The 72089-nt window shown below is 48.5% G+C and overlaps 2 protein-coding genes across 3 annotated transcripts; both read left to right on the plus strand.

Moving 5' to 3' along the window:
• The first annotated feature begins 8542 nt into the window (after positions 1 to 8542).
• Positions 8543 to 24349, plus strand: LOC119444040 (solute carrier family 28 member 3-like). The gene is made up of 8 exons (XM_037708562.1): positions 8543 to 8886; positions 9335 to 9476; positions 12003 to 12224; positions 13115 to 13276; positions 14708 to 14833; positions 18774 to 18901; positions 23235 to 23441; positions 24214 to 24349. The coding sequence occupies exons 1-8, from the start codon at positions 8543 to 8545 to the stop codon at positions 24347 to 24349; spliced, it is 1467 nt and encodes a 488-aa protein (XP_037564490.1).
• Positions 24350 to 26161: 1812 nt separating this feature from the next.
• On the plus strand, positions 26162 to 48425 carry LOC119453580 (putative nucleoside permease NupX). 2 transcript variants are annotated; one of them, XM_037715634.2, is made up of 3 exons: positions 26162 to 26236; positions 34736 to 34916; positions 48302 to 48425. In XM_037715634.2, exons 1-3 carry the CDS (start codon positions 26186 to 26188, stop codon positions 48370 to 48372), a joined length of 303 nt encoding a protein of 100 aa, XP_037571562.2. In that variant the 5' UTR covers positions 26162 to 26185; the 3' UTR covers positions 48373 to 48425. The 2 variants fall into 2 exon arrangements, with proteins under 2 accessions (XP_037571562.2, XP_049516434.1); XM_049660477.1 differs by lacking the exon at positions 26162 to 26236 and having other exon boundaries at positions 34309 to 34916.
• Positions 48426 to 72089: the final 23664 nt, after the last annotated feature.

Consider the following 72089-nt stretch of genomic DNA (forward strand, 5'->3'; position numbering starts at 1 on the left):
ACAGTCACGGCGCTTACGGGCAAAGGCTCACCGCAAGACCGATCGAGTACGCGCGCCCGCTGCGCTAGGGCTAACCGGGTAGCGGTCCGCCAAGCGCGAGAACGAGGAGTCGTGAGAAAAAACGTCTCATGTAACCACCTCGTTGCGGGCCTGTGAGCATCTGCCGCGGCGAGGAAGCGCTCAGCGGATGAGAGCTCGGGTGGAGAGGGTGCCCTAGGGCCGCCACTCGGGAGGCCGATCAGAGCGCGTCCCGGTGGCAACACTCCATTTGCTAGTAGGTACAGCGTTTGACCGCTGGCGCCACGCTGCGCCGCTCGCGCGTACCGCGTTTCTAGGTGGTTCCGTTCACCGAGGGCGCTCGAACGCAATAATATGGTTTGCACGAATGCAACCCTTCGGAGCGTGCCTGTATGGCTGAGTGGTTACGGCGCTTCATTCGGGATCTTGCGTACGCGGGTTCGAAACCCGCTCTGCCTGGACTTTTTTTTAATATCACGCTTTTCCCTTTTTTTTTCTCTCTGTTTGCCAGCGCGGTCGCTTGAACCCCGGCGCCACGGCGGCAGCCGTGGTGCCGGTCGCCGACGCGAAGCGGCGGTCGTTGGGGTGTTGCGGAGCGCAGCGTAGCAACACCCCAAATAAAAAAATAGTGCTCTAGCCGGTAGACTGCTCCCTCCCTGATAGTGAGATTATATTTGGATCATCAAAACAGTGATGCGTTTATAATACCACCGATCCCAACAGCAGGCTAAGTCACCACCAGCCCAGCGTTTTCTCTGTCAACGCCTCAGCGGTCAAACGCTGTACCTACTAGCAAATGAAAATACGCGTCCCGGTGACATGTTCTCGTGGAGGGGAGAAGCATAGTTTGCGCGGGAAAGTAGCTCCGGCACGCTAGTGTCCCCCATGTTGCCGTTACGGCGGCGGTTCCCGGAGATCCAGCTAAGCGCCACGCGCGAGCTGGGGGACGAGGTGCGGGAAGGCACCTCGATCCCCACACACACTTTAGTATTTTACCAGCAACTGCTGTAAAATACTAGAGCACGTAATATTCACGAATATCGTTAACTTTCCAGAATCTAACAGATTTTTCCCATCAGCACAGCATGGATTTAGAAAAACATTCGTTTGTGAAACACAGCTTGCATTATTTACGCACAAAAATGGCATCGTATTCTCGATCGCTAGTAGATTACAGTTTTTCAGACTTCGCAAAAACATTTGATAACGCATGCCATAAGTTCTTGCTTTTTAAAGTAAATTAACTGAACCTTGACAGAAATGTGTCGATGTGGATTGAATGTTTCCTTACTAATCGCATGCACTTTGCTACTAAAACTGGCTATAACTCGCCACTAAGGGATGTAACCTCCGGTGTACTACAAGGGTCGATTCTGGGACCCCTCTTGTTCCCTTATTTATATTAACCATCTCCTTTCCCTCGTTCTTCTCTAACATTCACCTTTCTGTTTCGTGAAATGGTTACTGCTGATGACGCTAACCATCTCCAGTCTGACCTTAATACTACGGCTAACCGATGCAAAAATTGGTTAATGGAACTTAACGTTAACAAGTGAAACGTGATGCACGTACCACGAACAACAAATGGCAAACATACATATCACCTATAATGTTCCCCTGGAATTTGTCGACTGACATAAATACCAGGTGTTCACCTCGCCACTAACTTAACATGGACGGTCCATGCCAATTACTACGCTATTAACAATGTTAACTGCACGCTAGGCTACCTACATTGTACCTCATTATCGTACCCTACGTCTCTAGAACTGCGTCTTTATAAGACACTGCAGCACGCCCTAAGTTGGCGTATACGCTAGCGCTGTGTGGGAGTATACTCGGGAGAAACTAATTATTGTATTAGAACTTGTTTAGAATAACCCAGTTCGTTTCATCTTGTGTAACTACAGGGGTTTTTTTAGCTGCACCAAATTTTTAAAACTTGCCTGTGTCAGATATGACAATTCTAACCCTTGATTTAAATTACTCGATGAGGCGACCATTACTTCTACGAGATATTTAAATGCTTAATTGAATAATTAACCTAGTTAGGCTAATGAACTTCTTATTTGATTATTTTACTGTAAGATCATGAGACCTACGGTGTTCGGTCGTCAGACCTCTGGCGACCGAACACCGTCGGTCTCGTAATCAGTCTCGTAAGTATATGCATGCGACAGTCTCGTAAAAAGCCTTTATCACCCTTGGATAAAGGGTCGATCGTAAGGCTTAGGGACGCAACGTGGTCCCCGAAAGGTATTGTGATGGCTAGAACGTCTCCGAGGTCCTACGACGTGGAAACAGAAGGTGGTCGGGTGTTTAGACGTAACAGACGGCATCTCCTTCAGACTCGCGAACAGTGGACAGATGACGAGAGTGATGATCCGCTGACTCTAGTGCATATAGTGTTCACGTTACACCATGCCAGCCTACACACCCGCATCCTCAAGCGTCGACCGCCTATGGCCCGGCACCAACTGCACCGCACCACGTGCCATCTCCTCCTATGGGCACCGTTCACTGTTCAGATGGTGCTACATTTCATATTTCGACCCAGTATTGCCGACGCCGGCCGCTAGAGAGGCGATGAAAATGATACGCCATTTCGAACGACAACGGCTTCCTTATCGTCGCTCGTATGAGAGGTATGCCCTGCGCGTTGACGATATCAAGCTCACAATTGTTCCCGCTGGTCATATCAATTGCGAACGCGTGCTATCAGTATGCAGAGCATGCGCACGTTGATATTTTCACAACTCGGACAGTCTTCTTTCGTGATAAGCGATCGAAAGTATCACGGCGAATGTATACAGCGTCGCTCCAGTTTTGCTGGTTTTGACACTGGCCGTCCCAAAGCTTCACTTGTAGTGGCGCATAGATCGCGCGCAAACTGCAATGCACGGTGCCTATAGATAGGCCGACGCTAGTTCCAAGAAGATCGGGTCGAATCAGTAAGCCATCCCAGCAGCTTCGTTACGACGCGGCCTTTAATCAAGTAACCTGAACTGTTGTGCTTCTTCGTAACCCCTCAGAAGATCTATCGGGCATGCGCTACCTTGTCAGGGCAGCACTGATATCACGCGTGCGTTTGCCTATATAACAGCGTGCCAATAAACCCTCGATTGTTTCGTAATCTTCCTTGGATTCTTGTGCTTCAAACTTGAACTCGCTGAACACGTCACGTGCTTCGTCACCAGCCACACTCTGAAGCAGCGCCGCTTTTGCAGCTTCAGTGCGGGGTTGCTCCTTCGTCGTGGTCGCCACGATGAACAGGTCAAACTTCTGTTTGAAGTGCTTCCATTGCTCAGAGAGATTGCCGGTCTGTTGCAACGCAGTGTTCCTAGCCTGTGTTCGCAAAAACGTTCCTGCGCTAGAACTGCGTTTGAGAGCAAATGACAGCCAATCGTGACGTCAGTCATAGCATGAGCGAAGGCAGCTGGCCAATCGCTAATAGCACTGACCAACGAAGAACTTTGTGAATTTGGTTCCTTGCATTTAACGCATTTAACGCATTTAATTTGCATTACACCTCAGCATGTTGTGACCGCCCAATTACAACACGGTTCCGACAGCTACAATCACGAATTAGGTAAGCGAGCTTAATTCCGACGAATATTTTACGACGTGCACCAATGTTGAGAGCGTGCTCCAGAAGAAACTATTTTCCGGCGTCAGCACTGTATGCACATTGGCCTCTTGCCTTCCCCCCATCACCGGCCAGCATTTACAAAACAGTTCTTACGCTAGAATTGTTCAAGATGCTCACCAATCGTTATGTCGGGTATATAATAAGCGAAGGCTGCCAGTGAATGGTAAACAGCACTTACAATAAAAAAACAAAAAAAAAGAGAAAAGAACCTTGTGAATTCGGTCGCAGAAACTTTATTCGACTGTTTTTCGTCGGTCAAAAGCGAACAATACAGTAAAAGTTTTACTGCGATAGCAATTACATGGACACTCCAGGCGTATTTTTGCCATTGTCGTCGTATAAAGTCTAAAGGCCAACCTCCATGCAGCGAACTTTCGCGATGAATTTCACGTGACGAAAAATCCAGCGCTAAGCGCCGTCGCGAATTCGTCGCACCACACTCCATGCAACCAAGAGCCGGCGAACGCCGCCGACCATGCGGTCGACGCAGCCCGCGAGGAGTCATTGTGGCCAGACGAGATAGGCTACGAGAGCGACGTTGGCGAATGAAAGCAGAAGGAAGAACAGCGCCTAAATCAATGTTTTTACACGTAAAAGAAGGCACCTGACCTGAAAAAGTGCGTACAATAAGTGTCCGCTGTTAGCCGGAATCTATTTAGACTAAAATTTTGTTTCTTTTTTTGTGTGTGAATACGCGGCATGTCGGTATTTAGTTTTTCTCCCGTCAGCTTCTGCCTTCGAGCCTGCCCTGCCATCGTGGAAATACAGAAAGCTATTAGACAGTTTTAGTATACTGTATGCAACTTATAGCGTACGGTATACACGTTTATTGCAGCTTTAGATTGGCCTGCGAGATAATCCGATCTCAGAGGCCATATGCAATCGTCACGTCTATCTCTCGACTTCACCAATAGGTGGCGCTAACATATCTTGAAGGTTTCCCTCGTTAGACTTCGTGTCGTTTGAAACGAGAAGCGATCTCGAAAACTACACAAGGCTATCCACAATACACTGTCGTCGAAGCGGCCTGAGACTAAGCGAAAGCCGTTTACGCAGTCATTTGCTGCGAACGAAGCGAATTCTACAAAAGCCATGCCAAATTCAATTCGAAGCGGGCAGCGGGGACCGCCGCCATGTTTTCCGTACGTGGCTTGCGAGAAGGCTCTTTTGTCTCTAAAAGTAGCGAGCCGCTCATATGCCACACCTACGCGATGCTTCAGCTCGCGTTTTTCTCGGATGTGCCAGTGAACTACACCCTCCAAACTTCATTCTAACATCTTTCCAAAACACGGCGGTACGCAAGGCATCATGTTGCGGGTATGCATGGGCCGAGCATCATCGGGAAGCGAAGCCCATAACTACATAGAGTAAACAAAACAAGCAGTGACCACATATTATTCACTAGAACATTAAGGCAGAACAACCAACAAGGAGGAGAAACAGCGCTGGAAAACAAGCTCGAGAAGCGTTTGATGGGGGGATAGTTGGTAAGACATTTAGGAAAACTATAACTGCGCTAAAACGAGACACGAGAACGAAGTGTGTCCACTTCGTTCTCGTGTCTCGTTTTAGCGCAGTTATAATTTTCCTAAATGGAAAACAAGCGTTTGAAACGAAGGAATGAGATAGCCAAACAGTAGCCAAGCGTCAACAACCATAACTCCCGTCGACGGGCGACCGACGGAAGTCAACCTCTGCGCTGTGGTCCGATTGGTCCGCGCGCGACGACTTCCGGCGGCGGCGGTTCGCTGGGTGGCGAATATCTAGAGAGAGTGGATCGGCGGCGAACAGTCATTTTTTTTTTTTTTTGACGTCGGGCGGCGGGCGGCCGTAGCCGAGCGGCCGCCGCCGAAAGTTCGTCGCTTTTTCGCTCCATGGAGGATGGCCTTGAGGGCGATAACATCGTCGCCGCGCGCGGTATGCTGTATGCGCGAGTGAAAGCGCGCGAGGGGGAGCCGACGATGGTGGCTCAATATCGCGCGTGCAAGGGAGAGCAGGGAGGAAGCGCGACGTCTTCCGTCGCACCGGGGGTAGGGGAGGGAGGGGGCGTTCTATCACGGCGGCTGCTGCGTATGGCGCGGCCGCGCGAGCCTTGTCTTGAAAGCGATCTGCGATGACAGACTCTAGGTGCGCCGAGGGCTCATAGCTTCGTATGCGCTCTGTTCTCGCCGATTATTTCGCGTTAAAGCGAGAGGTAGCTGGAAGGTCAATTCTCTCGCTGCTGCTGCCGTGCTTTCTCACTACAGCGTTTTGACAGCGAGTTTCCGCGGTCATCGAGTAAGATGTGTGCATGTTTGCTTGTGCGCGCGTGATACGTACGATGCTTGTTAATTTAGTTAGTAAGCGAATGTTTACATTCGGCCAATAAAACTACTATCTTTACTTCGTATAGCTGTCTACTAATTTGCTATCGCAATCGATGCTTCGCCTTTCGGGTAACTGTGACTTTCTTTTACACCATTAAGGGTGCTAAAATGACGTTTTTTGTGTTTACATTTATCATTACAGCTGTTCAGCAGCAACTATACTCATAGCACTCCATAATTAGGCTGTGTGCGTGAACCTCACCATATATCTGAATTTCTACTATTGCTTTCGAGCCGAAGCTCGCGTGCGCTCAGAGCAGTCCTGGGGGCATTACACAGACGCCCGTGGGCGCTCGTCATAGAAATCTAAGGAATGGCGTGGGGAAGTGGGGGCTTCCCAAAGATGGTGAGATCTACTGTAACGCACCGTTATTGTCTCGTTCAAGGCAGGCACCGGAAATAATCCTCGGTGGACAGAGTGCCAACAGCATTTTTTCTTGAGCCGACAGTCCAGAAGTATTCGCGAACAACTGAGGCGATAAACGCACTTGTTTCATGTGACATATGTGCTTGTGCACCACGTGAAGTCATGTGATCATAGTGCAACTCATTTATAATGGCGCGAATAGGACAGCGATAAAAAAGGAGCAGTTTCGCCCGAAAGGCGAAGCATCGATTGTGACAGCAACGTAGTAGACCGCTATACGAAGTAAAGACAGTAGTTTTATCGGGCATAAAACTTGTAAACATTTGATTACTAACTAAATTATAACAAGCATGGTGTCACGTGCGCACAAGCAGACATGAACACATCTACCCTCGATGACCGCGCACCCTCGCTGTCAAAAAGCTGGAATGAGAAAGCACTGCAGCAGCATCGAACGAATTTACCTTCGTGTTGCATCTCGCTTCAACGCGAACTAAGTGGCGAGAACACAGCACACACGAAGCTATCAGCACTCGGCGCACTCTGTCCCTATCGCAGATCGCTTTCAAGATAGGGCCCACGCAGCTGGGCCATATGCAGTCGCCGCCAGAGTAGAACGCCCCCTTCCTTACTCCCCTTCCCCCGATCCCTTGCGCACGACGAAAGACGGCGCGCTTTCTCCCCTCTGCCCTACCTTGCGCGCGCGAGATTGTGCCACCATCGTCGGCTCACCCTCGCACGGTATCATTCGTACATACGACATACGGCGCGCGGCGACGATGTTATCGCCCTTTGACTTTACACGGAACATCACGGCGACGACGACGGCAGAAATGCGCCTGGAGTGTCCATAGAATTGCTGTCGCAATAAAATGCCAAAGAAGCAGTCGGACAGAAGCGAAGGTGCTCTGCAAGTCCATTCGTTGAAATCCTACAGTAAGCGATCAAGAAAGGGCTTCTTGCGTGGAAGGCCAGCTAACGAGAACGAAACAAGGAGATTGTGATGGCCGGAGATCACCGGCGAATGCGGCGGAAGCGCGAAAGAGAGCGTCACAAAACGACGACGACACAGAATCATGCGTCGCTGATTTAGTGGGAGTCTTAAATTTGTTATTTATTTCAGACTCGTCGTGTAGCCGTTTTGTGTACCTCTCCCCGAGCTATATACAGCATGACAGTGTGAACATTGTCGATTCTCGAACTGCATTTGAAAAAGCTGTGTCGACCTGATATTGCGGTCGTGCTCACTGCGAAGCTTCCCAGGTGGAGTTTAAGGAACGGTAAGGGCACAGTACCTACAGTCCCATAGTCAGCGAAGGGAAAGAAGAATCACACTAAAGCATAAACAACTTCGGCTGACGTGACATTTCTCCCACCTAATGAGGAGAAATTCGCCGTTACTTTCCTCTCTTGAAAACAGTTCCATCATTTATTGTTATATGATAGATCACATGAATTTTCGCCTTTGCAAATCGCTGCTAAATAACATTTGAACCACCTGCGTCAATAATTTTTAGGAAGCAGATGCCACGCTGTAGATATGAAAGCGTCGTTACTATTTAACATCTATGAGGCTTGGAAGCGAAGTTCGCAAAATGTTTCTAAAACATAGTTGCACTTTTGTTCAAAAACAAAAAAGTTGCATACATAGTACAATCCTTTTGACAGTTTCACAACGACCAAAGTAATGTTCACTTTAACGGGCAGTTCATTAGGCGAAATCACAAGTCGTATCAGGACGAGTATGCAATTGACCATAAAGAGTTCAGAACCACCCGCCAAAGTGATCCGGAGGAAGGTCTTTTTTAATGCGGTTAAGTGTTACAAAAGAGCGGTACACATTTCTGTTTCCACGCTCCTTCTTGATACACATTTGAAGGCATCGCCGTTTCGCTAGCACGTCCTGTGTGATAGCGAAGCTTGTACGCTCTTTAATGACTATAAAGCTTTGATGCTTCAAGGTGTACCTATATGGAGAACACGCTCGCTCAGAGGAAGAAAGGTGAAAACGGAAACAATGCCGACGACCGTAGACGATCCGTAGACTGTCTCATTCACTCACGGCCCGACTGCTTCACCAGCGCGCCGCGCGTTCATCTGCGGCAGACCACCAGTCCAGCTCCGGAGGAAACGTTGAGGGAGATGCCGTCCGCGTCCCCTGTTAACCCCGACAAACGCGACCCGAACCGAGAGGCTGCCCGCCGCCCGCCCGGCTGGTACCTGGCGTACCATCGACACGTGAGACCGCGCCTGTGGCTGTGCCCGGTAACGCTGTACGCTGTGTACCTGTGCGGCGCCGTGCGCCTGTCGTGGAAAGCGTCGGACGACTGGTGCTCGGAGCCTCGGTTCCAGGCGCTGGTGACGCTCACCCTGTGCTCGGTCTGGGCGCTGCTGCAGGTGGCGCGGCTCGCAGGTCGTCTTTACCGCAAACGTGGTGCCAGGATCGAGCATGCGCTCGACCAGGCCGCCGAACAAGGATGGGCCGCGTGAGTGACTTTTCGTCCTCGGGACTACTTCTGATAGAAATTCTACACTTTCGTGTTCCGTTAGGGGAGCAGTAGAGGCGCACTGCTTTAGGCACTAATAGACGAAAGTAAACAAACGAAGCTAGGCTGATGGGTTGTTCCGCCTACGAACCCTATAGGACCCTATTAGAATTTGGTCCAACTCCTGCATCGATTCGAGCGTTTGATATTGGATTTCTTCGAATATTAGACTATGACAGAATGTACACGGGGTTAATTGCTACTTTGCTTCGAACGTATGAGGAACCTTCATACGATAGAAAAGGGCCCATGCATGCGGTATACTTCAAATATATTTGAACGGCGCACGCCGGCGCGGGTGCGCATGGCGTGGTCACGTGAATAGAAGTGAGCTAGATCCGCGAACCGCTCCTCCTCACTGCAGCATGCCACCCGCGATTGCTTGCAGAGTCTTCTGGTGCGTGCTGTACGCCCTGCTCATTGGCTGCGTCGTGGTGGACAGCCTGCCTGACATGCACCGCATCTGGTCCGCCTTGGGCGTCGGGGCCATAGTCGCCATCTGCTACATCTTCTCGTGCGAGAGGCGCAAGGTATATACCGCCCTTGTTAGATTCTTCGCAATCACTATATACAGGGTGCGCCAGCTATCTTTAGACAGGGTTTAAAAATACTCCGATGCGCCCTAAGACGATGCGAACAAATGCATTTTTCTTACCATCGTATGGAGTGAGTCAGACTATTTTCTGTGTTCCGATTAATTGGTTTTTAGTCAAGATTAATTAATTAACCTCCGAAGCAACAAAGTTAGGCAAGTAGTTCCTATAGAAAAGAAGTAGGCTGGTCTGTCAAACGCCCAATTAAAAGGTTTCTAACTTTCTATCTATTCATAATTGATGTTTTCCAGATTACTGCAGATGCCCGCGAAATAAAAAAAAACACGTGACATACGCGCTTGCGCGCTGCGATTGCACTGCTCTCAAACTTCGCGCGTACGAACGAACATCGCATTTGGCCGGGTGTACCGCCGCTTAAAAGCGAAAGGGCTGTGAAGCAGGAGGTGGTCGTGCCATCGAAATCATCAACCGTTATCGCTCGCGCTGCATAAAGCGATTGACAGACGCGGCAGTTCGGGAAAGCGACAGACTCATGTGTCGGCTGTTGAAGCGAAGTTCTTTCTGCTGCGATGCCTTATTCACACGAAGAAAAAGCAGACATGGTTCTTGCCCTAGACGCTGCAGGAGGACAGAAACGGCAGGATGCAAGAATATTTCGCAGCTGGCACACTGGCACGCGGATTTGCCCGATGACCTTAGTGAATAATTATGAGTCATTGAAGCAAAACGGCTGCTTTGTAAGGAAGCGGCAAAGAGCTTCACCAATAAGTGACGAGCTGCGCTCCAATGTGTTGGCGTATATGGCGACTAATCCACACGCTAGCACACGTAGCGTGAGCGCGGAGTCTGGAGTGTCCAAATCAACTGTCTGGAGGATTTTTCAAGCAGCTGGACTGCACCCCTATCATCTGCAGTTGCATCAATGCCTGGAGCCCAGGGATCTTCAAAACAGACTCCACTTCGCCAATTGGAGTTTGATTCAAGTGGAACAGGATAGTGACTTTCTAGGCAAGATACTCTGGACTGACCTGGCCAGCTTTTCCCGAAATTCTCAAGTAAATGTCCACAATGCACACTACTGGAGTGACCGAAATCCATACTGGCTCGGAAAATCACGCCACCAATGTCAATGGTCTTTTAGTGTTTGGTGTGGCGTACATGACAGCAAAATCATTGGCCCACTATTTTTCAACAACACACTGACCGGCCGGAGGTACGTAAGTGAGATTCTTAAAGGGCCTGTTGAAGACTTCCGCTGCGACATGCCGCTGGCTCGGCTTGGCGCGATGTGAGCATTAGGCAATAATGAGGCACACACCCAGGAGCACATTCCGAATGTCTAACTGAACACAAAAAATGAAGTAAAAAAAGAAAGACGCTGAATATAATGCTCAATTCCTCTGTTTAATTGATCTTGGTTCGCGTGTCTTGTTTAGGACTTCCTTACCTTGTTGACACAATACGTGATCTGCTCACTGAGAAGAGTCGGAGGAAGAGGAGTACATGGCCGCAACCACATGCGTTCACTTTGCTCGGAAACGATTGGCATAGTAATAGTTCAACGAAGTTGAGCGAGCGGTGGCTGCATTCGTGTTCTTTCGTATACACTAACATTTATTCACGCGGGCGAATGAGACGACTCTCTTTCTGTTATGGAGGCGAAATGCAAAAACGCCCGTGTGCTTGCGTTGTAGCGCACGTTAAAGAACCCCAGGTGGTCAAAATTAACCCGGAGCCCTCCACTACGGCGTGCCTCATAATCAGAACTGGTTTTGGCACGTAAAACCCCAGAAAGAAGACTCTCTTTCTGTTCTATTTATTAATGCGAATGTCTTACTGAGTTATTTCATCTTGCGAATTGCACGGCGCTCACAAAAAACAAAAACAAAAACAGAAACTTGGAGGTCGCTTATTTAGCTTAGCCTTTAAGAGCAGAACACGATAGCATTCAAAGATCCCTGACTGCTTCTCACGCTTCCAGGCAATTACAGCTTATGTAACCGTAATTTTTACAGGGAAACGCTGGCGGCGAACGCTATGCACGAAGGCGAGATTTCAGGTAGAAACGCCGCCTCTTGCGTGGGCCGATCCCGGAGGTAGGTTACAGCTGCGCAATTGTTTCGCAGTTTTAATATTTCAGCCTGAGAAGATGTAGCATGAAAGCTATGCGCTGCCGGTGTTTTGTTTCATGACATTTGTTTGTGGCTGTCATTTCAAAATTCCGAGGAATAACTTTGTCAAGAATGTAATACAAGGTATGAGCAACTTTAGTGATGGAATGGTCATGTAGCAAGGCATGGAATATACATATACCGAACTATATACCGAAATTTTTTGCTCACGGACAACGACGCCTACTCCAACACCGGAATTTCTGCGACACGGTGCCCTTAACGCTGTCGCGTTAACAACAGCAAATGACGTGCTGATTTCTTTACTTAATAATCGCCAACTAAATCAATCAATCAGAGGCTATGGCAGCGGTGACCGTGTGCCGTGCAGATTGCTTGGCACGTGGTGCTGTCCGGCATTGTGCTGCAGTTCGTGCTGGGCACCGTCATGATCCGCTCGTCGGTGGGACACGGCGTGGTGACGTGCCTGGGCACAAAGTTGAAGGCGGTGATCAACTACTCGCGGGTGGGCGCCCAGTTCACGTTCGGCCACGCGGCCACGGGCGTCATCGGCGAAGCGACGCCGCGGCAACCGCACGTCTTCGCCTTCCACGTGAGCCCCGCGGCCGAAAGAGGCGCTGCGTTGCGCACGAGACCTGTCTGTTATCCTCCGTGTAGGCCTGCATGTTTTTGCGGTCACATGTGTACTTTTCAAACTAGTCAGATTTAGTCTAACGTGCGTTACAGAGAGTGTGAAGGTCAATAAAGTTTCCTCGCACGTACTATCAACCAAAATAGGTTAGGCACCAATGGATCTGACAAAAAGCTGAATATCTCCGCAGCCTCAAGGCAGCCTGATATTCTCATTTCCAGCCTCTACAGGTATATGCGAACAACATTGTGATGTATGGTTTTACTGGCTACTTTTGAAGGCTGCTCGGATATTTAGTGTTTCCTGAGATCCCGTGGTCCGTAAACCTTTTTGGTCGACAGTACATTTCGTTTATTTATAAGCATTATAATGTACTGAACTGGTTCGCTGACATGAAGAACTAAGAATACTACCACACAATCAAAAGTCTGCCTGTCAAGTTTACGCTGAACGAGTAATAAAGGGAACCCAGAATTTTATTCTTAGCTGGAGACCGAACATATATATGCACGAATAATTTCGCTCTTCTCCCTGCGCCTTCTTGCCTTCTATATGTCCGCTGCCAAGATTCTAGATGAAGCTTCAGATGTCGAAATATTCGCGCATCAACGTTGCTACTCGAGAAAAGAGGTCTAGAAAACGTCTAGCAGCCTTTTAATGATGGCCTTTAATTATTGAGGAGAAGCTTGACAGAGCTGTGTATTTTGATGGAAGAGGTGCATATACTGGGGAAAGATATTGCGACATTTGTTTCTCGGTCAATGGCCGGATTCCTTTTGAGCAACTCTAATGTAAGTGCTCGCGTGGCCGTCACCTGTACTATAAGCGCGGATTATCGACGTGTCGCGCAGATCATGACCATGACCGTGTTCTTCTCCTTCCTGATGTCCCTGGTCGCCTTCTACGGCTGTCTGCGCAAACTCATTCTGTCCATTGCCACCTCACTTCGCTGGAGCACTGGCGTGTCGCCGTGCGACGCCCTCTGCGTCGCCACAAACATCGTCGCCGCGCAGGTGGGGACAGGGCTCTCTCGCACGACTGGAGCACCAGGTCCAGCCTACCGAATAAGTGACGCATTCGATCAGACTGCAGCCCGGCGCAATCTTGGGAATGTGGGTCAGCGGGAAGAGGACATGCAAAAGCGCTCGTCCTTGTTCATGCGCTGGTCATACTTTGCTTTATTTGCACAGCACAAGCACCTTGCTATAGCCAGACAACGCACTATCATTCCTGAGGCTCTCTAGCCTTGTTGGCCTTTCGACACAGAATCTCACTGATGTCAAGTTCATCCTGGCTCACCCCAGATTAACGGGCATTTGGACTAACACTACTTCGGGCTCACTCGGATTTGCGGAGTCATAGGCTCAGGCTTACTCAGACTCATTAAATCACCGGCTCATTCTTTCTTGCCGAGTCATAGTCACTTGTCTGAAATTTATGCAGATAGCCAGTGTGCTGATAATTCTGTGACAGTTGTGAACCTGTAATACAGGCTCACAATTCACCGGGACTGAGAATTATCAGCTCACTGTAAGGATATTTGCTCAATTCAGAGTTATATATGAGAGTATAATGGCGTCACACTGGCCTATTTACATTGACCTCACTGCAGCTCCATGCCACTAGAGAGGAAAAGTGTTTTTCCGAGCTTGAAAGAAGCCCGCGAATACACGCAAAGTGCCTCGAGCGGCCATTTGCGCGGCAATCTTTCGTGTGTTCGTGGGGTTCTTGGACGCTCGGAAAAACACTTTTACGTAGCACGTTTTGAGCAACAGAAAGCTGTACCGGAAGTTTTTCATGTTTTCCTACAATTTTCTCATTGGCACTTTTCATCTAATCATAATATTTGAGAAGTTGATTAAGACTACGTATTTAGGCGGAATGCAAAAAGATTATTTGCGCATCTCCAAGCGACGGCAAACAACGTTATCTTGGTTCTGTCCAGCTACGTGGCATTTGCATATTTTTAAATCTTGGTGCGTGATAGTTGGGACACCCGGTACATATATATTCCTTAGTGTTGTCTTAATAGGACAATGGCGCGTGTGCACGCCATAGGAACATGCTGAAGAAAGTTGAAGCATAGTAAAGTACACGGACAAGCATGTGGACACACACACGGCCCCCTGGCTTGTACGCGTCCTTTATTGCGCTCTTCAGTACGCCTTACTAACAAGGCCGAACATTGACGCATGGAAACATGACTGCTGTGTAGGCAATTCCTTGGGTTGTTGCGGTGAACGAACATGCACGTGAAGAAAGGCATTCTCGACTCCGTCGGCAGTCAAGACACTTTATTTCAACTGTAGTGCATACAACTTCGGGCATGCATTTTCGGCAGCGGTGCCACGCATGTAACTATAGTATAACGCCGCCGTTGCGCTCTGTTTTCCGCCTTACCCGAACGTCCCTCAGAGAGTTGACGCGGGCTTTGCTCGGCGCAGAACGACCTGCCGTGGATCCTGCGCGGCTACGTGGGCGACATGACGCTGTCCCAGCTGCACACGGCAATGGCGTCGGGGTTCGGCAGCCTATCTGCAGCCACATTCGCAGCCCTTATCAGCTACGAGGTGCAATCATTAAGAAATCGTCGAATACCGGTTGTGTCGTACACGTGAATCTCGCTATGTGTAGTGCCAACATGCTGTCTATATTGAACCTCCAGCAAAGACTCACATAGGAGCTCTGGTTGTCTTGGGGATAACCGTTTGGCACACATCCTGCACAAGTGGACAGACGGATGCTTGACGCATATTACGTGAAGGAAACCCACCCGAGCTCCCTTCCATGGCGTCAACACAGAGCCCTGCACTTTGTGGGTGCTGCGCGCCAACCCGCATATACCGATTTTAACGCGGACATATTAGCTTCTTTACGTTTTCTTCGCAGATCTCGGTATTCCGCAGTCAAATGACGACCATGCAAGTTTGAAGCGGGCACTGGTGACTTCCAAAGCAGTGTTGCAATGCGGGCATGTTGGCGTGGCGTCATGGAATACTTTTGTACCATGCCCGCATGACGCACGTCCTGGTCATACAGGCGTAACGCAAGAAGGCACTGGAAGGACACAGATACGGATAGGGTTGGGGCAGGGATGTGTAGGGCCGTTCCTTGCACCTGTTCTTAGCAACCTTTATTTAGCAGATTTAGACAGAGGCGCTTGTCTGAGCCTATTGAAGGGACAACTGTTTTTTTTTTTTCAAATTTTATATACGTCGATGTTTTTTTTAGCCAGGGCTAAACGGTGATATGTGTAGTCAAGTATACTTGACTACAAACAGGCACAGCAGACGGAATACGTGTCCTCAGTAAGAGGGGGTGCCAACTCTGACAAGGAAAATGTCGCTGCAGTCCCATATATTCATCGTCTTTCGCCTAAACTAGCGAGAAAATAGCCCAGAGAGCAGACATCAATGTAGTATTTTCGGTGCCGAACAAGCTAGGTAGCCTCTTCCGGTAAATAAATTGAGGAAGAGACGCAAAAGCAAAATGTGACACATAACAGCACAGTAACAAGTATTTAGAATGTCGTGGAGGCGTTATATATTGCCAGTCTGCTAAGCTGAGGAAAAAGCTACTTAGGACAGACAGAGAGATGCCTGATTGATCATCATCATCAGCCTATATTTATGTACACTGCAGGACGAAGGCCTCTCCCTGCGATCTCCAATTACCCCTGTCTTGCGCTAGCTGATTCCAACTTGCGCCTCAGAATTTCCTAACTTCATCACTCCACCTAGTTTTCTACCGTCCTCGACTGCGCTTCCCTTCCCTTGGTATCCATTCTGTAACCCTAATGGTCCACCGGTTATCCATCCTATGCATTACATGGCTTGCCCAGCTCCACGTTTTCCGTTTAATGTCAACTAGAATATCGGCTATCTCCGTTTGTTCTTTGATCCACACCGCTCTATTCCTGTCTCTGAACGTTAGGCCTAACATCTTTCATTCCATCGCTCTTTGTACGGTCCTTAACTTGTTCTCGAGCTTCTCTGGTAACCTCCAAGTTTCTGCCCCTTATATTAGCACCGGTAGAATGCAATGATTGTACACTTTTTTTTCCTGCAAGTTTCTGCCCCTTATATTAGCACCGGTAGAATGCAATGATTGTACACTTTTTTTTCAACGACAGTGGTAATCTCCCAGTCGAGATTTGGTAATGCCTGCCGTATGCACTCCAGCCCAATTTTATTCTTCTATAAAATCGTTTCTCATGATCTGGGTCCCCTGTGAGTAATTTACCTAGAGAAGCGTACTCCTTTACGGACTCTAGAAGCTCACTGGCGATCCTGAATTCTTGTTCCCTTGCCAGGCTCTTGAACATTATCTTTGTCTTCTGCATATTAATCTTCAACCCCATTCTTACACTTTCTCGGTTAAGGTCCTCAATAATTTGCTGTAATTCGTCCCCATTGTTGCTGAATAGGACAATGTCATCTGCGAACCGATGGTCGCTGAGATATTCGTCGTTGATTCTCATTCCTAAGCCTTCCTAGTCTAAGAGCTTGAGTACTTCTTCTGAGCATGCAGTGAATAGCACTGGAGAGATTGTGTCTCCTTGCCTGACTCCTTTCTTCATAGGTACCTTTCTACTTTTCTTGTGGAGAACCAAGGTTGCTGCGCAATCCTTGTAAATATTTGCCAAGATATTCACGTATGCGTCCTGTACTCCTTGATTACGCGATGCCTCTATGACTGCTGGTATCTCTACTGAATGAAATGCTTTTTCATAATCTATGAAAGCCATATGGAGAGGTCAATTACGTGTACTCCGCAGATTTCTCTATTACTTGGTTGATGGCATGGATATGATCCATCGTAGAATATCCCTTCGTGAAGCCAGCCTGTTCTCTTGTTTGGCTGAAGTCAAGTGTTGCCCTGATTTTATTTGAAATTACCTTGGTGAGTATTTTATACAATACTGAAAGCAAGCTAATGGGTCTATAATTCTTCAATTCTTTAACGTCTCCCTTCTTGTGGATGAGTATAATGTTGGCGTTCTTCCAGCTTTCTGGTACACTTGAAGTCGTGAGATATTGCGTATAAAGGGTCGCAAGCATTTCAAGTATGATATCTCCTCTATCCTTGAATAAATATTCTCCAGCAGCTTTTCCCCTGGTCATGTCTTTCAAGGCCCTTCTAACTTCATCGCTAGTTGTGGAAAGGGCCTCTGTATCCTGTTCATCACTACTTCGAATGAAAGTAGCTTGGCTGCTCTGGGTACTGTACAGCTCAGTATAGAATTTTTCCGCTGATTTTACTATGTCATCGAAATTGCTGATGATATTACCCTGCTTATCTTTCAGTGCATGTATTTTGCCTATAGACTGCGTAAAAACAGTAACAAAGTGAAAAATAAACAGATGACGACAGACGGTATTTTGCCTCTTTCGTTGCCTTAAACGCAGCTGTAGTTGCCGTTTTGGATATATGATCATTTTAGGGACAAACAGGGGCACACTAAGTCACCTGATTATAGAATCAGACTAGGTCACCAGGGTTTGTGAGGCATGCGTTAGCAAACTGTATATTGCAGAGTCAAATAAACAATTAGAATTTGTGCGCATGAGCTGGAATGATCAGTGTCAGCATTCTCCTGTCTCTGGAAGAGGGGTTTGTTAAATATTGTGTGATATATATATATATATATATATATATATATATATAAATGTCGCTGTTGTATGATTGTATGTTCGATTCATGGGCGCCGCCATCTTGGGCTGTTACTCAAACAATTTCTTAGTTTTATGAGAAGTTAAGTCAGGTAACATGGTCATGGAACGCTGAACGCATTTATACAACTGTTTTCATGCGTGCGAATCGACTGTAGTACCGTAAACTTTGTTGTTAAAGACAGGAAACAGAAGCGTAATCAGCCCAATGTGGCGGCACCTAAATGCTTCCGTAAAATAGTCTATAGGTGATTACGCTAATGCCCATGTTCGCTGATTCGCGAGGCGCAGAAAGTATAAGGAAGGCATGGGACAATGAAATATATTGTACGAAGTTAGCGCCGTGTCTGTGTCTGTTATGCGCCTTCTTGCGTCCTCGTCTGTATGCGCTTCAATCGTACTCCAATACTCCGAGCAAAACTGGAAGTTGCCGCCCAGACGGCCCTCCTTGTATGTATATAGGGCAGCACATTCAAACTACAAAGGTTTTTGTTCACTTCAGCAGGAAAAGAAAAGATAAAAATCACTTCGAACGCCGATTTATAGCGATTCCCACGGGCTCGTAACGTTTCGACAAATCGCACGCAGTTCACCTTTGCTACTCAACACACCTTGCTGGACGCCTCGTAACCGGAATTATTTATATACGTCGGCTTACAGCAAAGGCGAATTTCATCTTCAGGCTGTGTTCGCCACTCACTTTTGAAATGGCCTTCGGGGTCACGCTTGGAGTCATCCTCCAGTTGCGAGAACGAGAAAGTCCCACAATGTGTTTTGTAATCGTTACCGGTTTTCCTCGGTTCGTGTCGCCATATATGCCCTCGCTTGGTTTGTTCAGGTGGACGTGGCCTCCCTCATCAGTGCGTGCGTTATGTCGGCGCCCGCAGTGCTGGTCACCTCCAAGATGCTTCTGCCAGAAATCGAGCACCCGGATGGCGCCTTCGAGTTCCTTCTCAGGCTGAAAAGGTGAGAGGGCGTCGAGCAGCGTTTCCGATAAGTTGCATCAAACTGATTAAATTGTGGGGTTTTACGTGCCGAAAACACGATCTGATTATGAGGCACGCCGTAATGGGGGACTCCGGAATAATTTGGACCACCTGGGATTCTTTAACGTGCACCTAAATTGAAGTACACGAGTGTTTTCGCATATCGGCCGCATCGAAATGCGGCCGCCGTGGCCGGGATTCGATCCCGCGACCTCGTGCTTAGCAGCCCAACAGCATAGCCACTAAGCAACCACGGCTGGTAATAATAATTGCATCATGCGCAAGTTCCCCGAATTCGAGCACAGAAGACATCGCTGCTGGCGGAGCGTATCACGTAGTTCTATTTCAGAAAAGGTGACTTAAAGCATGTTTCCCGCGCCGCGGAGCATCTAGAGGCGAGGAGTAGAGAGCGGCGCGCTCCGAGCCCTGCCAGTGCAAATGAAGTCTTCGCGATATCATCGCTCGGGTGCTTCCACCGCGACTGCAGAAGTGGCAGCTTGCGCTCTCGCCCGCGTTCCAGTGCGCGCGCGGTTGAAGCGAGTGAACGAGCAGGCCAGCAGGTAAAAACGGACGCGCATGCGCAGTATGCGCTCTCGAACTTAGGCGCGCAGCCATCAGTTTAGTCTAAAATCCCTATATAGGAAAAGTACCGCCATTCTTTGATCAACGCCGCTTCTCTCTCTCCTCTATCTCCGATTGGACGATGATAGCGCGCGCTTTCACTTCTTTATATTTAGTTTTTTTTTCGCCCCAGAGCCATGTCGAAAGTCCTCTGCGCAGCCGCAGTCACCGGCGGCGGCGGCGGCTGCGCGCGCCCGGCCTGAAAGCTTCAACGTGGACTTTCTAGGTGCGCCACCGTCGACTTGCTTTCGCAAGCAAAAAGTAAAGAAAAGAAAGTTGCAGTGGCTTAGCTCGGCTATGCCAGGATATACGTAGCGTTAGCAAAGGTTCAGCTGATTATTCTTAGCTTGCCTGGTTGTCTCCTACGCTCAACCGCTAATTGCCAGGCAACTACTTCGGGATCCGATGAGTCAAGCTTCTCCGTTCTTCTGCGCTGTTGAGCAGCATTTGCGCTCTCCTTCTCCATGGCTATACCACACTGGCAAACGCCAGTCAGAAGCGCAGCGGCTCCAGCGCAGTGTCAGACGGTGACTGCACAGCGGGCGCGCGCCGGCGCCAGTGCGTCTACCACGGCTACGACGTCACTCCTCTGGAATGCGCAGACCGGCGGCGGTGAGTCGCACGCGGCGGCGGCGGAGTGCGCGAGAGGTGCCGGCTCCGGTGGTTCTGGTGCGCAAGCCGTGTGACATCACTGATCCTTGCGCATGCGCAGCAGGGCTCTTGATGTGCCGCGCGAAACGGGCTTGGCTAGGCCAGTGTAGCTAACGCTACAAAACAAGCACTTTAGGAGAGGAGACGGCGGAGGAAAGAGTAGATGGCGGTACTTTTCTTATATAGGGACTTTAGTCGGCGCTCCAGTGGTCTCTAGAATTTTGCACTCGACTGTACCTGCAATGCATGGGACACAGGCGTTTTTGCATTTCGCCCCCCATCGAAATGCGGCCGCCGCTGTAGGGATGTGATATCGCGACCTCGTGCTTATCAGCGCAACACCATTGTCGCTAAGCCACCGCGGCGGGTGATAAGTTATATTCCGCTTTTCCTGTCTCAATGAAAGAGGGCAGAAAATGACACGTTGATATTAATATCGCAAATTGGCTCAGCTGAAGAATGCCGCGGCATTTGCGCACTATCACGCTGTCGTTAAACGTCGCCGTGAGCCCGAACGGAAAAAGAAGCGACCAACTTAGCTTGCCCATTTGTTCTTTGAATGTCTGGCTGAATTAACGGACGTTCTATTCTATCTCTATTGTCGCATCAAGGAAGGTTGCACCACCACCCCTTGCTTATTCTTCACTTTTTTGTGCGTGTGTGTGTGCTACGAGCGTCAACGATAGCATGCATACACAAAGCTTTGCACCGGTAAGTTTGACTAAGAGGTAAATTCATATCCACGGAAAGTGGTTCGTAATGCGACAAGTTAGTAGAGAGTGTTTATGGGCCCAATGGGAGAAAGCAGTGTTATTAACGACACTAAACTGCAGATCACAAGGTTGCTGGTTCGTTTGCGGATTGGGAAAGCGCTCGCTTACCGTGTTGCTTTGACGTTAAAGAACCCCAAGTGGTCAAAATTAACCCGGACCCCCGCCTCCACTACAGCGTTCCTCATAACACACTGTGCAGTTTCGGAACAAACATCATCCCCCCCTCCCCCCACCCCCGTCCCAATATCCCCTCCCAACACATACCAAACAGAAAAAAAAAAAACAAAGCAGAAAACGATACAAAACATAGAAAACGAGTACAGCGGCGAAGAAGGTGACAGGACAGAATAATGTTACGACTTTTATTTCCACCGATCTCTCGCCATGGTAAGCTACGATATGAAATATTTTAACTTACCATGCAAACATGATCAGCTTTCCTATGTAGGTGTGTTGCTGAATGCCCCTGCGTTAGTGAAACGCCCTTGCAACCGGCAACCGTTCTCAGGCAAATCAAATGAAGCATTGACTTTTCTTGGCTTCTCGCGCGCAATACTACATCACTCGTATAGCACAAATTATTACGCAGATAGTAGAGCTTGTCTCGTTTAAAGAGTTCAGATTCAGTCGTAAGACATGCCGTAATACATTCGTGCCAAGCATGCACGTTGCATACCACGTAAATACAGGAGCCCAGCGCTTCTACGTCCGCCTTCCGCCATTTAAGACGGCCATGCATGAACCGCAGCCCCTTTCTGATCACAAGTTTACGCCATTGAAAGGCTCATAGGGCTCCGCTACATCAGCGTATGAATGTCTGCTTGTATTTCTTGCTGTATTTTTACGGACTGTCCGGAGACCTCACAATATAATTATCTGTAGGTAAACCCATCGAAAACCTTGTCATTCTTGTTTTCTGTTGTGTCAGCGCTGCATTTTTCCACATTATCGTTGACGCGGGCGGGGCGCGCCTCATAATCAAATCGTGGTTTTGGCACTTAAAACCCCAGAATTCAATTCAACGCTGGCGCAGCTGTTTATGTCCTTAGAAACACCATTTGCTTCTCGTGTAGCTACAGCATAGTCGCTGCCTCCAAGTCTGCCGGTCCAGGCCTCTCACGGGGCCAAATAACACGGTTGAGTTGGCAACTTCGAAAGCTCGGCTTAACCGAATCGGCGGTTCGTGTAAGCGAAACTTGTTTTCAGCTCGTTCCATGTGAAACGAACTCCATGTTTACACATTGTTTCTCACATGCGAAAATTTCGTTTACCCGGCTTCGACTTAACGACAACCTACTGCACATTCAATGATGTTTTAACGCGCCCGTGTCGCAGAAAATCCGGCGTCGGCAACCAGCGTGTGATGCGGTGGCGGAGAAAATCATTCCCAACCACCCCAACCACGCAGGCCTTCCACGTGGTGGAAGGCTTTGGTAATCAAAAATTTAATTTCTCACAGTGAAATCCGTCAGGAAAATGGTAAAGTACGACTTTACCATTCGGCGTCGGATTCGCCGTGCAGTGAAAACAGTGAATGACCAATCGGCATCGGATTGTAATTTGAATGTACGAGAAAACCTGATTCTGCTACGAGGAAACTCAATCACAAACCCCTTTTCCAGCATTTCTACCAGACCTACAGCCGCGTGTTGCGATGCAAACGGGTCCCGATAACGCTATCGCGCTCTACTCTTAAAGGCGAAGCTTAAGCGTGCTCCAATTTTTTTCGTATTTGCGTAGGGAGGCGGATGTATTTAATGAGAAGGTAACAGTAAAGTTAAGATTTTTTTTCGGCTCAATGCAATACGCAAAAAGTAAAAAAAACATATAAAAGGTAACCGCTGACCATACACTTAAAACGATCCCCCAGGTCGCTTAGTGTCTATGGCGTTATGGTACTGAGCACATGTCGTGGGTTCAATTCTAGCCTGCGGTAGGGGAGGGGGGGGGGGCAGAACTAAAAAGAAATTAAGCCCCTCGGTGCCCCTCATTCACCCCACTAACCGCGTTTTCTTTTTTTTCCTTTGCCTTTTAACCCCTGCATTCACCCCATCTCACTTCATTCTCACAAGCCACAAAACCCGGCCTCCAGGTCCATACCTCGACTGTCTGACTTGAAAAGAAAAAGAATCAAAAAAGAGAAGTTGAATGCCAGCTAAAGTTTTTCACGTTCTCTTAAGTCCATTAATGGCACCACATGAGCTCTGAATTGCTTGAGCGTTAGATGTGTCGGTCTCATTGCGCAACCCCAGAATTGTATGTTCCCAGAGCTAAGCTGACACGCAGTGAGTGGCCGCGCACCCTGCTGTTCTATGCACGCAGCCGACAGGAGAAAAATTGGCTGGAGGCGTCGCTGTACGCCATACGCAACAACGTGCGCGTGCTGGCGCTGATGTGCGTCAATCTGCTCGGCATCATCGCCTTCCTGGACCTGCTGAACGCTGCGCTGGTCCAGGCCACCGAGACGGTCGGATGGCACGTCGTCGATGTCCAGGCATGTACTATGCCTGCAGAAGTATACCGAAGAATGCGAAAACTCTGAAAAAAGAAAGCCTCAAATACTTGGCCGTCTAAGCATACAGCCTATAGTGTTGAGCTGCATTTCGTATATAAATGCTACGCACAGAAATGCCGAATGTACTTCTCATTTGTAGGCTCCACGCCTAATTAAGCCTTGATAGTGTCTGAGGTTTTTCTCGCAATTAGTTCATTCCGAAAGCATTTGCAGCTTGCTGTGTACGCATTTGGCTGCGGCACTAACCTTGACGTATGTCGCTGTGATGAAGTTCATTATTATGAATCCACAACACACGGAACTTGGTACTCCACAATGGCGGTTTTATGAGAGAAGCACCAACACGAGCGTGTGCTGCTTGAGCACCTGTTAAAGAAAGCTTTAGCAAACATACTTTCTGCACTAATTTGCAACAATCGAAAGGTTCCTTGTGTTCCAGTTGTCGAATACCCGTAACACACATGCGAGAGAATTAGAGGGAGATGCGGGTCGAATAATGTCATTTTTTTAAATATTGTTTTAGATTTCGATTGCAAAACTATTCTTCAACCATCTATCCAACCAACAAGCGAACATCCACCAACGATCCAACTATCCAACAAACAATCGAACCAGAAAGCTGCGAAGAATGACCCTATATATATATATAACCGAAGCATCGTATAGCTGTAGGGTCCTGAGTGTTCTCTTCATGCTCTACTGATGAGGCTCACAACCACAATTTTGGCCCAGCATGGTGAGCTTTCCTGGTGTAACCACAAGCGAGCACCAGCAGTGGCTGAATCGGCTCCAGCTCCAACCTCCGCTTTTCACCAGTGCTGAGGCGAAGCTCATACTTCCTACATGTGAGAGGCGTAACAAGGGATAACTGTTGTTTCGTTGTATTCGTGACAAACCATAAAATGCGGCAAAGTCTTTCAAAAACAACATTTGGTTGCTGCGCCCCAAAACAAAATTTCCTTCACGCAATGTTGCGGAGATTGCCACGTCTATAGCCGGGGTTCAACAAAGGCCACAGGGGCTCAGGGGAAGTTCTACAGGTGTTGGACGTCCTTACAGTTTGCGAGTTGATCGATCTGAGCAGCCAGAGCGACAATAGGAGAATAAAAATAATCACTGGAACACAGACAGCTGAAGCGAAATCTTGTCATTGCACTGCATCAATGAAAGGCCGGCTGGAGGAGAATGCTCGCAAGGGTTCTGAGGGTAAGGCAGCAGGAGAACTTGAAGCCTACACTTCTTTTGGAAAGGAAGCGCTGCAGTTTGGCCGAATTTCACGCAATTTGATAACCTGCTACAGTCTTGAGCATGTTAAGAAACTTACAACATCGTTTTTCTCGTTTTTCATTCTTCCGCTGTTTTCACTTCTTGTGCTCAAAATCTATTGCACATAATGTGAATCAGTCTCAGTCAAGTGTTGCAAGCACATACACAAAAGTGCGTAAAATGAACGTATCTAGCTTTTATTGTAATTATCAAACTCTATGGTGATGCGCAATTTAGGAAACCAATCATCAATATCTCGATGGCTAAAGTAAAGGTTCTTTTTTTTTAAATATAAGGCTAAAAAGAAAATACTTTTTGAAGTTTATTCGCAATAATTTCGTTATAAAAAGCAGTATAGCCTATTTTATAAGACTCTCCTATTGCTGGTATAGAGCTCAAACCTTCCACAAGAGACCCCACTTTTCTCAATTTCAGGCCGCACAGAAAAATAAGCAAACAAGTTATTAAACAGATAAAATAATAGTCGATAATAGGAGGAAAGCTCTACATTGTACATAAATTTTATCTAATTAGCTTTATTGTTAATGAAAATGGATCTCTGAGGCGCAGAAGGTGTCTGATACCTTTTGTGCAGACAAAACTAACTGAATATTGCTGTCATCTGAAGAAGCTTCCAGCGTTTCTTTTTGCGGTGTTCTCCTTTATTATCTGATCATAAATAACTGGCTAATTAACTTTCCAGCGGTTTACTTAACAGCACAATTGGAACATATACTTATCTGAAGATTAGCCGTTGAACATTTATTCAGCTCACGTTACTAATTAGCTATAGTTTAAGGGAATGCAGAATCATAAAAGGTGCTCAGGTGACTGCTAACGACGTACCTGTAATCTGCTAACAACGTGCATAGTTTAATCAATATACAAGGCAGCGCTTTTTTTCAACCTGATGCATGTTAGCTGGGACACCCTGAATAAAAGAAACACCTAAATACTGTGAGCCCGCACGCATTATTATTATTTTTTTAAACAAAAGAAGAAGAAATCTCCCAGCTAACATTTATTATTTATTTATAAAAGTAACAGCTAAATACTGTGAGCCCTCACGCAATAGCATCTGCTCGTTTTGCGGCATACTTCTGTGAAGCACAACGGTTACCAGAGTAGAAAGTTGGGTCAGTCGGTGCGTGCTGCATTGATTGAGACATAGTTGAAGCCTACCATCGTGCCCAGTATCCTTCACGTTCTGTTCCTGCGTTTTCTAAGCTCTAGAGTTGAAAAATGTCTCCAACCTTCAAGGCTGTGTATTGCAGGGGGACTAGTGGGTTGACGTCAGCGGCCATATAGCTGTGGCGCTCTGCGTCTGCAGTGGTTGGTGGGCCTGATGCTCCAACCAATGGCGCTGATTCTGGGGGTGCCCTACAGCGAGTACGTGCTGGTCGCGGGGATCGTCGGCGTCAAGACCTACGTGGACGAAATGGTTGCCTTCATGGAACTGAGCAGCTACGCCCAGGCGAGGCTCATATCGGTACGCGCTCTCGTGTCCAAAGTGGAGACTAAGAAGGAACCGCTTGATTATCTGGCTGCCGTTCCTTTTGTTAAAGCGGAAATGTCTGTGTACAGTGTACTCTGCGTACTGGTAGAGGCACAGGTCGGCAAACTCACTTTTGAGTGGGCTCACTGAGATTCGTACCGACCAGCGAGTCTGAGTAAGCACGAATGGGTCCTAGGGCTGTGATTATGAGTGCGAGTGAGCCCGGTTACATAGAATTTTGGTGAGTCCGAGCGAGGCGTAAGCAAAAATATATAGTCTTTGAGAGAGTTTGAGCGAGTTCATTTTTTTTTGCCGACCTCTCCTATATACACCTAGAAGCACCTAGCAATTCCCAGTATATTCAATGTGTTCCTCAAAACGCACACCTGATTCCTGCGGATGATCAATTCGATACGCTAAGCACTTCGCAAACAGCAAATACTGTTTGCGAATACTGTTTGTTTTACTCCTCCCAGTAAGCATAAAGAAGGTAGCACAAATTTAATTTCTCTCACAGCGGCAGCGAAGTCTCTACAGCACTGAAATTCTTCATGTTTGTTTCACCAAAGAGACGCGTTATTCACGCCAACGTTTTATTTCATGCGCCCTATATACTCTTGAAATGACATAATTTAAAAAAACGGCATTAGGTACAAAGCATGATTACCAGTACATTGGCAAATTCACAGGATATGCCTAATTACCTTACATCTAGTTTTCTATGCATCACTCTTGAATTACTTAAATGAACTTTCCCTCTATGCTCCATTGTGTAAGCTCCAATCGTTTTCTTTATAAATTTTCGTTCACGACTGCAGCAGACATTCTCTGCCACATCTGCTGAGGACTTTGCAGCAAAAAAAGCGTTCAGGACTGCATGAAGTAAAAAAAAAGTGGTTGCTCATTAGCCAGCCAACCGCGCAGGAAGAGAGAACGCAGAGAAGGAGATGATACAAACCCTGCACTCGCAACTATATTTTAAACAACTGCCCCGTCTCTCCATTCGAATATCATTTAATCTTTTTTTTCTACTTTCGCTTAAGAACGCAATCAAGAGGCGTTTTCTGATTAGAGGCGCAAGAATTTTCTTAGGCTGTGAAAAGTCGCATAGGTGCTGAGTGGCTGCTCCACAGTACAGACAATTGAACATGGCGGCGTCTGGTCGGGAATCCCGGTGAATAAGAACTTCTACACAGAGATATATATATATAATAAAGTTTTATTCTGAGCAAGCCGCGGGCCAAGGCACGTTCGATCAGGTGGCCCTGTCTCTTCGGGTCCGGTTTTAATAGCTTGGCCTCCCACGGCTCTTCGGTTGGTGTTTGCGTGTCTACGGTGGCATGTTTTCCTACACATCCCCACATCATATGGCATAGGGTGTCTGGGACATCACGGTATACGTGGAGATGCATGAATGCTCAGTGGCTGGGTTAGGGCATGGGCAAAAATACTTTGAAATTGGATCATGATACGATACAAGATACCACCGCAATTATTGTATCCGATACGATACTTACCATTTGTATCTTAAGATACTTTAATACATTCGCAAATTTCGTATCACGGACCTATATACGTAGTGTAGCAGCAAACGCGTATGCAGAAAAATGTTTGATTGGAAATTTCCTAACTCCGACGAACCTTGTTTCATTTTAATGAAATGTCTCTTAGTATGTCAAAATGTTTCTCTTTCTTGCTCAAAGTATAATATTTTCATTCCGAACCAATTTATTGGGATTGCTTCAGCTGCTTAACATGAAAGCTCATTATACGTTGCGCTGTCAGCGGTTATTGCTTGTCGCTTTTGTAATTGATGGGAGTCGCTGCTAGCGGGTCGCCATCTCATGACAAGAACGTCAATAAGAAGCCTCCGCACGGTGGCACAAATACCGCTGTGGAGTTTTGCCTTGTCCGAAACAACAAAAAATCAAGAAAGCGAAAGGTCGGCTGCGCGCAGACGTTGGCGCGCTTGTTTTTGTCCAAGCGGTGCGAGCGCCACCACGTGACTCTGCTCCACCAATAGGGACGCGTAGCCCAATACCCTGCCCTCACTGGAAGGCTCTGGCGGAAAGATAAACGAATGTCGCCGCCTTTTGTTTTATTCAGGTGGCTTAGTGGCGGCAGTATCAGCTTGCGAATGATGTTGCGATGTCAGTATCTTGTATCTTAAGACGATACATTCTTTCATGTATCGGAAATACAGATACTGACAGGTGTCTTGCCAGACGAATCGTGATGTAGATGCAAGATACCCAGTGAGTACCTAAGATAGTATCTAAGATAGATGTATCTTCGATACTCCCCAGCAATGCAGTGGGTGAGATTCGGCGCAATGGCATAGCGTGGACGTAGCTGTTGGTTTACAATTTTCTGAGGGGTTGTCACAGCTGTCCCCGATTTGTCGTCGGCGCGAAGTCGATCGACGGGGTAGACAAGCCGGTTGGTCGTTCCGTACTCGAACGAACACAGTGAAAAGAGTCAGAGTCGGGAGGAAACGAAAAAAACAAGATATTTATCGGCTGATAAATATACACAAATCAATAAAATAAAATAATAATAAAAAAGACAAGACAGACTAACACACCTGAACTTAATATCACACAATGATGAAGACAAATAAATACGAGCAATTAACAGTACATATACATATGAAACAGGGCGCGGATCAAATATACAAGAATAACACCTAACAGCATTTCACTAAAACAAAGTTCAAAAGAAATCAAAGTTCAAAAGAAAACAAACAATGTCATACGCGTGGCCGGGCAGCAGCAGCAAGTCTATAAGCCGTGAAGTCGGTGCACAAAGCTTTCCCGAAGAATGCTGGCGGTCCGATCTTGTCGAGGTGGATGCCAATTGCTGGGCTGGGTTTCCCGGGAGTTTAAATCTGACGACTTCCCTCAAGCAGGTTGAGCTAACTTGAGGTGAACTACCGTGAGCTTCGTTGCAGACGCTGGTTTGACGTCTCGTACGTCAACAAGTTCCTCGGAGTTCCGACGTGGCCAGGCGGCCCAGGCGATACTGGATGGCACTAGCCCCCCAACGGCTTCTCAGCAGCGCATAGGTTCAGCTTCTAGACTAATCAGCAGGGCCCAAAACCTGCGCCTAAATAGCCTCTCCTTTCCCTAGTTCCCTATGTAGGGAAACTGCCGGTATGTAGAGTTCTCCTAATTCACGGCTCCTAGCTCCCAAAAGTCTTGGCCGCGCCCTTGTCACTGTGGACGAAAAACGGCCGTTTCTCCTCTCTCCCAAGGTCAAGGGCCAAGGTCGAGCCCGGCATACCAGGCGGACGTACATGCACACTTCTGGGTCCGTAATTCGGCATGTCGCGTGTCGAATCGAGATGCCACCCCGTGAGGCCACGACGCTTTTGACGCCCGTAATTCGGCGTGTCGATAATCAAAATTATACGCCGCATAGTGAAGACCCCACGTTCTGACGCCAGTAATTCGGCGTGTCGCTAATCAGCGTCCAAACCATTTGAAAACTCTCGAAAATATGCCGCTCCGTGACAGGGGTACTGCCTCTTCTATAGTTAGGCTGGGGTGAGGTGGCGGGCAAGTTCTTCTGTCCAGCCTGTATTATTTGCACAATGTCGCTGTACTTTTTGGGGACTTCATCCGTCTTCATTGGCGCGTCCTGTAAGAAAGCCCGGTGAACATGAGCTCGGGCGGAGGCGTCGACTGCCTCATTCCCCAACAGGGACTCGTGCCCCGGAGTCCAAACGATGTATATCTCTGGTAGTTGCTTCTTTGCCTTTCCTGGGAGTACTTGTAGGGCTTGCCTAGAGATTTTCCCCCTCTGAAAATTTCTGGAAGCTGCTTGTGAATCAGTGAGTATTATTGCTCCCACAGCATATGTTGAGATGGCCAGGGCTATTGTTGTTTCTTCTGCCGTGTCTACTGCTCTCGTTAAGATGCTAGCTGCCATTATCTCTTTGCCCTTGCTGTTGACGATGCTGATCGCATGGGGGCCCGAATTTTTCGCAGCATGGGTGCATCATATGTCCGGACTTCGGCCATAGGCTTTTCGGAGATTCTATATTCTGGCGTTTCTTGTTCCTTCATCGTGGGTTGGATGGATATTTCTTGGAAAAGGAGCTACAGAGATGTACTTTCGAATTGTCTCTGGGATTATACTTTTTTCTTGTCACGCAGATGCATAGCTTAAGTATATCCTAACCTTCTGTGTTACCCTACCTGCTACAGTAAGTTAGAGACGTTCGAGTTGGTTTACTTTGTGGGCTTCGATTAGCTCTTCCCAGGTGTTGCGGAGACCTAAGCGATCTAGTCGTTGTGCGAAGGCGCGTTCGGAGATTCCTGTGGCAATCTTGATGGCCTTCCGGGTGAGGGCATTCAGTTTTTCGGTTTCTGCATTCTTTAGGGTTAGGAACGGGTGTCGTAGGTGATTCTGCTGATGATAAGGGCTTGGATGCTTCTGACTGCATCTTGTTCTTTCAAGCCGTGTGTTCTGTTTCCTACCCGTCGCACCAAATGTGCTACTTACGTGACGGTTTTTTGCAGTTTAGATATATATGGTGGCGCCGCCCCATCCGTCCTTGTGCACATGTAGGCCGACGATTCCGAGTGACTCTACTTTGGGTATTTGCGCTCCATGCAGACAGAGTTCTGGTTCTGGGTATTCACCTTCTGGCGGTCTTCTCCTAGTTCTCGCTTTTAGCATGAGAAGCTCCGATTTTGCTGGGGCGCACGCGAGCCTTCAGGTGTTTTTCTGTTCGGTACACACACACACACACACACACACACACACACACACACACACACACACACACACACACACACACACACACACACACACACACACACACACACACACACACACACACACACACACACACACACATATATATATATATATATATATATATATATATATATATATATATATATATAGGGTGTTTCAGCGAACACTTTCAAATATTATTTAAGGTTCCCTGGGGCAGATAGCACAATTCTAGTTCATGGGCTGGTCTGCTCGAAGAGACGGGCATTACTTGCACAAGAAATTGAAATGCATAATCGCATATCACAACAATTTACTAATTAAGTTTTTAACTAATTACCTGATGGCGGAAACTGCAAACCAGACAGATGCACAGTGTAAGAGGTCTGCGCAGCCATGTGACGAGCACGAAGGCGATGCTTGTCGACAAGTATCGAGGCAAATAAATCAGCGCTAAATACACGGGGGTGCCTGCATTTCGCCCCCATGGAAATGCAGCCGCCACTGCCGGGGTCGAACCCCCGACCTCAGCAGTGCAGCGCCATAGCTACTCGGCTATACCGCGGAGGGTTTATCTCAAATTGTGTTGCGTGAAACATATATATATATATATATATAAGCAAGGTGTCGAAAGTCTTACCTGAAATATCAGATGGACTCGCCTTTGCGGGAAGGCTCCCGTTGCGCATCTAGCTGTTTTCTGACTCGCAGGTGGGAGCATCCTCTTTTGTGTCTATTTCTGACGTCAGTTTTTTTTTTTTTTTGGCGAGATACGCACTAGTGCCAAAACTTGACTGCACGTAAGCTGTGATTACGCCGTTCTCTCGGTAGATGCTCGAACACCATTTAATGCTCGCGCTGCGCTTAACGAAAACAAAGGTTGTTTATGAAGGTTTATACTTTGTACATCAGGAGCTTAGTTTGTCTCATAGAGCAGGTAATGGCGTTATGCAGATCGTTTTTTTTGTATGGTTTAATAAAGGCGAAATAAAGCACAGCGCTTGTATTTCTTTCTGTCGCGAATGTAGACGTCCAGCGGAGGCGACTGGTATAGGCGCGCTAAGCCAATCCACGTCCTATAGGAAGCTATAAGCACGCGTCGATTCTCGCCGACTGCGGTGGTCGGGCCACAGAACGGCGCAGTTGTCCTCACTCGAAGCCAGCGCTGACAACTCTAGGGGAACTACCCTAGATCTAGGGATTTTAGGGAAAAGGAAAAAAATCTGTTAGAGCTAGTCTACGGAAACGTTTGAGCTGATGTGGAAGTAAAAAAAAAGAAAAACAAATTCTCGTAAACTTGAGAAACCACTGCTGCGCGCCGCGATCACCAATTCATACGTGGAACGATGACCACGACGGGACCGCGTCACCCCAAATCACCTTCGCATTAGCATACGAAGTGTGGCTTCGTTAGCATATACAAAGTATGATAGTACTGCAGCGCAGGTAGTGCATCTTCGCTAAGCGGATATCAAGGTGTGGATGTCCTGGGCTCGTAATTAACAGAGCACAGCTATACTGCGCCATCGCCGTTTGCATACCTCTAGCTGTGCTGTCGATATGCGTGCCCTTTGAATGAAATATTCCTCCATAATCATCGAAAGAAAGGAATGCTGAACACCAAACTAAGCAGCAAATCTGGTCGTATAAACAGACGCATACCCAGCGCTGAACACGACAAGGAGGCCAACTGTGCCCGGTGATTGGCCAGGAATTAACAACATCCGTAGGCAGATCAAACTCGGACAGAATCTCATTGTACCGTCCCAGTGGTCACGTGTTTGTCCGAGCTTTGGCATGGAGGAAAAGAAAAACATTGGCTGCGTATCTGCGTGCTTAATTCGCTGCAAACAACGTGTATAAGCGCGTAAGCGTAGTGGTGCTGTACGTCACAGCATGCAAGAGGAATTTATTGCGCTTATTTTACATTTCTGTCGTCGAGTGGCACGCTGTTTTGACGCTGCTATATTCTATAAGAGTGGGCCTGCGTCCATTTTCCTTGCAATTCTAATGAGGTTCCCCGTCAGTCTTGCCACTTCGTTCTTGTACAAACTCGTGTTGCGTGTAGAGCAAAGTATAAATGTGCGGACGTCTTCTGTGAATACGGCTTCAAGCGGGAGGCTGTGTTGTTTGCACGTACAAATTGTGATGTGACCTCATTCTAGCTGGAATGTAGCGACTCCGTTAAAAATTTAAGACCGGCTCATAAATAAATGTAACTATACATTTGCAGCCAATTTGCACAATAAAAATTATGTTTAGAGAAACCATATTGACAAACAAAGCAACCATATCTTACAGAAATCTTGGAAAATCTAAGGGGTTTCTTTATTCGAGTTATGTGATAACTGTCTTCGGAAGTTGGCGGCACAGCCCTCCAAGAGGAATGTGCTCGCATCGAGGCACTCCAGTGGTGCTCGCATACAAAATATCGCGGACAGGCGATCTTATACACAACCGGCACGCCGAGCCCCTAAACCACGGATCAGTCAAGGCTACAGCTTTGGTGTCCCCGTTGCTCATTTGGCGTGCTGAATACGCCGCCAAGAGTATACTAACTACTTACACAATGTTCACACTTAATACTTGCGCAAGGTCTCACTTCCGTCCCAGCCCGGAAGATAATGCATAATCTCATGGAGCTCTCCTGAGGCCCCCGTGTGCTGGTATTATTTTTATTTTCGCATGCTGAATAAGCTTGCTAGGGGGCCTCCATCGCTGCGTGACGTCAGACGGAGCTCAGAGCGGATTTCTCGGTTGTGTGAATACCGATGTACCGGTTTAATAGTTTCGCTGTAGAACGTGTTCGTGTTACGTTCGCAAAAAAAGACGAAAAAAAGAAAGAAAGAAATGAAACAGCTATGGCAGCGACCTTATTAGTTTTTTTTTTTAGCTGCACCCAATTTTTTAAAATTGTCTGTGACAAATAGCACAGTTCTAACCCTTGAGCTAAATTACACGATGAGGCGGTTAGTACTTCTGTGAGAAATCGAAATGCTTAATTGAATAATTAACACGGTACCCGAATTATCTTTTTATATAATTACCTGACGGCACATATATGTCAATCAACGATTTATAGCCGGTGAGTTTGCAACGCGTATCCACTTGGAACACATTTTCAGGACTACACCAGTTTCGACATATTAATTTTCAATGTGTCCGATGCAGTGCTTTGGCGTTCCAGTTACTTTTTCTCTTCAATGCATAAAACAGCGTTCTCGTAAAAAGTAAGTTGAACAGCAGTGCATCTTTATCGAAAGTTTGACGTCGCGTATCTCGCAGTCGGTGCCATCCTCAAAATTGGTTACAAGCCTATATGCCTTGCAAATCATTAGCTACAATTCGTAGACTGAAATATGTGCCCCTAAAGCGAATAATTAAAAAGTTTAGTAATATAATTAGGCTAATCATTCGATTAGGTGATTTGATTTCTCGTAGAAGTATCGGCCGCCTCATCGAGTAATTTAGCTCACGCTTAAGCATTCTGCTATGTGCGACAGATAGCAGCCTACATATCGAAGGCAGCAAGCAAATCTGAAAAAAAAAAGTTCTTACGAAGGAAAAGCTTTGCGAGTTCGCCGCCTGCATTCGGCACATGCGCCAACGAGAGCAAGGAACGTTCGAGTGCGCGAAAAACCGGGCACTTGGTGCCCAAGAGGGCCACCACCGGACGCTATTACTGCGCGAATGACCATTATTCCGCGACATGTTAAAGCCCAACGCGGTCGCATCCACTTCGATCGGCAGTCTCGTTCGCTGACCATGGTGACGTTCGCTCTGGCTGGCTTCTCCAACCTGGGCTCCCTGGGCATCCAGCTGTCCGCCTGGTCCACCTGGGGACAGCGGCGTCTGGAGGACCTGTCGGCGATCGGGATGCGGGCGGTGGCCGCCGGTGCCCTCTGCGACTTCATGACCGCCTGCGTGGCAGGTATTGCGCCTCTCTGTAAAACCTTCAGCGCTCGCACCTCGCTCGAGTCGCAGTTGAGATAACGCAGGCATCTGATACGGGCAGTCCCAGTCGAGAGATAGTGAAGTATAACGAAGTGACTGTTTATTCCGCGCGAGAACAAACGGAATTCACTTCGGCAACTGCCTGGCCAGCGAACGAGCGTTTTGTACTTAGACTGACCGGAAAACTCAACTGTATGCATAGGCCTGAAGGAAACAATAAACTGAGAAGCTAAAAAAAGTGACAGTTTAATTATCTTAGGCAAGTAAATTTGGCTCCTCACATCCCCTCGACTGTGGTTTATTCGCAAAGTTGTCAGACACCAACGAAGAAAATTATTATGCTGTTGCGCACGCACTTCAACAACGTGAATGTCAGTCGAGCAGGATGCATGCTATTAATTCTCGCTGAGTGCTCAGTGCTTGTGCGTAGGAAACGTTAGCACACACGTGACACTGCAGATCGGAATTAAGGCAAGGCCAAGGAGGAAGGAAAATATAGGAAGGAGCATACCGCAACACGATTATCGCGGACTGTGGTGGCACAACACGTGATAAAAAACGTCACAGCACGGAGCATACGTCAGAGCGCGCGGTAGGTTTTAGTACTCCCGGTTGGTCTTTTTTTCAATGCCCATTCGAAACCAGTTGAAACTTTTGAAAGAAACACAAACAAAAACAAGGAAAAGAACAAAGCAAGGAAAAAACAAAGCAACGAAAAATCTTTTTCGTTCCTGCATCTGAGCAGCTGCCGGCCGAGCGCGTACCGAATAAAAACTACCGGTAACCGAACGTCTCGGCAAATCTCGATTTTCTGAGATCTCGACGCAAGAGGTTACGTGTTGGGCCACCACTGCTGGCTACACGAAGCGTTCGCTTGTCAAGGCTGTCTGCGTGACGTAATGCTCCCTCCTATATTTTATTGCGATAGCAATTATATGGACACTTGCACCGGATTTCTGCCGTCGGCGTCGCCGTCGTCGTCGCCGTGGTCGTCGCCGTCGCCGTCGCCGTCGTCGTCGCCGTCGCCGTCGCCGTGAGGTTCCCTATAGATAAAATCTTCGCCGCGCGCCGTATGCCCGACAGGAAGCGTGCGGGGACGCGCGCTATCACGGAGAGCGAACGCACTCAATCTCCCACGCGCAAGCAAGGAAGCGGAAAGCCAGCGCCAGAGGGAGCAGGGGGGGGGGGGGCACTTCTCTGCCAACAACCGCGCTCGTCGCTCGTCCGCACAGTCTCTTATCTCTCCCACGCGCAAGCCAGGAAGCGGGAAGCCAGCGCCGGAGGAAGCGGGGGGGGGGGGGGGGGCGCACTTCTCTGCCAACAACCGTGCTCGTCGCTCGCTCGCACCGTCTCTTATCTCCACACGGCTCTGACCTTTAAGCGCCGTGCATTCGCAGTTCAGTTTCCGTTGAAGCGATAGACCGCACGTACCTTCGCCCGCTGCGGCGTATGCTTGCTGCCAGCGTTTTGACAGTCGTTGTCTGCTGTCATTCAGTGTGATCTCTTCGTGTTTGTGCGCGCTCACACCACGCTTGTTCATTCAGTTCGTAATAGTCGGGCCACATTTTCCAACGCACGCTACACACGCAATGCTGCCCGGATCGGCAGTGCAGCGCTACAGGTGTGTCCCTTCGCACGCGCTGCCCACGGGAAGCGCTTCTCATCAACACCACCGTTTCACACGCGCCTTCTCGTGGTCATCGAGTCTCTCTTCATGTCGGTCTACTTACGCCGCAGCACACCTGCTTACTTAATGAGCTCATGTTTACTACAATTCATATTGCTACCAAAGCCGCTCACCTTACTTCGTATGACATTGCTGTGTTGCTATCGCATTCATTGCTTCGCCCTTAGGGCGAAACTGTGACATTTTTTTTCTTCCTCCATGGGCAAGAGCCTCGCGGTCATGTCCTCAATCAGACGACATGCAAGCTCACGCGGTCGGCCCTAGGTGCCCTTCCCATCAGAAGTCTGCCGTGTATTGTGCCGTGTAGTATTGTGCGATACCCGGAGCCGAACGCCTGTTCCGTACCCGTACCGTGGCGTCCATCGCCGACTGCACCAAGTCCAGGAGAAGAACCAGAGCTGCACACGACTTAAGTTATGGTGTTTTACGTGCCAAAACCACGATCTGATTATGAGGCACGCCGTAGTGGGGGACTCCGGAAAATTTGTACCACCCGGTGTTCTTTAACGTGCACCTAAATCTAAGTGCACGGTTGTTTCGCATTTCGCCCCCATCGAAATACGGCCGCAGAGCGCACACGATGACGTACGGACGTGAGCAGCCTTATCTAGAACGCGGGAACGGTGGCCTCCGTAGCTAGCCAGCGACGTCTCAAGGTAGTTGCTGGGCCCAAACGTGCCCAGCACCTACCGTTAGACGTCGGACTCGTCGCTGGCTGCCTCCGGAGAGCCCCGGAAGCCGCCGTTCCCGCGTTCTAGACAAGGCTGCTCACGTCTGTACACGCAGAGTCGTACTTTCCGAGAATCCAGCGGACACCCATTTTAACGACACGCCAGCAAGGAACAATCACGTTTCGTCTTCCTTCACGCGTTGTCAAAGTTAGTGTCGATTTTGTAAAACAACTTGACGACGCACGCTCGGTCAGCGCTCATCATTCGACCGCGCTACGCTCCTGCGCATGCGCACAGGATGCTTGACGCGAGAACCATGCCGGGCATTTGCATAATACATTTTCACCGAGGGCATCTTTACGCGATTACATCACTGAGTTTTCCATGAATGAACGCGCGCGTACAAGGCATATAAGGGTTATTTCGAAAAAAGTCTCCCAGCCATACGGACCAAACGTTTGCGTTTAGGTCGAATTTAAAGCTGTGTGGCGGCGCTGCGGTTATCGCCACGGCGTTGATGCAACAAAATGAAGAAATATAGAGCCTTTGCGTTGATGCCCACAACCCTCTTTCCACACTGGTTTTCCTTCCACTATCGTCAAGGAGACATGCAGACGAACGACGCACGCGCGATTTCGTCTACAGGTCTCTCGAGTTGGTGTTCTGACATAGAGTGTTCGCCGCCAAACATGGCTCTGTAATCGCAAGCTTGGTTACCCGCAACGGGATAGGGCGAATGATGCGCCCTTGCACCACCACGGCGTCGTTGGCTACTACAGAACAAAAGCGACGACTTCAGACCTTGACTTCAGGAATTACAACTCTTGTCGAATGTTTTTTCACTCCAATATCCATCGCAGATTTTAAAAAAAATCTCGGGTTTTACGTGCCAAATGCCACAATCTGATTATCAGGCATATCAATATAGCGGAGGCCTTCGATCACCCCTGATCAATATAGAACAACTGGTGCACCCATGTCTAAGTATACACGAGCGTTCATGCATTTTCTCCAATCGAAGTGCGTCAACCAGAGTGAGCTACGCGAAAAAAAATAAAAGTGGAAGCAAACAAAGCAGCTTCTCGCATGGTGTACGTGGTATCTTGTGCACTGGAGTAGCACTCCCGTGCATTTATCTCGATAGCAGGGCCGCAATGATATATCGCAATCGCCGCATGGCCACATGATCGGTCACACGATCGGCTAGGCTTAATGCAGCCATCGTTGCCCAGCATATTGTCGCGAAGAACGTATGCCGCGCCCGACCTTGAGGAATACCGAAACGGGTTTGAACGAGTGTGTGCACGTGTAAAGCGCGGTCGCTCCGCGCGCGGCTGTACTGGGGGGGAAAGGTCATGCCAGTTCACGGTCTATTGTTGCGACCATGTCTGCGTGGTCCCCAAAACTCTGGCCCCTATTGGAGCACGACGGCTTGCCTGATTGACGAATAGAGGCTTGCGTCTCCCACGGGTCCGCGGGCCCCGTGGATGCTGTGGAACCACATTTAAGGAAGGGGTTTTGGGTCATTTTGGAGAGAGCAAGGACACAGCAGCCCACGGCGCCACTTCACCACGGGAGACCAGGCCGGTCAGGCAGGCCGTCGACGATCGGTATGACATCGTTGCATTTATAAGATATTGTAAGGAACCAAGTTAATGCCAAGTTAAATAAATCTAGTCTCTTCAAATGTTACTTCTTGTTGTCGTCGTACCTGCCGATCTGCACCTGCCGCTGCCAGAGCTCATCCCCCTTCATCGTCGTCTCCCTGGTGAGCTGATGCGTCCGAAAACTAACTGCTGCGTCACTTCGCTACAAAGTGGTGGAGGTTGCTGGGTAGCGAAATCCACGCTCTAATATCATGGGCCGTGGTAACAAACCTCAGGAACCTACCTCTGAGAGCTCTACTATGACCGAAGCCCCTACTTTTATCACTACCATGTCCGCCCCTCAAGTTAACCCTTTCGTCGGACCGCCAGTCTTTAGAGGCGCGCCAGAAGAATCAATCGCCGAGTGGCTGCTTTGCTACGAACATGTAGCCTCACTGAACAACTGGGATCAAGCGACAAAAGTTAAATTTTTGTATCTGGCATTGGACGGAGACGCAAAAAAGTGGCACACAACTCAAATTTTAACGGGTGCCCCTAATTCATGGGAAGAGTGGGCGACTCTCCTAAAAACGTCGTTTACTAGTCGTTACTCAGTTGAAATCGCCTATTTGCGACTGCAAAACCGGACCCAGCTGCCATCAGAGTCCCCTGAGCAATATTACTATGACGTTTTGCAGCTGTGCGCCAGAGTTAACCCTTCCATGACGGAAGACGATCGGTTGCGGCACCTAATGCGCGGCTTGCGTCCGGACGTGCAAGAGAAAATAATCATCGCGAACCCGGACAGCTGCTCTGCCTTCCTCCAAATTCTGCAGCGTATTAATCTGGCTGCTTTGATTACCCGTGCGTCCCAGCCACAATCAATCGGCACTCATTTCTCTGCCGGCCCGCAGTCATGGATCCCATATGGCTCGACACCTCCCGTCGGAGTGACACACTCTGTACCAGCAACGCAGCCGCCTCCGACCTGTTTCGCTACTTGCGCGGCGGCGGAGCGTCATTGCCTGCGAGAGGCCACAGACCACGACAGGGACCTAAAAGCGATCGCGGATTCCATAGCCTCGTTATCGAACCGCTTAAAGGCTATGGAAGAAGACGTAAAACATCCTCCAGCGCACTGGCCACCGAGAAGTTCCGCTGACGACGACAGCCGACCACGATGCCAGCTGTGCGGCTGGATCGGCCACCTCGCGCCCCAGTGCTGGCAACGGTTCCGAGAAGACGGACCCCAACGGAGGGAGCAACGCGTTGCTAACAGTGAGCAGTTCAACCCCTCGGGAAACGGGGACGGCCGGGGCGTAGGGGGCCCGTCCGGCCTACCATTTTGTAATCTGTCGAAAAGTCAGCCCCTCGCATTGCCTGTCCGAGCAAAGGGGACCGACCCAAAGTTACGGCAGCGCTTTAGCTATGAACATGGAAACCTCGCTACGCTTGCCCACCTTCCGCATGATTCCGCACCAGTAAGTGAAGAAAACCCGTTACCGTTGCTCGTGCTGGATCATGTGGAGGTTGGAAAAAAGCAGAGGGAAGATTCATGGATGAAGGAAGTGATACAGCACCTAGAGCAGCCGAGCGCGCCCGTTGTCAGAAAAACGAAAAGAACGGCACGGAGCTTTCGGTTAGTTGATGATGTTTTGTACAGAAGGGCAAACGGCTTTCATGAAAGTCGCACGGCACTCGTTGTCCCATCGTGTTTGAGGCCGGAGGTTTTACGGCACTGTCATGTCGACACTACGGCGGGCCACCTCGACTTCGGGCGCACATGGGGGAAAGTTCGCCGCCGCTATTTCTGGCCGAAGATGTTCTCGCAAGTCAGCCAGTACGTTCAATCCTGCTCTGACTGCCAGACCCAAAAGCTCGCACCCAGAAAGCCGGCCAGCGTCGACCCCTTTGTGGTCCCTAAGAATGAACCAATGCTGCAGGTAGATATAGGACAAGGCGCGCTACGCCGCATGGAAGACGTCAGAAAAGAATCCTATAAACTGCAGCCTCATAAAAAACTAGTGGACCAAACTAGGAAAAAACGTCGCGTTGTGAATGTTGCGTGGTTAAAACCTTCCCACGTCCGAAGGTGCTCCAATGATGACGACGCAGACGACGAGTCTGTTGACGAACGTCGTAAGAAAAAGTGTGATCTTCGTCGTGGTGCGCGCAAGTGCCGGCCGAGTGCTGACCAGAGGCTTGCCTCGTGTGATCGTGTGTGGGATCGTGCGTGTGATCGTGTGTGTGAGACAGAGACCAACGACAGAGTGCGCGCAGTAGGAAGCTTGGACGCTGTGACTGAACTTTACTCCGACTGGCGGACATTCACTGCTTACGACACGGACACTGATGTGTATCACAGCGCAAGTTAATGAACTTTAAGTGTTATTTTTCTTGTGTTTCGCGATTGTTCGGGTTTTTTCCATTTTTGTTAAAACGAGCTTGTTCATTTTTGTTTTTATTCTTTCCATTTCTCTTACACGAACCCCTCATGTATGTACTTAATTTCTAGAGCCATAATTTTGTTTTCAAGTTCGAAGTGCTCTGTAAAAACGAGTGGGACACTCTTTTTCGTAGGGGGAAGGTGTCGCGAAGAACGTATGCCGCGCCCGACCTTGAGGAATACCGAAACGGGTTTGAACGAGTGTGTGCACGTGTAAAGCGCGGTCGCTCCGCGCGCGGCTGTACTGGGGGGGAAAGGTCATGCCAGTTCACGGTCTATTGTTGCGACCATGTCTGCGTGGTCCCCAAAACTCTGGCCCCTATTGGAGCACGACGGCTTGCCTGATTGACGAATAGAGGCTTGCGTCTCCCACGGGTCCGCGGGCCCCGTGGATGCTGTGGAACCACATTTAAGGAAGGGGTTTTGGGTCATTTTGGAGAGAGCAAGGACACAGCAGCCCACGGCGCCACTTCACCACGGGAGACCAGGCCGGTCAGGCAGGCCGTCGACGATCGGTATGACATCGTTGCATTTATAAGATATTGTAAGGAACCAAGTTAATGCCAAGTTAAATAAATCTAGTCTCTTCAAATGTTACTTCTTGTTGTCGTCGTACCTGCCGATCTGCACCTGCCGCTGCCAGAGCTCATCCCCCTTCATCGTCGTCTCCCTGGTGAGCTGATGCGTCCGAAAACTAACTGCTGCGTCACTTCGCTACAATATCGTCATTCTTGGCTCCAGAAGCGGGACTGCTATAGCGTTCATGGCTTTAGGCGGCTGACGCAGCTCATTACGACTGTGCCACGTAGCTCGAGAGAGTTAAAATCTGATAAGTAGCCACGTGTGCACATTATTTTAAATGTACTGTCTGACTGTTGAATCGAAGCTACTACACTTAATTGTTACAATAGTATGAAATAACGGGCGAACGGCATATCTTACGGCTGGAACTGTGCCAGTAGGCATACAGCGAGACGCAGCTGTAGGTCTACATGTTGGATTTCAGTATTGGAATATTCAAACATGCAAGCATGCGGTGAGGCATGTGACGGGCTACTGCAGCATGGCCGTGTCTATTCCTTACAATGGCGGGCGAAAACCAACGTCGCGTGACTGCAGCACACGGTAATCGGCTTTGTGCAAGTCCCCCATGGATGAGCCTCTGTACACTAAATGTAGATCAGCACTATCGAGCTTCCATATGGCTTTATGCCCGTCAAGGTGCGAGGGCTTTAGCTATGGGAACGTTAGTGACAGCTAATACATTCCCGGCACGCACTATACCATGTGTTCAAAAACCACGAGCACCACACACGAGCTGTAGGTCCCGCAATGTGAAATATAGTTCAGTTTCTCAGTTATCGTTGTCCGCTTGTACCCCGCAGTGGCGAATCATGTCTCTATTTCATTAATGGGATAAGTTCGTCAAGGCTTGTTCGGCTGGCGCTCGAGGGCACCCTGCCGAGCCAGCTGCTGACAAAGGGTTTCGGTGCAGTGATGTTCCGTACACGACAATTTTATTGTTTGGAAATTATCGTGCACTATTTGGACAAAAAACAGCAGTTGTTTACGGAGCAAAGACGATATAAATGACCTCTCTCCTATATAGTGCGATTTTTTTCTTCAGGTTACGACTTTGATTGGGAGAATAAAAGCGGCGTGTCACCTTGGACGAGTTGAACTATACAGGACATTACCAATATAGCCATCGAGAGATGATAGTCTGCCCACATTTATAGCGTGTGCTTTGCACGGCCGTCGGCAAGGCTATATAAGCCCGCCTCTGCAATGAAGAAGCTGCGCAATGCAGGGGTGGAATTCACAAAGTCAAATTACGCTCAAGTTTTAGAGTAAAAAAAATCTTATGAAATAAAAGTATTCACAAAGCTAAAAACGTTCGTAAGATCAGCAATCTTACGATAGACGCCCGCCACTCCAAAAACGTTGGCTGTAGTCGACAACAGGCGTGTATGTGTGCAAAAATAGCACAGGTGCAAATTTCTGTACGTGTGCCAAAAGTAAGCGAAAGTCGATTCACAAAGCTTAGACGGCCGTCGCCAGCTGCCGACGTAAGACGCAAACTCAATGAGAGAGGTGCAGCAGTATTAGAATATGATGACGCCGATCTGGCGCAAGTCCAGCTGCCGCTGATAAGCGATGGAACGCGCTGTCACAAGCGATTGGCTGGCAGGCCACGACTTTAGGATGTCACGTGCTTTCTTGTTGCCGACGGACTCTGCTATAGGTCATATAAATGGGGAGGTGAGCTTTGCAGTACGTTCTGGAAAAACACGCTCTGCTTATGCTCCGCCCAGCCATGAACAGGAACTTCCGTATAACTCCCCAAATCGATATGTTAAAAAACATTGGCCGTTACAACGTGCCATTATTCATTGATATGTGGACGCTAAAGCGGCATCTACGTACCCAGCCCATAGGTGGGACAGCTGAAACAGATTTTAGAGCAATTTCTGGAGCTGAATAGTCTGAATCTGGAGCAGGTTAACAAGGGAGGATGGGGGGATGGGAAAGGATGACATTTTTGGAGCGGAAAATTCGAAATTTGGAGTATAGCCTATTTGTTGCATAACACTTCAAACCTAGAGCACATCAATGATTTAATTTTGGTCACAATTCTTACACTCGTCCTTCGTTTTTGGAATAGCTTCTCCAGTGTTTGAAAAAATGCCATAGTTTACCATAAAATTACTTCAGAGGGCGTAGAACACTGTTGTGTACCGCTTTCTAGCTTCCACCAGATACACTAAAGCCCGGATAGTTCCAACTCCCACAATTCGAACTAATGGATAACTCCAACTGCATTTTGGCTCCAGTCGCGGCGGCAGACATACAAATGGAGAAACAATATTTGAACACATTATTGCGCGAGACGGTTAATCCAAGCGATATTTCATTTTCCGGCTGACACTTATGACGAAAATACAATGCCCGCAGACGCAAACCTTTATTTCGATCAAACGTTACGGCACGAGCATGTTTTATTCTTCCGCACATTGCTCGAGGTTTACTCTGGCGCAGGTCCTGCATGTGCTACAGATGGATTTTTGCGTACCGCATAGCGTATGGGCGGGGACCACGTGACGCCGGTATTAAAATTCTCTATATAGCCTAAAACAATTACACGTTTTGTTTTACGCTTGCCCCCCACTGTATCCATTCTGTGACGCGCATCTCCTTGCCAAGAAATCACCCCCAAAATACTAATGTTTCACTGCCTAATAATATCAGACGCTTGCATTCAATTCTTCCAAAATAATTTATCAGAACAACCCCCCGGCATCATGATCAACCATAATTTGATCTCTCCAAGAATGCAGTAAACTGTAGTGTTGCTTACATTGTATTTTTTAAACAAAATGAGTATAATGACGTGAGACAGAAGAAGAAGACCGGCACCGAAGCAAAGGTCAGCATTAGGCCAGCACCGAAGAAGAGGAAGTAGAGGTTGCTCCTCGCCTTCTTGGCTGGTTGCTGCCACGCCTGTGCTACTCGCCTATTTTGTAAATATTTGTAAATATACGTTTTTGCGCAACATTTTCTGGTGGAGGTGCGGGGAACGCTGCCTGTTCATCCCCATCACCCAAGCACGGAACTCCGAAGTGGTCACTGCGTTGTTCCCTCGGTGATGGTCACTGAAGCACGCACCGCGCCGGAACCTACCGTGCAGCAGCCGTCCCCGCCATCTGTCATCTCATCGCTTCCGCAAGATCCGGGCACCTTCTCTGGCACAGATAACGTGGACGTTGAGGACTGGATTTCATGGTATGAGCGCGTCAGCAAACAGAACAGATGGGACGATACGCTTATGCTGGCGAATGTGATATTTTACCTGAAAGGAACCGCGCGCGTCTGGTACGAGACGCACGAACACGATCTGACCAGTTGGGACGTTTGCAAAGAAAAACTGAATGACTTGTTCGGCAAGCCCTTGGGTCGTCAACTAGCCGCTAAAAAAGAACTTGGCTCCCGTGCGCAGTCATCTACTGAATCATATATTTCGTATATTCAGGGTATTCTAGCGCTTTGCCGTAAAGTTGACGGTAACATGTCCGAAGCGGACAAAATCGGACATATACTCAAATGAATCGCAGATAACGCATTCAACCTCTTGGTATTCAGGAACTGCGCCACCGTGGATGCTATTGTGACAGAGTGTCGGTGATTCGAACAAGCTAAATCCCGCCGTATCGCCCAGCAATTCACCAGGCTCCCCAACACTGCCGCATCGTCATCATGTGAGGAACCACTACCTACGTCACAATCGCCGGTTTCGAACACTTTGACAAGGATCGTTCGTCGGGAAATAGAAGCAATGTCACCAGCCCCTCTCGTGCCCGATGTATCGACTGCCAGCCAGCCAAGAAGGCGAGGAGCAACCTCTACTTCCTCTTCTTCGGTGCTGGCCTAATGCTGACCTCTGCTTCGGTGCCGGTCTTCTTCTTCTGTCTCGCGTCATTATGACGCGAGACAGAAGAAGAAGGCCGGCACCGAAGCAGAGGTGAGCATTAGGCCAATAGAGCAGAAGTCGTCAGAAGGCGGATAAGCGTAGAAAATGCCTGAGCTTCTAGATGGCCCCAGACGAAAGGCGTATCTTTCTTGAGAAGGTCGGTGAGCGGATGGGCGATGTCAGCGAAATTTTTGATAAAGCGACGAAAGTAAGAACATAAGCCAATGAAGAATCGAACGTCTTTGGTTGAGCAAGGTGCAGGGAAATGCTTCACGGCGCGAATTTTTTCTGGATCAGGTCGGATTCCTACACCATTAACAAGGTGGCCGAGCACTGTTATTTCGCGGCGACCAAAATGGCACTTGGATGAGTTAAGCTGGAGACCGGCACTTCGGAACACTTGGAGGATGGCGGACAGGCGCTGAATATGGCTGTCAAATGTCGTTGAGAAAACAATAACGTCATCAAGGTAACATAAGCAGGTAGACCATTTGAAGCCACGAAGGAGCGAATCCATCATGCGCTCAAATGTGGCTGGCGCATTGCATAGGCCGAAGGGCATAACTTTAAATTGGTATAACCCATCAGGTGTCACAAAAGCGGTGTTCTCGCGGTCCATAGGATCTACGGCAACCTGCCAATAGCCACACCGCAGATCGATGGACGAAAAATAACTCGCTCCATGGAGGCAATCGAGGGCATCATCTATGCGTGGCAACGGATATACGTCCTTCTTAGTGATCTTGTTCAGGTGTCTGTAATCGACACAGAAACGCCAGGTGCCGTATTTTTTTTTTTTTTGACAAGCACAACTGGGGATGCCCATGGGCTAGACGAAGGTTCTATAATGTCTTTTGCAGCCATCTTGTCGACTTCTGTTTGTATAATCACCCGTTCAGCAGCAGAAACACGATACGGACGGCGATGAATAGGGTTTGCGTCGCCTGTGTCGATTCGGTGCATGACAGCCGTTGTCTGGCCAAGTGGGCCGTTGTCGAAGTCAAAAACGTCCCGGTACGACGCTAACACACGGCAGAGCTCATCAGCCTGCGCAGGTGAAAGGTCAGCGGCTATCATTTTGTTGAATTCACTGGTGGGCAAGCTGGTGGATCCTGCTGAGCACGTCAAACTCAAACTCGCCTCAGATGTTAGCGTGGATATTTGACAGTCGCTGAGGGATGCCAACGTTGCGAGCGCAATTCCGGATGGTAGAACACGGGCGGATAAGCCAAAGTTCAGCACAGGCAGATAAGCTTCGTTGTTGACAATTTCGACAACCTTGTGTGCCAAGACAACGTCAGTAATAGGGGATGCAACGTAATCCCCATCAGCGACAGCAGGAGAGGGCGTCAAAAGAACATAAGTAGTGGATTGGGGCGGTAATCGCACGTACTCTGAGGAACACAGTTGCGTAGGTTTAGCAGGAAGAGTCTCTGGGGCAGAAGGGAATTCAAGTTGCAGGACACCGGTGCCGCAGTCGACGAGGGCTGAATGTGTCGACAAAAAGTCAATGCCCAAGATCACGTCGTATGGGCACTGCTCAAGCACAACAAACTGAGCGCTCGTTGTATGGCCAGATATAGTAACGCGGGCAGTACACGTTCCAACAACAGTAGGTGTGCTTCCATCGGCAACTCTCACTGTGCGTAGCACGGCGGGTGTCAGGACTTTCTTCAGCTTCTCACGAATACTAGAGCTCATCACCGAGATCTGTGCACCAGTGTCGATAAGGGCCATAACACTAACACCGTAGAGTTGGACTTCGAGCAAATGAGAACGCGTAGGAACTGTCAGACGAGGATTTCGAGGCCGGGTCGAGAATGCAGCGTCACCTCCGGGCGCTGCACTCGTTAGTTTTCCGATGCGTAGCGTCCAGAGTTGGCAGGCGACGGAAAACGGCGGACTTGCGGCGAAGGGAATCGGCGGGCTTGCGGTGAGCGAGATCGGCGATCGCGCAGCGATGGTGACCTGCTGTACACGTTGGTGCGAGTGTCGACGTCGGGCGTGTCAGTCGGTGGAGAGCACGACGATGTTGTACGAGAGTAGCCTTCAGGACGAGGGTTCCGGGTGCTCCAGCCAGTCGGTGACGTCTGACGGCTCCAGCAGTGTCGCGCAATATGCCCAACTCGAGAGCACGCGAAACATATTGGGCGATCATCCGGCGTCCTCCACTCAGCGGGATTGCGGTATCGCAAGTGAAAGGGCTGGTTCCGCGGCGCGACTGGTGGAACTGGTGGTGTGACTTGTGCGACTGGTGGTACGCGAACAGCGCACACAGAGGAGAGTCCCAAATTCGCGATCTCCTGTCGAACCACGGCTTGAATCAATGAAACCATATCACATTGGTGCTATGTTTTGTATTTTGTCGTATCCTATAGTTCGTTAAAGTGTGTGTGCTGTCTGAGTGTTATATACTATTCTGTTTTTATTCATCCCCTTCATGATGTACTTACACGTATAGAGTGCAATATAAATAAATACGGGTAGCGTCATTTCTGATGCAGGTGCCTTGACCCCAACGAGTATTCCTTTCGATACCACCATGTTCAACACCACGGAGTTCCTGGACAGCTAGCCTGACGTCATTGGGAACGTGTTCATCAGCACGTCTGCTGCAGAACCACCAACGGCTGCTTATTACGAGAATATTGTTCCTGACTTTCTTTTTTTTCGCACTAAACAATCTTAGTCATGTATCTCTTCGACGTGATATTTTTTTGCGCGTGATCGATATACATACATTATTGCTTAAGAACAGAAAAACACACACAAGCAGTTGAACCCAGCAATTCATCCGTCACAGGCCTTTTATCTGAGAAGGAAACCGGCGGGCCTGACACACTTATCACTTCTAATCTTAATCTCTAAAGCCTGTAAGATTTCCCTAACGAGCTGGTCACCCTTTCTTGGCCAGCGAGTGTGTGTGACGAAACAGAGGCTTGCGCCCGTAATGTGCGGTACGATCACCAACCAAAGCAAGTTTACCTTTTTGTGTCTGTGCATTCTTGTAGGAGCGGTGTCTCGGAAGAAAGTCGACAAAAAAAATGGCAGAAACACTGAAGACTGCTTACGTGCGGGAATGCGACAGCATTATAGTCGTTTTGGTCAAATGTAAGTAAAGAGCGCACGTGATGGGAGCTTCGTGCCAGGAGCGGCCAAGCTTGCGTGTATTCGCGAGCTTCTTTCAAGCTCGGAAAAACACTGTTTTTGTAGCACGTATTGAGCAACAGAAAGCTGTATCGGGAGTTTCTCATGTTGCTATACAGTTTTCTCATTTACACTTTTCATCTAAATATAATATTTGAGAAGTGGGTTTATTCACTAAGACTAATTATGTAATTAGGCGGAATGCAAGAAATAATCTGAGTATCTCCAAGCGACGGCAAACAACATTACTTTCATTCTGTCCAGCTAAGTGGCATTTGCACATATTTAAAGATTGGTGCAGAATAGTTGGGACACCCTATGTGTGTAGTGCTTCAAAATCAGGCAGTATGCATGCATTCAGCATGCAGAGAACACTTATGAAAGATATAGCGATAACACCATACACAATTCGCTATCTGCCATTTAGGAATCCCGTTGACCTGCCTTACGATACGAATTGGACTCCTTGGCTTGCATAGCCTCCGACGAAGCAGGATCTGCGATAGGCATGCTAAGAAGCCGAGATCTACAAGATCATTTTTCTGAGAGTCTGCCGCCCCTCCAAGAAGTGTGCGTGCCGTTCAGGAGCAACCGCAACATTTGATGGACCGCATGCCTGAAAAGAGAATTAAACACCCTTAGGAATTTCCCTCGCGCAAGCCGGCGTTTGAGACGCCTGCCACGTTGCGTAGCAACAATTTACGCAAAAAAAAAGTGAGCGTGCGCTTCTAGTTCACGACGAAGAAAGAAGTTATAATTAGGGGAAGCATTCGTCCCCAATATTGTACGAGTCTCGCGTCGCACCGTGCTGCCGTGGAGCGCTTCTACAAGGTCGAGCACGTCGTGTCTTGCGATTCAACACGTTTCAATGTTGCACGGTCCACCATGGCGGTTCAGCAGGGCGGCTCTTGTCGTAAGGCGATCGCTTACAAAGATATCCAATCCCAAGGTGGGTGATTCCGCCGTTCCAAATTTTTTTCTTCTTTTTGAAATGGACGCAACTTTCGCAATGCATAATAAGAAATAGAGTACAGTGAAACGTATGTGCCCACGCTTGTTTTACGCCGCTATGTGCACGGGACATGCATGGGATAAAATATGGGCGAATGCATACGAAACTGGCCTGTTGCACTGCGCCTTCGGCCAGAACGAGGCATACAGGGAGCGCTTGCAGCAGGTTCCGGAAGGACCCTCCTCTTCTTTATTTCGCAATTCTTTCCGCAGGAAGGAATTCACGAAAGAACGAAAATAATGCAGGCGAATGGATGCTTCGGGAGGGTATTAAACTCTCCGCGGCGAGGAAGCAACAATAGATCATTACCTTTTGAGACATTTCTCTTTAATAAGAAGGAGATTATTAGAAAAGCTGCTCCCAGGTCTTTGACAATATTTATCTTTACCTGTATTTATACATTTTGGAGCCTCTGTTTTTGGGTTCAGCAACAGAAATGTTTGCTCGGCAGTCCGAGAGGATATTACTCAATCCAAGATTGCCATACTAGACTGGTCTTCATTTCTTTTTTCTTGAATTCGGCGTTCTGGGTTGATATAATTTGTAATGTCTGCTTATTGCCAAAAACTAGACTTTTCATCTGTAAGTGGCAATTTCCAAATTGTTAATTCCCCTCTCCTTGTCTGTATCTCTTAACCACCCGATTATATGGCCAATGCCCTAATGTGGTCATGTGTCACACTCTGGACAACAACAACGACAACAACAGCAACGACAACCGCCCTTTTTTTCTCACAACTTTTTTGCATCCATTTTCTCCAAACCGCCCAATCCTTGGCCCATCCCCTACGATGGGTATGTGCCATTTGCGCAGGCAGAATTAGCACCTTTATAAATGTTCACTTAGGGAAAGTCATTCCGTTTGATAGCTCCACATTGTTCATGAAAATTGAATTACCAGACATTTTTCACAATAACGCTAAATTGCTGCCCCCAACATATTTGAATGCCCTTGTGCAAGACTATTTGGCCCATTTCCCAGTGAATGTAATAGCGACGGATGCTTCCTCGAGTGAATAGAAGGTAGGAGTGGGAATCTACAACAAGCATTCCTCGATTGGTCTTTTCCCTTCGCCTACCAGATTACGCCTGAGTTTTGCAGGCCGAACTCCTGGCAACAGTTCTTGCTTCGCGAAAGTTGCCACTTTATGCTGCGAGCGTTGTTATCGTGACATAAGTAGCGCGCTTAACGCGTCTACAAGTTCGACAGCTTTGAACACTTAAGTTTAGTTCATCTAGTATGAGTACCAGGCCACCGAGGCATTCATCTTAATGAAATAGGTGATTATCTAGCACGAGCTTCTTTAAATGGTCCAGTGATATCCGTGCTGCCGGCAACTGCGCATATCACTGTGGCCAGACATGGGCAGTTTTCTTTGACCGCGAAGACAGAGAAAGCCTCTCATTAGAAAATTCTACGGATTTTATGCGTCTAAACGTTCTTGGGGAACCGCCAATGATGTTCTATAACCGAAAATTCCAAGTATAATTCACCAGATTACGTTGCCGTATTACAGCACTTACTGTTTACTTGCACATGTGTGGTCTGGCAGTATCCCCTTCATGCTAAAGCCCCTCCATCCACGCGCCGCCGCCGCTTTTGCTAAGTAGCGCCAACCTTTCATGTGCGCCGCTGTTCCCTGATTCGTCACTCAAACCAGTTCCGCTTCCGCAGTTTCCGCTTCCGGGGTTTCCGTTTCCGGTTTTTCTTCCGGGATTTCCGGTTCGTGAATTTTCGCTTGTTGCACGCTCGCACCTCTACGCAGCAGTGACGTCGCTTCCGTTAAAAACGAAAGCTGGGACTACGTAAGTTCCGCTTGACTCCGGAAACTGAGGGGGTGAGCGAGGGAGGAGCGTGGAGGAGGAGGGTAGGTTGGCGGTACTTAACCTGGTCGGCGAAAACGCGTATGGAGGGGCTTTACTTCATGCTACCTCCGCAGTGAACCGGAATCTATCGATTACTTTTTATTGTCGTGTAGTTCTATTCAAGGAAAACGATGTTAGGAAAATCTGCTGCGTAATATAGGACAGCTTTTATGCAGTACTGTTCTACTCTCACTTGGAGCAACGGTATTGGGATACAGCCACAAGAACGTTTTCCGAGCCATTTAAAATTGCCTGTGTGACACAAAAAGATTACCTTATTAATATTGCCCGTTTTCGATGATTGAGCTATTTCTCCTTCAATACATTATCAACGCAGAAAATGCAAATATAAAAACACACATTTACAGTAATATTATTAATATCATTATTCAAAATTTAACTTGCTCGTTACTAACTCGCTGTGCAAGGCTGGCTACCTCACAGTCAAGTACTTTATTTTATTTATTATTGGTTTCTTTTTCAGCTTCGATGAATAATTTTTTCTTCCCTCGTTTATTATTATTTTTATCACATTACCCCCCGATATGTGGCCTATCCCCCGCAGTGGGTTTGTGCCATGAAATAAGGCATCATCATCATTCATCTACCTCTCCCCTCTCACTATACCTTGAACCCGCCTGTTACTGTGATGAGCGCTGAAAGAACTGGAGCCGGTATCAAGGGACGGCCCTTCCTTCCCGCGGGCCCCGGGCGAGATACCTTCCCCGTGGTGAGCCACGACCAGCATTTTTTCCGCAAACATCATCGGTATTATGCCCGAGTCAAGAAGAAGGTGGTGCCAAAGAAGAAGCTGAGGGCATTCGAGGCGAGGCGAACGGCTGAAGGAGAGCAGAGAGCACGGCGTTCCTTCGCGCCCGACGACTACCGGTTCAGCTTCCGGATGACGGTGACGCCCGGTGTGCTGCCTCCAGGCGAGCGTGAGCAGAGCGACACCGACACCGGCGGACTTGTGAGAGCGATCGGTAGGGCGTGGTCGCGGTCCATGCAGGCTTTCAGTGGCCTGGTCCATGCGTTCTCGGCGAGCCCGTTTGGGAAGCAGAGGGCCCGTATCGACGACCAGGCCTGCGCCCTTCACTAGACCGACAAGGTCGCCAAAGAAGAACCACGAGGAAACGCAGGAAAAGACTAGACGGCAGCAACCGCAGTCACGAACATCGAGCGAGCCGATAACAACGTGGAAAAAATAAAAAGGGCTCTCATTCTGTAGAGAGACTATTTCTCCCGTGCTCCTCATGGTTTTCGCACAAATAGCAATAGTGTTACAATATATTCATCATCCTCATTATTATTATTATTATTATTATTATTATTATTATTATTATTATTATTATTATTATTATATTTATAGGCGCTCTCGTCGTCATTGCAAATTTTATTCTAACAATGTTCACTACGACCAAATTCAATATGTTGAAGCCAGCATCACATGTAATTCAAATATTTCAGGAGCTATGTGCGCTGACACTCTTTTGGAAAAGAGTGCTGAAGATGTATGTCTTGTTGATGAAAATAGCGATGTTGTCTCGAGCACTGCTGATGCCTTAGCAGAACATTTTTTTATTACTCGTAAAAGATCCTTCTACGTACCTCAAGTAACCTTCTGTCTCAGTCTGGTACGGTGTGTACGCTGTCAGGCAATGAAGACCTTGTTTTGAAGTGTATATAAAAGCGCCTCAAACCTTTCCTTTCTTGTGGGATTGATGACGCGGGTCCCTTTCGCACTGCTTAATGCCTATAGAAGCATACTTGTCCCTGTTCTCACAAGCATCTTCAAGAGTTCCTCAAAGTCTAGTAGGTTAACTATCTCTTTCAAGGTAGCACGACGAGTGCCCGTGCACAAATCCGGTGCTAGAAGTGTAGAACTAACGGCCTATCCCTATCATCTCCGCTGCGTCAAAAGTAATTGATTCCGTATTGCATTCCCTGCTTTCTATTAGTGCTAAAAACATTTTAATAGATGAACATTCTGGCTTTGTATCCACAACAACGAACTTCGTAACGCTTATGAACCATACTTCCAGTGTGATACAAATAGTTGGGGCATATTAGATGCTCTTTACTTTGACCTATATGTGAACCATTTCACGTAGTTTGTCATGAGCTTCTCATTACAAATCTCACGTAAATGGACATACCTTTTTCCACCACGGCTCTGGTATCTAATTACCTAAGCAATAGATCGCGCTTCGTTGGTATCAATGTATAGAGTTCTGTTAGCTATGAGGTCACTAGCGGAGTTGCTCAAGGATCCGTTCTTGGCCCTCTTCTCTTTCTACGCTGTTCATAAATGGCATTTATTCATTTCTTCAACACTCTTCATTCCTTCTATATTCTGACGACATAAAGCTATTGTCACAGCTGTCCCCGATTCGTCGTCGGCGCGAAGTCAATCGACGGGGTAGAAAAGCCGGTTGGTCTTTCCGTACTCGAGCGAACACAGTGAAAAGAGTCAGAGTCGGGAGTAAACAAAAAAAAAAAACAAGATATTTGTCGAGTGATAAATATACACAAAATAATAAAATAAAATGATAATAAAAAAACACAAGACAGACTAACACACTTGAACTTTATATAGCACAATGATGAAGACAAATAAATACGTGCAATTAACAGTCGGTGTAAAAATGAAACAGTGCGAGGATCAAATACACAAGAATACACGTAACAGCATTTCACTAAAACAACGTTCGAAAGAAATCAAAGTTCAAAAGGAAGCAAATGGTGTCATACGCATGGCCGGGCAGCAGCAGCAAATCCATAAACCGTGTAGTCGGTGCACAGAGCTTTCCCGAAGAATGCTGGCGATCCGATCTTGTCGAGGTGAATGCAATTGCTGAGCTTGGTTTCCCGGGAGTCTAGATCTCACGACTTCTCTCAAGCACGTTGAGCTAACTTGAGGCGAACTACCATGAGCTTCGTTGCAGACGTTGGTTTGTCGTCTCGTTCGTCAACTAGTTCCTCGGAGTTCCGACGTGGCCAGGCAGCCCAGGCGATACTGGACGGCACTAGCCCCCCGACTGCTTCTCAGCAGCGCATAGGTTCAGCTTCTAGACTAATCAGCAGGGCCCAAAAATAGCCTCTCCTTTCCCTAGTTCCTTATGTAGGGGAACTGTCGGTATGCAGAGTTCACCTAATAGGTGGATAGCAAAATCTCGGTTGTCGCAAGGGATTGTGGGGCACGGCGTATTCTGCTACAACTTCCGGTTCGAGACCACGACGCCGTCTGTGCCGCCGTCACTTCATGCCCATGCATCACGCGCTTTGTCTTTTATATAGTGCGGAACTTTGGTGAAAAACCACCATGCAAGCACCGCTGGGCAGTTCCAAAACGTAGGTGTGAGCTATCGCTTCTTCGTACTTATGTTGGTTCCCTTAGACTCGTGTATATTTAGGTGACAGGCATTTGATTCCCTAACGTGTTTGTGTCGCGTCAAATAGTCATATAACGTTTATCAAGCGCAAATGTTTGTCGAGTGCAAATAAACGTTCGTTAACTTAAGAAGTAGTTTTTAATAAGTTGGAAGTCAACCTAATAAGTGGCTATTTGTAACGCTTCCCATAACAATCGGTGCAGTCGATCGCTTCGTCCGCTGTTTTGTCTGCAGCGGTGCCCAGCGCGCGCCATGTCGTCGGCTGCTGTGCCTTCGCAGTCTCCCGTTTTTTCTCAAGAGACGCATGTCGTGTATAACTGCAGAGAGAAAGCACTGATTTAAGTATGTGAAAAGTGCTCGAATTATGTTCACGTTGCCTCTGTTCCCTTTTTCGTGCAGCCTCAGTTGCCTTTTCGTTGTACCGGAATGAAGACGGCACATAATCAAAGTGCTGAGGATGCTTGCTGGGTGCACCTGAGTCAGGGGCGTAGCCAGGGGGGGGGGGGGGTTGGGGGGGTTCAACCCCCCCCCCCCCGAAACTTTTTGCGCAACCCCCCCCCCCCCCTACTTACCCACCCTTTTTTTCGTCGCTTCGCGCTGACATAAGTCAAGAAACCGGTGCTACTATCACAATTTCATTCCTGGGCGCTTCCGTTTGGGTTGATAATTTACAGCGAATCATGTCTGCATATGGAAAACAAACTGTCACGGTGTTTGTCAAGGCTTTGACACTCTGTGAGGTTTTGGGCGAGAATGTGGCGGTCGCATTCTGCAGCAACAAATGCGGCAGCCGCATTTTGGATGAAGGTGAAAATGCTCGAGGCCCGTTTAGATTTAGGTGCACGTTAAAGACCCCAGGTGGTCGGAATTTCCGGTATACATTTCCGCTGCTTCCCTTCAGGTGCCGGTTAGGCCGCGCTCGCGCAGGATCTTAGGCTACGTTCACACTTGGTCTCGAAGCTGGCGGCAGCGGCAAAATCTTGCAAAAATCCGCCCGCCTAGGCGGCAAAACAGGCAGAAAAACAGTTTAGGCTACGTTTACACTTGGGAAGCGGCAAGCAGGCAGAAAGGCCAAAGCGGACGTCCGCGCGTGTCCAAGTTGTTCACATTTGTTTTGCTACCGCCGCGGCTGCCGCTGCCGCTTTCGTCCACATCCATCTAGTCGGCGTACGTTTGTCGGCGTAGTAGCGCTCATTATCGCATTTCGAGCATGGTATGTTCATTAATTGACCCACCCGTGATCAAAAGTGATCATTTTGCGCAAGTTCGCGTATCATCTGAGACCTTCGGTAAATTCCTCGTTGGCGTTCCGTAATTCTCCTCACACGGGCGCGGTAGCGTTGAGTCACAGGTTGGTGCCTAGGCATGATTATATTTCATTAATAGCTTTTATTTACAAGTTCTAATAACATTTCATCATTTCGTATTATTGTCGGCGCCTCCAGAACACCAAAGCGGCAACGGGAACACCAAAGCTAAAACCCGGGTTGGCCCTTGTGTTGGGGCTCGCCGAAGCCTGCGCGTCCTACGTGAGACCTACGCCCCCAATCTATTGCCGCGACGAGAAAAGCACCCCACGACTTCTGCAACATACCGTGCACGTGCGAGGAGAATTATGGAGCGCCAACGAGGAATCTGCCTAACTATTGTCTGCCATGGAAGTGGGAGAAGAAAGGGCTTTTATACTTCAACCTACTTGTTTTATGGAAATGGACAATGAATAACGGAAGACGCGGACACCTCGGAAACGGCGGTGGTGGGTTCGCCTGGCTTTTCTAAAGTGTTTTAGAAGTTGGGTCACGCCAAGGCTTCGTTGCCGCACCTCCGGTCGCACGACGTTGGATACTATCGCGAGTATTGCTGACAGTACGTTTTAGTACCACTCTTGTCGTAGAGCAAGGGGTGGTTCTTGATCGCGTCGATCACTTTTGGTACCATATTCAATTTTACGACCGGATGTTTACATGCTAGTGTAGCTTCCGGTCGAGCAGAACGACTTTCCGCCGCGTTTCCGCTTCGCCATGGCGAAAAAATCGGTCCGAGACCCATTTGACTCGGTCTGCGCGCGAAACGTCTCTTGTTTGCGATTGTGCCCCTACGGAAGGCTGGTAGTCACTGTTGTGTTGTTGAATCCCAAACCAGCAATTACGGAAGGCTGGTATAGTTGCTGTTGTGTTGTGGAATCGCAAACCAGCAATGTACACACGAAGGGGTTGATGCCACCAGTGAAATTCCACCGACTCGCAACAGAATGCACGAAACAGACAGCCGACAAGCATAGATTACTGGTGTGCGCAGTACAGCGTAAGTAAACTCTTGTTGCAGGCGCCGACAGTTCTCGTCGGAGTTCACGCGTCCTGAGAAATTGATTATGTGCACTATGTACTGAACAAGACCGGAGTTCAGTCCTGCATCACTAGTACACCAATCAGTCGAGATTCTGTGAGGTACAAGGCCGCTTCCTGTTTGCACCGGCGTAAGTAAAGCAGAAATGAGTTGCACGCACTACTGCGTACACATGCCATATCTATGCTGTGCGGTGAAATATTCTGTACAATTCTGAATCTGTTGACGTAAAGGCAAACGACGGCTGCACGCTCGCACACAGCGGAAGACGCAGCAGCCCATGCACTTGCCGCAGGAAATGTAACCCTCTCGTATGAGGGAGCAGGGTGACGAAAACTTCGAAAGAAAACAAGCATTACGCGTTTTTGCGCGTATTTAAGTTTTCTAGCGCAAAGACGCAGCGAACAAGCTATTGCTATGGGAGTAGGTATAGCCTGGTCACACGTACATTTTCACGTGTATAGCCGTCCTTGACTTGTGAAACGCACTTCGCCCCGACGAGGACGACGCCATCTACACTTAACGGAGATAAACAATTAATGATGTCTTCTCCGATCGGGCGGGTCATCTCAATGATGCGTTTTCGATGACTGGTCCATTCAGCGGCGCGATGAGAGACCGTTGCTCCAAACGCCCACTGTACCTGTTGTACTCGCTGTATTTTACTGAGCTAGCTTACTTTACTTCTTACTTAATTTCTTCACAAGCACATGCGAGAGGGGGGGGGGGGGTGTCCCATGTCTTTGATATACATGTAGAGAGTCTGCTTAAACTACCGATATTTATCATCGATCACGTCACGCAGAGGAAAGCAAACGCTTCCCCCCCCCCCCCCCCCGGTCGGGCCGGTGAACCCCCCCCCCCCCCCCGAAAAAAATTTCTGTCTACGCCCCTGACCTGAGTGTATTTCACTGATTCTTAAGAAGGAGGTATTTGTACTATAACGTTAGTAGACGAAGTTATTCGCCAAAACACTTGCCTGTAACGAAATGATCTTCACATATTCTGGCTCCTACGTTCGGTACCCACAGCTCGCCGTTCACGGTCGCTCGTTTGACGGCAACTGCCCATTTACGTTTGTGCGCTTCATTCCATGGAAAACGAAACACTTTTTTTTCTTTCACGGAATAGTTCGCGCACCCTAGTGCCGAGCAGCCAACCATAATCACGTCGCTGAAGCGGGTTTTCTTCGCGAACAGCGAGAAATCGCACTGTAGAAACTGCTGACAAGGCTGAACAAAGCAACAGAAGCGCTAGCCCTCGAACCGGAAGTAGAGCACTGCACGGGACGATTTTTGCGGCCCGGGCCCGGCCCGGGCCCGTTTTTACATTGGGCGGCCCGCCCGAGCCCGATCAAAACTTTTATGGTGAGACCCGGGCCCGGCCCGGGCCCGAAAATAATCTACGTTACCCGCCCGGCCCGACCCGCCACCCATTTACCTTAAGCCCGAGCCCGGCCCGAGCCCGGCCCGAGCCCGACTCGAAACCGGCCCGAACCCGGCCCGAGACCGAAAAATACACGTTTTCCAGAGTTGAGAAGCCCGAGAATAACTCGCAAAAAGCCCGAGCCCGGCCCGGGCCCGCGTCAAAAAACCCGAGCCTGGCCCGGGCCCGGGTCAAAAAGCACACGCCGTGCCCGAGCCCGGCCCGAGCCCGTGAAAAAACTCCTCTACCCGGCCCGGCCCGGCCCACGGGCCGGGCCGGGCCCGTGCTTTCGGGTAAGCCCGAGCCCATGCAGTGCTCTAACCGGAAGTCGCTAGCTGACGACATCGTCATTTTGCTACGACTACTCCCAAACGTCTTGGCCGCGGCCCTTTCACCATGGACGAGGGCCGGTAGATTCCCCTCTCTGCCAAGGTCAAGGGCCAAGGTCGAGCCCGGCACTACCACGCGGACGTACACACACACTTCTGGGTCCGTAATCGGCGTGTCGCGTCTGGAATCGGGATGCCACCCCGTGAGGCCACGACGCTTTTGACGCCTGTAATTCGGCGTGTCGATGTCTCGAAATTATACGCTGCACAGAGGACCCCACGTTTTTGACGCGCGTAATTCGGCGTGTCGCTAATCAGCGTCAACACCATACGAAAACTCTAGAAAATATGCCGCTCCGTGACAGCTATTTAAGACTCTCAACAGTGTTCACGACTGCATTGACCTCCAAAAAGACATTTTTTCACTCTCAAACTGGTGCAAGAACAATAAGCTACTCTTAAGTGCTTCCAAAACTATGGTATTAAGGTATACGCGGAAAACACACCACGTGAAATTTTCATACGCGCTTCGGGATGCTCCACTGCCCAGGGTCGATGGAATGAAAGATCTTGACGTGTACTTCGACAAAACGATAAGCTTCCCTTTGCACGCTAAATATATGCCCAACGACGTGCGTTGCGTGGTCTTGGTATTGTTTGTCGTATATCCCATTACTTCCACCCCCTTGTTGCCTCTCTGAAATTGCATTATACTGCGTGTCTTCCACTCTTTGATTATGCCTCTGTAATATGGGGCGGAACGTGTAAATCTAATTCTCACCTCGTTGAACGCGTTCAGAATAAATCCATATTATTTTCAAGCACCGCTTTTGCCATACTGGTGACCACAGTCCAGCCCTCTAAAATGTACCTCCACTCACACATCTAAAATCAAGACGTATTAAATCAGACCTTTTGTTCCTGTATTAAATTGAATCGAATTCTTGGGTTTTACGTGCCAAGACCATGATTTGGTAATGGGGCATGCCGTAGTAGGGGACTCCGGAATACTTTTGACCACCAGGGGATCTTTAACGTGTCCCCAGTGGGGGACACGGGCGTTCTTGCATTTCGGCCCCATCGAAATGAGGCCGGCACGGTCGGGATCTAATCCCGCAACCTCGTGCTTAGCAGCACAACAACATAGCCGCTTAGCCACCGCGGCGAGTTTTTGTTCCTCTATAAGGAGGTCCAAGGCACCATACATTGCCCAAAGCTTCTTGATCAGGTGCAATTTTTCATGCCGCAAACGTATACCAGGCAACACTCCGCATTCTCTGCTTGGCCTTGTTGCAGTAATGACTGTTTTATATAAGGTTCGACTTCCTTTTAGGCTTCCTCGTTTTCTGATTCACTCTTTGTTTCTCTATCTCGCATTGTTTTGTCTACCACGTTTGTATTCTCTGTACATTATTTCTCGCGTATTACTTTTTAAGTGCACTATAGTACGGAGACTCCGTAGGAGTCCCTGGGCACTATAATGAATATTGTATTTATTACTATTATTATCATTAATATTATTATTGACACTTGTACGTGTGCACCGAACCGACAAACGTCCGTTATTGCTGTACGAAGCAACAAGAAACACTCTGTCAAAGTATTTCGCAACGCCCTTCTGCTTGTACACTAGCTTGAGCATTAGCGTAACTTGCGTTTTTTTTTCCGTTTTTTATAGCGTCCTATATATTAAAAACAAATAGCAGAGGATAGAGAGAGCTTATACGAAACGAAAGTACTATATATATATCCTTACCATTTGTGTCCCTGTTATCGCAACGAACTTCTTTCGAGTAATGTAAGATGGCGATACCGCACTTTCGAATACGGCAGTACCGTCCCAGCACGCAACACCGCTAAACAGAAAGCCAGCTTCGGAAAGCTGACGCACGCCCTGTATACGCGTGACATCCCAACCTTACTACTCTTCTCGCATTGCCCGTACGTTTACAAATACTTTAATGAGCGACGTGATCGTTCTATAATGTTTCGTGTATTAGTGTCCGCACCTGCGACAGGTATAGCGGCGAGCGAAAGCTCGACTGGTTCCATGCTCTCTCTCACGTTCCGCGAGGACTGCGGACGTCGCCAGTGAGAATAATTGTGCCGAGCACGGCGGGAGAAGAGGAATGCTTTCCTGTCGCACTGCTCGCCCACTTGTTTCTCACTCGTCGCTTTCCCGCGTGCGCCGTCAGGGATAAAAGGTTAGGGGCGCAATTCACTAAGCTGCGCTGTTCGTACGCAATTTCTTAGCCAAAACATTCTTACGCTAAGATAAGGGTGCAACCAAAGTGGCAGCACAATTAATTTACGGCGTCGTTATCACAGCGAGGAAAGCTCGGATTAAGCAACAAGGAAGGAAAGAAGCGTGGTCAAATGATGCCATGATCGCACATCATGCATCTGTTGTTGAGGCTATATATTCGTACGGTAATCAAGTCTGTGAAAGTGTCATACTACCGTTATTCCCAATACTTCCCTGACTCCTAGAACAACTGTACCTGGAACCAACTTCAAACTCAATAAACATTAAAGGGAATTTCAAATTTAATCTGTGGCGAAAACTTCACGTTGCTTGCTTAATTAGAAGTGTTACAAATAGTTACATAACCTTCATTTTTTTCTTCATTTCTATACGTCATAAGCCATTAGCAGTTTGTTTCTCTGGTGATCTCAGTCAACTAAACAATGCACCTTATCTATATATAGCGAAAATAAGGGGCACGCTATCAGTAATTGAGGCCTTTGGAATAGATTACGCGTGCAAGTGCCTCGGAGCGTTATGAGGGCATTTTACGAGCGGTGCCAAATTGGGGACGCTGCCGTGGAGTAACTGAAAATGGCACCGAGATCCAACTTAGCAATATACGGCTGACTGCTATGTTAAATCCGAGTGAGTAAATACAGCCTTTGCGAAAAATTCCTTAACAAGTGTTAGAAAGTGCCACGCGGCAGTTTTCATCTACGCTTCTAATGTTATGAGAGAACTCTGTTACAAAAGAACATATATTTAACGGAATTGGGAATCGTGAGGGCAATGTATCGCGAATTTTTAACGCTTTTGGTTTAATGAGGAGCGTTACAAATAAATATGTAGCCTTATTTCTTTTTTCATGCGTTATATTAAGTATATACAAGCGCTCCGGAGCGTTATAGATGTGTCTTACGAGCACCGACAAATTTAATTCGTTTCCTTTGCAAAACTACTGATGCCACCAAGATTAAACCAAAATTTGGGGGACGCTAGCTACGGCAAATCTCTGTGCGAGGTTAAATGCGTGTGCATCGAAGCTTTTTTAAAAAAATTCTTAAGTAAGTGTTCAAAAGAATCACATAGCCGTTTTCAGCTATGTTTGCCAATGTCCCGAGATGCGTTACATCAAGTTTATATTTTGTGGAAATGGGGGTGATGTTAAGCGCTGTGTGGCGAAGGCTTAGCGTTCGTGGCGTTGCAGGTTAAAAGTGTTGCAGGTAATTACTTAACCTGATTTTTTGTCTTAATGCTTTATACGAGGTTCGTAGCAGGTTTCCCCAGTTTCTTCGGGGAAGTAAAGAAGGCACCTTGTTTATATTTGTTTAAAACTAGGAGCAGGTTAATGGTGATGAGCTCAAATGTGCGCAGACTAATTACGAAATTAGCAGTAACTTATACGTATGCAAGCGATGCGGAGTGTTGTAGATGTGTTTTACGAACAAAGCAGAATTTATCCCGCTGCCTTGGCAGAACTGCGAACGCAACCGTTATCGAATTTATCAGGGGAAAAAAGTAAGCGGAGAAGGGGGTGGGTACCTTATATGGCCACTGAATTTTTACGCCAAAGTAAAATTTGTGTGAACGAAATACTGCCTTTGTAAAAAATTCTTAACAAATTCTTAAAATCGATATTGTGGCCAGGGTTTCAAACGGACGAGTCATATATAGGCAACGTTTGAAGCATGTGGTTTAATTACAGGCAACTGAAATTCATGGAGCGACTGCTCAAAAGAAACAGCTTCGCTGGATATTTGGTTGTGATTCTGCACGATCGCGCAAGTCTGCTGCATTTTTTTTTGGCACGCGAGGATCGCGGCACATTGGTAGATTAGTATACGCGTGAGCACGTGCTACGCATTTTGAGGACAACACAAGTCAGACGTGTGCGACTTGGTTTCGGCGGGAAGATCATTGCGATATCCTATATATTAGACAAAGAAAGCGTTATTTACGAACAGCATGACTGAATGCCCAAACTTTCTTGCAAAAAACTATGGTTGAGTGGCTCTTGAATGATACACACTACGCGAAGAAACCTTGCCAAGACTGGAATGAGCTTTCGAAAACGCAAGGTCGCAGAAGCACTGTGAAAATACATGAAATAAATCTACGCGATCGTTCTCCTGCGGTGGTGACAATGAATAAATGAAGTCATGGAGCGGAGCGCCATGAACGGTGACGTCGAGTTGTATACAAATCTATGCAGTTTGAACGATTTCCGTCGTGTTATCGTCCCAAAACGACCACGGCATAACGAAAGCAAGATAACATTTCCTTTCGCACACTTGGTGTCCATCTGCTGCTGAATCTAAATGGCCTTTCGTATGCAGAAATCACGTCATCTGACCGGGAGAATCCTGGAGATCCCGTGCCATTCGCACAAGCAATCTACTACACCCGCCGTGGTTGCTCAGTGGCTATGGTGTTGGGCTGCTGAGCACGAGGTCGCGGGATCGAATCCCGGCCACGGTACGTGGCCGCATTTCGATGGGGGCGAAATGCGAAAAGACCCGTGTACTTAGATTTAGGTGCTCGTTAAAGAACCCCAGGTGGTGCAAATTTCCGGAGTTCCCCGCTACGGCGTGCCTCAGGTTGGCACGTCGCAGATCGTGGTTTTGGGCACGTAAAACCCCATAATGTATTTTTATTTTATTTTAGCAATCGACTTCAGCCTTTTTCGGAGCCCCGCTAATCGACACAGTATTGACCCTTTTCGCGGCGATCCCGCGGGCGCTGCCATGTTTTATCACGTGGTGACGCGTTCATTACTTGCCTTCTTCTTCCTGGGGTTTAGCGTGCCAAAACCAGTTCTGATTATGAGGCACGCCGTAGTGGAGGGCTCCTGATTAATGTTGACCCCCTGGGGTTCTTTAACGTGCACTACAACGCAAGCACACACGGGCGTTTTTGCACTACGCCTTCATCGAAATGCGGCCGCGCCATTACTTGCCTAAACTGCCTCTGTGTTTACAATGGATGTGCATGACGCCGGCGCGGCTTAGCAAACCTCTGTTTCGGGAGATATTGTAGACGGTGAAGGGGTTGACGACACGAAGCTTTGGCCACAGCTTCAGAAAACATGTAAAAGTGCTTTCGGAGATGATTAAGCTACAACCAAACACCGCGAGTAGCATATATGGTGCATACGGTGTATATGTATTCCAAGCTATACAAACTTTCCGCTCATGAATTGAATCAGGATTAGTGTGCTTTGCTCTTCGTTCTTTATTTGGCAAATATTTTGAAGCAGCGGCTTCCATGCTTCTGGCTCTGTAAAATGCGGTCACTATCTGATTACTTACTGCCTAATCGCTCGCGGGTGTGCTCAGTTGCGTTAGATTCGTTCTTGCTGCGCACAAGGCTTGAAACGTAGCTGTTCTGTACATTGTAGATGTAGATGTAGAGCCTTGGAGTTACTGGCACATACCCACTCTGGGGAATGGCCAAGAACCGGGTAGTTTTAAATAACAATCAGAAAGGAGATGTATAAAACAATACAAACATAAATGTGGTAATATATACGCATCTGAGAATGCATAATTAGAATATATCAAATGACTTGAATAGAATAAAGGAATAAATGATGACTAAAAAAAAAGAAGTAGACAGCTAGTCATCAAATTTGTAAAAATATTTCGGAACCCTAAGCCCTGATTTTTTCATCTAAATCTTTCTGACCCTGTAATGTAATTCTGGATGGCATCGACAACATTCCCGTCGCTGTGCCCAAGGGTAGAGGCCCCCAATGATAGTAAATTTTGAACATTTAATTCTAATCTAAGAAGGCGGAACGGTGTTTCTAAGGTTCTTTTTCGCAATTCAGAATATCTTTGACAGACAATGAGAAAGTGATCTAATGTTTCATGTTGTCCACAATAGGGACAGTTAGGTGAGGGAACCAGACCAGCTCTGGGTAGGTAAAAATTTAAAAATGGAATTCTGCAGCGTAGTCTAGTGATTGCGACTTCAAGTGATCGCGTTTGACAGAGTTTGCTATTCCAATAAGGCGACAAGTGCTGAAAATCTGATGAGTTTGTTAAAGAAGGGGCGTGAAATTTACGCAGCATCATTTTTCTCCGAAATCTAGCCCCTATGATGAAAGCTGAAATCAGTAGGATATGAATTACCGGGCCATTCAGGGACACTTTCGCCAACGAATCTGCCATTTCGTTTAGAAATAGGCCCTTATGCCCTGGTACCCACACCAATCTAATCAAAGCTAAGTGAGGGGACACTAACGAGCTGAAAGCTCGCAAAACCGGGGAATTATCGGAACCTGTGAGGGAGAAGCATAGAGATAAAGATTCCGTCACGATCACTGTGGAACGTGTTGATGTATTGAGTTTACGGAGGGCTAGAACGACAGCTAAAAATTCCGCTAGAAAGATCGGTACGAAGTCTGGGAGGCGAAGAGAGAACGACCAATCAAGAATAGGAGAAAGTATTCCAATTCCACACTTTTCTTCATTTTGAGAAGCGTCAGTGGCAATAACTGTCTCGATCAGAACGTGCAAAAAGTAATCATTTAATATTGAGCTTAGCATGCGGTAAGATAATGCCTTTGCATTTTTAGGAAAAATATCATCATACTGAATTTTAACGGAATTGGTGTTGTAAACAACAGGACTCACCTCGCGAACTTGTATGTTTAATTGATCTAGGAGAGTTTGAATAAAAATAATTTGTGGTGTGTGGAATCGCGGCCAGTACAAGCCGAAAAACAAGTCCGGCTGGGAGATGAAAACTGTTTGTGAACGCCTTATAGGGGATTCATATAGTCTTAAATATGTCTGCACAGCTAATAATCGAAACCTCGTAACAAGAGAAGGTATCCTAGCTTCCAGATATAAAACTTCATTTGCTACAAATTTAGGTAGCCCTAAACATTGTCGCAAGGCCTGCCTCTCCAGAACAACAAGGGGGCGAAGTTTATATGCAGGAGCTCCGGAGTACAGTACGCATCCAAATTCCAATACCGGTCGAACATACATGCGGTATATTGTTAAAAGCGTTGCTCTTCGCATTCCTGATCGATTATTGCTCAGCCTACGCAGCAAGCCAACCGCACGAGCACCTTTTGTTGCAATATAGTCAATGTGTGCCTTCCAAGACAGTGAACCGTCATATATCACGCCAAGATACTTGACTGTCTCTACTTGTGGGATAATATTGTTACGCGAAGAACGAGTCAGTAAGACAGGCAACTATTTACAGGTTGTATTTAGAACAGCGGTTGCAGCGCTGACCGGTTAGGTTCACAGCGCGAGCCCAGCTCGTTCTTCCTCTTCTTTTCTCGAGTGATGGCGCCCGCGCGCCTCGGTCAAACAATCAAATACCACACGCGTGTAGCATAATCCCCCGGCGGCAGAAGCGACGTCCCGGAGCGTCTAAATGTCATCACTGGGAGGGTGATACTGCTTCAGTCGTGTAACGTGCACGATATCGCTGAACTGGGAAGCAGATGGGGCGTCAGGGGCGATCTCGTATGTGACGGGAGTCACGGCCCGAAGCACTCGGTAGGGGCCAGTGTAACGCGACAGCAGTTTTTCTGACAGGCCGACCTGACGCGACGGAGACCATAGAAGCACCAAAGAACCAGGCGGCAAGTGCACGTCTCGGTGTCGCTGGTCGTACAAACGCCTTTGACTCTCTTGGGAGTTCAGAAGGCGGTCACGGGCAATTTCCCTTGCGTGAGCAGCGCGGGCGACGGCATCAAGTGCATATTCACTGGTGGGTGCCGCGTGAACAGGGAGAGTTGTATCGAGGGGCAGTGCTGGTTCTCGGCCGAACAGGAGGAAAAATGGGGAATAGCCGGCTGTGTCGTGGCGCGAGGAATTATAGGCAAAGGTGACAAACGGCAGAGTGAGGTCCCAGTCTGTGTGGTCTGAAGAGACATACTTCGCGAGCATGTCTGTGAGAGTGCGATTAAGACGCTCCGTGAAGCCATTAGTTTGCGGATGGTATGACGTCGATAGCTTGTGCCTCGTGGCACAGGACTGCAGGATGTCCGCGATAACTTTTGACAGGAATGTCCAGCCACGGTCTGTGAGAAGTTGTCGCGGAGCTCCATGTAATAAAATCACGTCGCGTAAAAGAAAATCGGCAACATCTGTGGCGCAGCTTGTAGGGAGCGCTCGGGTGATGGCGTAGCGCGTGGCGTAATCTGTGGCCACAGCGATCCACCTGTTCCCAGAGGTAGAAAGAGGAAAGGGACCAAGTAAATCTAAACCAACCCGAAAGAATGGCTCCGCGGGAATGTCGATTGGTTGTAGGTACCCAGCAGGTAGCGTCGATGGTGTCTTGCGTCGCTGGCATTTATCACACGCAGCTACGTATCTTCGAACGGAGCGAGCAAGCCCAGGCCAAAAGAAGCGTCGGCGGATCCGGTCGTAGTTACGTGATACACCGAGGTGACCGGCAGTGGGGAGGTCGTGAAGGTCGTGGAGAACAGCCGAGCGAAGGTGTTTAGGGATCACAAGGAGTAATGCTGGGCCGTCGGGGTGAACGTTGTGGCGGTAGAGTACGCCATCTTGAAGTGTGAATAAGCGAAGGGAACGGTCGGCAAGTGGAGATTCCAGGCGGTCAATGATGACACGCAAGGACGGGTCACGGCGCTGCTCGTCGGTGACATGGACCAGAGGAAAAACAGAGAGAACGCAGGCGTCGGTGTCAGGCTCAGACGTAGAGGTCGGGTCTTCGACTGGGTAGCGAGAGAGGCAATCTGCGTCCTGGTGTTGGCGTCCCGACTTGTACGTCACTGTGTAGGGATATTCTTGTAGTCGGAGAGCCCAACGACCGAGCCGGCCAGTAGGATCCTTGAGCGACGAAAGCCAACACAGCGCATGATGGTCTGTGATTACTGAGAAGGGCTTGCCATATAAATATGGGCGGAACTTTGAAACAGCCCAGACGAGAACAAGACATTCGCGCTCGGTAATCGAATAGTTGCGCTCTGCAGTTGTCAGGAGTCGGCTAGCGTAGGCTATAACGCTGGTCGTGTCCGTGTTGGCGTTGCGCTAAGACGGCGCCGATCCCATAACCACTGGCATCGGTTCGGACCTCTGTAGGTGCAGACGGGTCAAAGTGGGTCAAGATCGGTGGATTTGACAGAATCGTGATAAGGCGTGAAAATGCGGCAGCCTGAGGGCAACCCCACGTAAAAGGCACGTCTTTCTTCATAAGTTCTGTGAGTGGTTGAGCGATTGCTGCGAAATCTTTCACCAACCGTCTGAAATAAGAACAGAGCCCCACAAAACTCCGGACGTCTTTGAAAGACTGAGGTACAGGGAAAGCCGTTACTGCTCGAACCTTCTCCGGGTCCGGTTGTACTCCGGAAGCATCGACGAGATGGCCGAGCACTGTAATCTGTTGGCGCCCGAAGTGGCACTTCGATGAGTTTAATTGGAGCCCAGCCTTGCGGAAGACGTCAAGGATGGCTGCAACGCGCTCAAGGTGCGTCTCAAATGTAGGAGAAAACACAAGGACGTCGTCGAGGTAACAAAGGCAAGTTGACCATTTGAAACCTTGAACCAGAGAGTCCATCATCTGTTCGAACGTGGCGGGGGCATTACATAAACCGAACGGCATAACCTTAAATTGGTAGAAGCCATCTGGAGTGACGAAAGCGGTCTTTTCTTGATGTTGCTCATCGACGGAAATCTGCCAATAACCAGATCGAAGGTCAATGGACGAAAAGTATTTGGCACCGTGAAGACAATCAAGAGCGTCGTCAATTCGTGGTAAAGGGTAAACGTCCTTCTTAGTGATTCGGTTTAGGTGGCGGTAATCAACGCAGAAACGCCACGTGCCATCTTTCTTTTTGACGAGCACGACCGGCGACGCCCAAGGACTCGACGAGGGCTCAACAATGCCTTTGGCGAGCATCTTGTTTACTTCCTGCTGAATAACTTGCCGCTCTGCCGTGGACACACGATACGGTCGGCGGTGAATGGGAACAGCATCACCAGTGTTTATCCGATGCTGAACAAGGGACGTCTGACCAAGTGGGCGATTTTCAGTGTCAAATATGTCGCGGTAGGACAACAAAAGGCGATGTAGGGCGGCTGCTTGGTCAGGGGCGAGGTTGGAGCGACCATGGAACGTAATGGGCCGTCGAGGTTCAAGGCATCCTGTGGGTAATCAGGAGGATCTGGAGACGCGTCGGCTGCAAAAGCAGTGACGTGGTCGTCTGTCACAGACCGGAGCGTGGCCACCAATATGCCTTCAGGTAACACTTGCTTCGTCAAGCCAAAATTGATAACGGGGAGACACATCCGATTAGCGGCAAGGGTAACGACGGAGTGTGGCACAGAGACGTCGCGCGCCAGGAGGACGTCACGAATAGGTGCAACGGCATAGTCGCCATCAGGCACGGTTGCCGTTGAGGCCAATTCGACGAAGGTTAGGGCTTTTGGAGGTAACCGAATAAACGCTGTAGTGCATAGGGTGTTTCGGTTGTTCGGGGCGAACGCCGGAAACAAGAGGAAGCTCGAGGCACAGCGTACCGGTGGAACAGTCGATGAGGGAAGAATGCGTCGTCAGAAAGTCGAGCCCGAAGATGAGGTCGTGAGGGCAACTGGTCAGCACGGTGAGCAGGACTGGAACGTGGCGGCCAGCAATTCCTACGCGCGCAGTGCACATACCACTGACGGCAACAGTGGCGCCATTGGCGACGCGTACGGCCCGAGTGATGGCAGGCGTAAGAACTTTTTTGAGGCGACGACAACGATTAGCGCTCATTATGGACACTTGGGCTCCAGTATCAACCAATGGCTTGAATGGAACACCATTCACGTCTACGTCAATTAGATTCGCGTTCGTGAGGAGCGTCAGCGGAGGATTTGTACAGGACGGACGGGATGCAGCACTACCTCCAAGAGCTGCATGGCCTAGTTTTCCGTCCGGCGGTTTGGCGAGGAAAAGCGGCGAGGTTGGGGTGACGGGGAGCGACGGCGTTGAGGCGACCGCGATCGCCCGGAGGAGCGGCTGTCAGGGGCATCAGAAGTAGAGTACGGACGGCGAGGTGAGTAACGGCGAGCGTCCGCGTATGGGCGAGGAGCAGGGAATGAGCTCCAGTACGGCGGCATCTAGGTGCTGCGGCAGTGGCGGGATACGTGACCAACTCGGTTGCAGCGGAAGCAGATCGGTTTGTCGTCGGGGGTACGCCATTCAGCAGGATTGCGTGGTCGGGGAGCGAAATACTGGTCGTTGAAGGATGTGGCCATGGGAATGGATTCCGAATCAGGTCGGGAGACAGAGCAGGCGGTAGGGATGCCAAGGTTTGCAATTTCTTGCCGCACAACTGCTTGTATGACGGAAATAGTAGGGGCCGCTGGGTCAAAGGTACCGTCGAGGGGCCGTGGATGAAGGGGGGCCGGACTCGCCGCTTCAATCTCACGGCGAACGATACGAGTGACGTTCTCTTGAAAGGGTCGTGTGGCAGGAAGAGCGGAGCAAGAGGACGTGGCAGGGGTGTTTGGGAGCCGGGAAAACTGTGGGACGACGCGGCGGCTTTTGGCTACCTCGAAGCGGCGGCATTCTTTGACGATGGCGTCGACAGTAGAGACGTCGTTATAGACGAGCAAGTTGAAGGCGTCGTCCGCGATGCCTTTTAGGATATGGCCCACCTTGTCAACCTCGGTCATGTGCTCGTCGGCTTTCCGGCAAAGCGCGAGCACTTCCTGTATGTAGGCGACATACGATTCTGTCGACGACTGGACACGGGTAGCAAGCTCCTTTAGCGCAGCCTGTTGGCGACCTGACGGGTTGCCAAAGAGGTCGCGAAGCCTGTCTTTGAAAGTGTCCCAGCTGGATATCTCAACCTCATTCGTGCGAAACCAGACAAGCGGTGTTCCGTCCAGATAATATATCACATTGGCAAGCATGATGGTAGGGTCCCAGTGGTGGCTGCGGCTAACACGCTCATACATGCTGAGCCAGTCGTCGACGTCAACGCCATTTTGGGCGGAGAATGTCCCAGGATCACGGAGACTAGGAACCGTAACGTACGTTGTGGTAGGCGCCGCAGGTGTAGGTGGCGACGGGGTGTTTCCATCGGAAGCCATGGCTGAGAAGACGACGGTGCGGCCGCTTCGGAGCTCCGTGGCGAGGACGGGGAACGTTCCACCTCCACCACGAGGTTACGCGAAGAACGAGTCAGTAAGACGGACAACTATTTACAGGTTGTATTTACAACAGCGGTTGCAGCGCTGACCGGTTAGGTTCACAGCGCGAGCCTAGCTCGTTCTTCCACTTCTTTTCTCGAGTGATGGCGCCCGCGCGCCTCGGTCAAACAATCAAATACCACACGCGTGTAGCAATATTTAGATGATAAGAGAGTGAAATATATATGAGGTCCTTTAATGGAAACGCTAGCACTGAGCATTTGTTAACGTTGAGACAGAGATGCATCACATCAAGCCATGTTTCTATAGCAGTCTGTAATACTTGATAAAGTTTTTGGATGTCATTTGCCGATGAAAAAAACGCTATGTCATCAGCGTACACATAAGTATGTACATC

The sequence above is a fragment of the Dermacentor silvarum genome, chromosome 1 (assembly GCF_013339745.2).
Source record: "Dermacentor silvarum isolate Dsil-2018 chromosome 1, BIME_Dsil_1.4, whole genome shotgun sequence".
In the NCBI taxonomy this organism is placed as follows: Eukaryota; Metazoa; Arthropoda; class Arachnida; order Ixodida; family Ixodidae; genus Dermacentor; species Dermacentor silvarum.

Excerpts from the sequence above, each read along its gene's own strand:
- LOC119444040 (XM_037708562.1), top strand. The coding sequence starts at position 8,543 with ATGCCGTCCGCGTCCCCTGTTAACCCCGACAAACGCGACCCGAACCGA. Across the intron at positions 8,887-9,334 it reads GCCGAACAAGGATGGGCCGC|AGTCTTCTGGTGCGTGCTGT; the intron begins GTGAGTGACTTT and ends GATTGCTTGCAG. Across the intron at positions 23,442-24,213 it reads GCCACCGAGACGGTCGGATG|CATGGTGAGCTTTCCTGGTG; the intron begins GCACGTCGTCGA and ends ATTTTGGCCCAG.
- LOC119453580 (XM_049660477.1), top strand. The coding sequence starts at position 34,676 with ATGACCATTATTCCGCGACATGTTAAAGCCCAACGCGGTCGCATCCAC. Across the intron at positions 34,917-48,301 it reads CATGACCGCCTGCGTGGCAG|GTGCCTTGACCCCAACGAGT; the intron begins GTATTGCGCCTC and ends TTTCTGATGCAG.